Source organism: Malania oleifera, chromosome 7, assembly GCF_029873635.1.
Source record: "Malania oleifera isolate guangnan ecotype guangnan chromosome 7, ASM2987363v1, whole genome shotgun sequence".
Classification (NCBI taxonomy): Eukaryota; Viridiplantae; Streptophyta; class Magnoliopsida; order Santalales; family Ximeniaceae; genus Malania; species Malania oleifera.
Window position 1 is genome coordinate 15,827,546 of NC_080423.1, and position 72,089 is coordinate 15,899,634.

A 72,089-nucleotide genomic window follows, 5' to 3' on the forward strand; every position below is an offset into this window, starting at 1 on the left:
GAAATTTTATATATACGTTGTCTTAGATGTATATGTAAGATGGTTGAAAGGGTTGATGTATTTGTTCATGTACTTTGGACAAGAAAGATAGTGAATCTTTGTCGTTTACTCTCGTGAATGTAGGCATTGCCTAACCATTTAATTACTTGTGTTATTGTTTCTATTGGTTGCATTTACAGTCAGTGTGATTTTCATTTCAGTATATTTTTCCATTGAGTGATGCACTTGTGTGATTGCAAATTTCGTTGTGTATTCAATTTATGCAATGAATTGGTACCAGAGCATTATTGTAATGGCCTCTAGATCTTCATTTGTGAAATTTGACATTGTCAAGTTTGATGGAATCAGAAATTTTGATTTTTGGCGGAGAAGGGTGAAGGATCTCTTTGTGTAGCAAGGAATGGTGAAGGCCTTATATGGAATTCAACCGGAAGGCGTGGATGAATGAAATTGAAATAAATTGGAGGCAAAGGTAGTATCAACCATCTGACTTTATTTGACTGATGATGTGTTATATCACATAATAGATGAAGATTCTCCAGCAGTAGTTTGGTGGAAATTGGAAAGTCAGTATATGTCTAAGTCTTTATTAAACAAATTGTTTCTTAAATAAAAGTTATATTGGCTTAAGATGGTGGAGGGTTCGGATTTGAACCAACATATCAGCATATTCAATCAAATTGTGAGTGGTTTGATGCATGTTAGTGTAAAGTTTGAGGAGGAATGTAGAGATCTAGATAATAATAAGGGGAATTTGGTTTGGTGGAGTACCAAACCATCGACAATTTGGTGGAGCTCAGGAAAACCGTCGACGGTTTCGTATTACCAAGGACTGGTAAATGTAAAATGGTAAAAATTGGTTTGGTTAAAAACCAAACCATCAACAGTTTCAGGGAAACCATCGATAGCTTCCCCTTGGCCAACATGCTTATAAATAGAAATCAGCTCATTTTTGTTAAAAGAAAGCTCTCTCTCTCTCTCTCTCTCTCTCCTCTCTCTCTTTTCATTTTCTCTCTAAGAACTTAACCAAATCGAAGGATAAATGCCATTTCTGGGTCCTAACGTCGATCCTTAGCAGTTTAATTGGAGTGGATTTGTTGTTTGAGCATCATAGGTGTCGCGACGTCCCAGGCGTGCGTGTGCCCCGAGCGGCGAAATGAAAATGAATTTTAAATTTTCAAGGAAAAATATGGAATGTTGGAGTCGCCACTAACCTTTTAGTGTGGTTAGAACACATGATTACTACCCCGTTAGGGGTAGAGTGGGTCTATGTTACCAGAGTTAGGCTCAGGAGTTCGGTTACGCGAGGGGAAGGTACAAGCACCCCTTGCGCACCTGGGACGTCGCGACACCTATGATGGGTCATGGTCTCATTATTGGGTTTTTTTTTCAGAATATTGGCTAAGTTGTATGTATATCTAAAGTGGATGCAAAATGAATGATATAATACAAAGTATCTCACAACATATATACAACATACTATACGTGGAGTAGGATGTGGCTCCTGTCCCAACCCAGGGTAGGTATATATATACAGGGTTCTTCATGGCTCTATCCTAGTTAAGGAAGACTATAGACAAGTATGTGTGGGTAGACTCTAATTCCTATATACAAAAGGTTCCCAATTTAACCTCCATCCTCACCCAAAAGGGGTTTAGACAAAGTTTAAATTGAGCGGAGTGGTTCGCGGGTCCCCACAAGCCCTGCCACGTGGGGACAAACGCTATTACACCCCTATCTAACCCTAACAGGTAAAGCTCGGGTATAGAGCGTGAAAGTGTGTGAATTTAAATTTAACCTAATCCCGCTATCCCCACATTTATTCACATACTATAAACAATATAGAAATAAGATATCTACAATTAATATATATTCAAAAGATAAGGAAACACAATATATGCAATTAATATGTTTATTCAAAACAAATTTGGAAACAAAAAATAAGGAAACAAAATATTTACGATTAGTATACAAAATATCTATAATTAATATGCTTATTCAAAATATCTACAATTAATATGCTTTATTCATAATATTTGGAAACAAAATATCTACAATTACTATTCAAAAAATTAGGAAACAAAATATTTTTAATTAATTAAGGTTGTTTGTAAATTATGGAAATAAAATATTAATCAAGATTATTTACAAATTATAATATTCACAAAATAAGGAGTAATTAAAAGATTTATTAAATTTAAACTTGGGATAATTTCAAATTAATTACTGGCTCGACTCTCTAATGTCCCCAGCGGAGTCGCCAAAGCTGTCGCGACGTCCCAGGCGCGCGTGTGCCCTGGGCGGCGAAATGAAAATGAATTTTAAATTTTCAAGGAAAAATATGGAATGTCGGAGTCGCCACTAACCTTTTAGTGTGGTTAGAACACATGATTACTACCCCGTTAGGGGCAGAGTGGGTCTATGTTAGTAGAGTTAGGCTCGGGAGTTCGGTTATGCGAGGGGAAGGTACAAGCATCCCCTGCATGCCCGTTCTTACGAACGGTACCTAATTAATTTGAAATTATCCCTAAGTTAATCTAATAAGTCTTTACATTACTCCTTTTTATGTATTTATAAATACACATAAAAAATAAATAAATAAATAAATACATATAATATATATACATATATTCCCTCAGAGCTTAAGGTATGTGATGCCCGAAGGCTCATACCCCCGCAATAAAATCATAGGGATAAAAAAAAATCAACAAAATATTTAAGAAAAATACTCTCCCAAATTTTGAAATTGTATAAAATTTTTTATAGAAAGATACTAATATGGGAGGTTTTAATATATAATAATAGAGTAATAAGCAACACACACTTACTAAAATATCATGAATGTCAAAATAAGTAATTAGATACCATATTACTATATATATTAATATACTAAGGATACTATAATAAATCTCATCACATGTAAACATAATAGAAATACTATAATACTATCACTATATATATCAAAATACTAAAAATACCATATATGCTTAGATCCTAAAAATTCTAAAAATACCATAAACAATATGAATTAATCAAAACCCTAAGATATATACGCAATTAACATAGCAATAGGGAAAAACCCAAGGTATACGGTAGTAATGCAACAATACTAATAATCCAAAATATACCATATTAACAAAATCATAATAATAGTCCCAAACATACAATATTAACATGAAGTAACCGAGGCCCTAATATATTATAATAATAATACACTTCTTGTAACAATAATACTACTATAATAATAACACAACCAATATGTATATATGTATATATATCATAGCACATAATTACCAATGATAAATGCTACTAGAATAATAAGGTGTATACATCATAATATTAATAACAATATAAGCCCTATACAACTTTAATCCGATCATAAACAATAATATACAATAATAAGGAAGTAATCAAACCCTAAAAAGAAATCAATGTGTAACAATATGGAAACAATAAATACATATATGTGATAATATAGAAATAGTCAAACTATGGAAATCAATATGTGATAAAATGGAAACCCTAAGAATCCAAATAAGGAAACACTAAAAATGAATATGAAATTTAATACATACCCTAAATACAACAAAAATATAAACTTGAAGATTAAAACAAATTTTAACTGTAACACTTCTACAACAATAATAATGTTCATTAAATAATATGCACAACCAAAATACAAATAAGAATATCAACTAACAAACGTTAAGAACCCTACAACAATATTATAGATACTTTAATGTGTAAAAGAAGAGTTTAAATATGAAACTAAATATATATTACACTAAATAAAACATTATAAGAAAAAAAAAAACTCAAAATATTAAATATACCTGCATAAAAATAAAAATAAAAATAAAAACCCAAATATTATATATCAATATAAACCAAAATCAGCAACACAAGAAAGAAATAAAGTAAAATAAAATAAAATAGAATCGCATGTCTATGTGTGTGTGTTTGTGTTATGTATCTGAAGCAGAGGATTTACAGAGAGGGCCGGATGCACTGCTGTAGGAGTTCTGGGTTGGTGTCTGCCGGAGTTGCTGCTGCTGGATATGGCCGGAGGATGGCTGTGTCGTATGAAGTTTCTTGCAGCAGTCTGTGAAGCTGTGTCTTCTCGGCTGAGTAGGAAGCTGGATTGCAGTTGGTGCGCGGGGCAGAGGATGGCTGTTGCTGGCAGCTGCAGAGGAGGATGGTCGGACAACTCGGGTGGCTGTGCTGGTGTTTGCAAGCGAAGACAGAGCAGACGGCCGGATGGTGTTGCTGCTGGACGTAATGGGGGCGGAGTTGCAGGAAATCGTGGCCGTGGTCTGGTGCTCGGCTAGCTGGTATTTGCAGAGGGCTGCACGGAGGCTGCCGGACTGAGGAGTGGCCGTGAGTTGCAGGAGGGTGTGGTCTGTAGCAGAACAGAGGGAGAGAATGAGAGGGGGTTTGCTCGGGTCTGAAACTGAGGGAGAGTTAGGGAGAGAGCTAAGAGGGGGAGGCCAAGGGAGTAGGAGATAAGGGAGAGAGATGGGAGAGCAGAGGGTGCGCCGGCTTAGAGAGAAAGGGAGAGCAAGAGAAATTGCGAATTAGGTTTTTTTTGTTTTTTTTGTTTTTCTCTTGGCTTGCCTGTGCACTGCCCGTGTCTTCTCTTTGTGCTCGCCCCCCCCTACCTTTATAAAAATTTTTGAAAACCCTAATAGAAAAACTTCCTTTTTTTATTTTTTTTTCTTTTCCTCTTTTTTTTTTATGCTTTTATTCTTATGGTAATAATAAAAAAGGAAATAATAATAATAATAATTATCATAATAATATTAGTATCAATAAGGTAATAATAATAATAATACTACTACTAATAGTAAATAATAATAAATAATTATAGTAAAAATAAAAATTAAGATACTATTGGTAAAATAATAATAATAATAATAATAATAAAAATAAAGTAATAATACTAATATTAAAAGTAATAAATAATAATAATAATAATGATGATAACATTACTAAAAATAATAAAAACAATAATAGCCAAAATAAGATACTAATGCTAATAATAATAATAATAATAGTATAATATATCAAAAATAATAACAATAAAATAAATGAAAAATAAAAATAATTATAGTAAAGTAAAAATAAAATAAAGATAATAAAAGTACTAGTAAAAAATGAAAAATAATAGTAATAATGATAATAAAAATACTAGCAAAATAATAGTAAAGTACTAATAATATAAAAAAATAATAATAATAATAATAAAAATAAGGTAATAATAACAATAATGAAAATAATAAGAGGGGACCCTGTGTTCTATTTGGCTAGGGCAAAAATAGGGTGTCTACAATAGGCACCACTCCAAGGATAAGGTAAGGGGAATAAATAATGTTAGCTTATTTTTATAATTTAACAGATTAAAACTAAGATTCTGAGTACCGAAATGTCGTATATGATTTTTTGAATAATTTAAGCATATGGAAATGGATTATTATTTATGTATTTGGGAAAAACTAAGTGAGTAGGGTAATCATCTCATTTTTTTGAAAAAATGTATATTATGTATTTAAGTAAAATTGTGGAGATGATCATACCCTTGTTTTCAACAAATATATATATTTTTTCTGGACAGTTTATGAGATTATGATTTAAGCATTTAAAATGTGTGGCATGAGAATAAATGGTCATAGTTGCAGAAACAAATTAGTTGGAATATCTTGTGTGATATAATATAGATAAGATGTGATTATTTACTGTAACGTGATTTTATGTTGAGATATGATTCTATGCACACATGTGAAATGACACTAAGTTATGATTATGTGCAAAGTTGAGAATTTATACTGAGATGTAATTATGTACAGAAATGTGATTGTTATACCAAGTTATAATAATGACAATTTGATACCGAGTTATGGATTTGATAGTTTAATACAAATACGTCAACGATTAGAAATTGTGGAAATACTGATGTTGTTAAAGTAATAAGGAAAAAGGGGGGGGGGGTGGACGAAACGAAATGCCCCGATAATTATAGAGAAGGGAAAAGGGAGACGGTGAAACGAAACACCCCGATAATTATAGAGAAAGGCAAGAGGGGGACGAAAACACGAAATGCCTGATCCTCAGAACTTTTGTCCAAGGGCTTGTTGATTTGGGGGACGGTGATATGAAATGCCTCTCAGCGAGTACTTGTTATGAATGACTGAATTGGGGGATGGCGGCACGATACGCCTTAATTTTAGCGAATACTAATTATGTATGGATTATGTGAAGTGTAGATTTATGTGAATGGGGCTTTTGAGCCAAATAATGAACTGAAATGACACACACACACACACACACACACACACACACACATATATATATATATATATATATGTTTGTGTGTGTGTGTGTGTGTGTTATGCAATTATATAGGTGTGAATACAGTTTATAAATGCTATCTTATTTAAAGTTAATTAAGGAATGTATAATGTTATATGATAACTCATTTGCCACACACTGATAATAATTTATTTCATCTTACTGAGAGGTGTCTCACCCTAATCAGGTCATCTATAGATAACTAAAGAATTTCGGGATCTTGCACTTGACTGATCATCCCTAGTGGAATAACTTTATCGAGAACTCTGAGCTTTACACTTAAGGACATTTTTCAAAAGAATCTTGGGATCTCATACCCGATTGACCATCATCAGCAAAGTAACCATTTTTCAAAATATTGACTTTCCAAAAGATCTTGGGATCCCATTCCCAATTGATCATTCCCAGCGGATCAACTATGTCACTCATTGTCCAAAAGATCTCGGAATCTTGCACCCGATTGATCATCCTCATACAAAGTAGCTAGTCCTTAAATACTTGGGATCTTGCACCAGAGTAATCTTCTATCATTCATCGATGCGCTAGCTCATATGTTCATCCGATGCATGACATCCTCTTTGATGCGCTAGCTTGGATTCTCATATCTGATGCACGACATCTTCCCCAATGCGCTAGCTCGAATTCTCATATGTGATGCACAATATCCCCTTCGATGAGCTAGCTTGGATTTTCATCCAATGCGCGACATCCTCTTTGATGCGCTAGCTCGGATTCTCATATCCAATGCATGACATCTTCTCTGATGCTCTAACTCGGATCTTCATTCGATGCATGACATCCTCTTCGATGCACTAGCTCGGAACTTCATCCGATGCACGACATCCTCTTTGATGCCCTAGCTTAGATCTTCATCCGATGCATGACATCCTATTCGATGTGCTAGCTCGGATCTTCATCCAATACACGACATCCTCTTTGATGCGCTACCTCGGATCTTCATCTAATGCATGATATCCTATTTGATGTGCTAGCTCAGATATTCATCTGATGCACGACATTCTCTTCGATGCGCTAGCTCGGATTTTCATCCAAATCCCGACATCCTTTCCGATGTGCTACGGCTTGGATCGTCACATCTGATGTAAACCACAGTCCACATTGTGCTAACCATTTAGGTTGGGTCTTTTTTTTTTTATATTTTAACCAGTTTTTGTTTAGGTTCTTTTAGTTGCAAAATTAATCTCTTTCATGGGTCTAGGTCCCTAAAAAAAAATGTTAACTTCCCAAAGGATTGTGCAACATTCCCATTTCACCCTCTTTACCTTTTTTCATGTCCCTAATTGGCAAAAGCAAACCCTGATAGATATGAAAGCCTTATGCAGTCATATGGCCTAATTAAAATAGGTGTTTTCTATTTCCCCAAATTGTTTGATACATGTGAATTGTGTATGTGAATGCAGGTTCCCCTTACCTTTGTGAGCCTCAGGTTTGCATGTGAACTTGAGCATGGAATTAACATTAGGTTTGGATCTGTGACCCGAACTTGAATTCAAGTTTTAATTCCTTGAACCATTTAATGGTTCAGACTCAAAGCCTGATCCTGACTCTGACCCTGACCATGAACCTGAACCTAAGTTCAGGTTCAAACCTTCTAAACCAGCTGAACCCTTAGTTTTAAATAGACCTAACCCAGTTCTTGTCTTCAAACTCACAAAGCTCATTGTAACAAAGCCTATTTTCTAAAAGACCCTAAAAGCCCATCCTAACTTCTTAACCCAACCCATCCTAACTTTTTAAAATCAGCACAGTTCCCATTTAAATAACGAGCTCGGTTCCCATTTTAAAAAAAACTCCAGGCCCACTTGTTTTTGAAAATCAAATTGAGGCCCAACTTCATTTTAAAATTTCCAAACCTATTTTTCAAAACAAAGCACCCAAAGCCTTTTTAAAACTTCACCTAAGGGCCATTGTTTTTTAAAATACCCGAACCCATAACCTGTTTTAAACCCCAATTCAGAGCCCATTTTTTCATTTTAAAACCAGCCCATTTGGGTTTTTTTTTTTTTACCAGGCCAAAACCCATCAACTTTTAAAATCAGCCCAACTTTGTTTTTTAAACCTAACCTTAGCCCATTTTCAAATTCAAACTAGGCACAATCTCATTTAACAAAAAAAACTTAACCTAGGTCAAGCCCGTTCACCCAAGCAAAGAACCCTACACGTGTTTGAGGCCCGCACGTGTCCTGAGCCTGACTCGTGCTTAATCGAGTTCATCTAACCCTACGAGTTGACTCATACGAGTCAACACCATTCTCACTTGTCGAGTTTGGACAAGTCAAGCTCGTCCTTGAACCCAGACCTGATCTAACCCTAACCCCAAAAACTACAACCAGATCCTAACCCTAGGCATACGCAAACACAAGTAGGTGCATGGATCTCTGTTTTTGAGTCAAACAGAGTGGAACACACAATCTAATAACCAGAACCACTATACTACCATTCACAATCACACATCACTCACCATTTTTAGAATAAAAAATGAGACAACAAAAAGGAAAAAAAAATTGAGGGAAGGGGGGAAGTACTTAGCTTTTGCGTGAAACTCTTTAGGTACCTTCGGGTATCCCCTGGCTCATGGTTGCCAAGCCAAGTCTCGTTGAAGATAAGAACACACTGCTGTGCTTGAGTGACTCTTTAATGGCTGAAGGGAAGTAAGGTTAGGGTTTTCAAGGGGAACTAAGGTCATCAGATAGTTTAGGAAAGCTTTGAGCTACGAGAATCAATGAGATGGAAGGCCAAGTAAGGAAAAAAGAGCTTCGTAAAAGACCAAAATTTTGTTGATTAGGTTTTCTTCCATAGAAACTCAGAGGGGACGAGGTGAGAAGTATTTATAGAACCTTTGAGAGATTGAAAAGAAAAAGGGGGCTTGAGAGAAAAGGGAAAAGGAAAAAGAGGAAGAAGATACAAGAAAGATTGGGTAAAAGTTTCGAGTGAGGGGAGTTGCAGAGAGGAACATCTCAGAAACCCTAGGGTTTTTGAGTCTGGTTTGTGAGAAAGGATAGAGAGGAGAGAGAGAGAGAGAGAGAGAGAGAGAGAGAGAGAGAGAGAGAGAGAGAGAGAGAGAGAGAGAGAGAGAGAGTAGAAAGCACTCAAATGAAAATGTGAAAAAACGACAAAACACAAAAAAAATTAGTTTAAATATGTTTAGCTTAGGAACTGTAAGATGTCAAAACATGCAGCACCTGTGAGCCTACGATCAAACTTATGCATGGCCAGATCTAGGCCGTTCATCTGGTGTTGACGTTGAACGCCTCGGATGAACACACGTGGCTGAGCTGCGTGCTCTCCATCGCAACCGTTGGATCACTGTACCGTATCAACGTTTGAGGCTGGCTCGTGTGAGGAGCATTAACTGTTGCCGGCCCCCTTCATAAATGTCTGCCTGCTCCTTTGCATGCAAAGCAACACGTGGCAACTCTGTTCCCCTCGCCATCAATGCCTGACATGGCTTGTTGGTAGCCGTTGGATCCCCGCCTTCAAGGGATGCTTAGGATTGTGCCACGTAGCTAATCCTCACCCCCATGCACCATCCACTTGACGTGTGACACGTGCAATGGTCCTTACTCGGACCTTAAAATCGATCTTCTCTCAAGCGGTCAAACTAACTAGTCTACCCCCTGAACTGGTATTTTCCAATTTTCTTTATTTTATTTTATTTAAGTACTTAAATAATTTAGTTAAAAATCCATAAAAATCATAAAAATGTCAAAAAATCATTAAAAAATTCAGGAGAAAAATCTAAAAATATTTTTTATTCGATTTTTATTGTTTTTTCTTAATTGTCTTTTTGTTATTTCAATTAAAAAACAAAAAATCATAAATAATATTTTGGAGATCAAAATTGCTTCCAGGAAAAATCACACAAAAATTTAGAAAAAATCATGGGAAAATATGAAAAAATATTTTTGAGTTGGAAAACTCATCTTTACAAATTTTTCATCCCCAAGTAAATTCAAAACCTCCCGGAATATCATTTTCATACTTATAAAAACCCTACATGTTTCAAAAAACCCCGAGAGTGTATTTCATACCGAATTTTCTTAATTTTCATATCCCAATGATTTAAAAGGGAGGCATGAGCTCTTCGGAGTATGATATGCCCCGGTTTGAGGGAATATTTAAGTAGTATTTTTATTGTGCATTTTTCGTGGCAATTTTTGAAAGGGAGTAATTTCAAAGGCTTATTAGATTTGACTTATGGGATAATTTTCAATTAATTTGGTACTGTTCGTAGGAATGGGAATGTAGGGGGTGCTCATACCTTCCTCTCGCATAATCGAACTCCCAGATCTGACTCTGGTAATGCAGACCAATTTTACCCTTAATTGGGTAGTAATCAAGTGTTCTGACCACACTCCAAAAGGTTAGTGACGACTCCATTACACCATGGTTTCCACGAAAATATTTTGTTTTTAAAATCACACCTTTTTCCAATTTGTGTACCCTAGAGCAACACATACCTTGGTGCATTCTGCCCCACGCAGGAGAATGTCATGACAGAACTGTCAAAATCAAAATGTATGATGGTGTTGTGAGAAACTTTTGTGATGTAAAACATGTATCAGATCTAAGGAAGAATGTAATTTCATTGGGCACTTTAGATTGTAACGGATATAGTTACAAATCTAAAAGTGGGGAAATGAAAGTGTGTGAAGGCAACTTGATGGTGATAAAAGGACAAAAGGTAGTGGGAAATATCTATGCACTGTAGGGTATCACAGTTGTAGGTGGAGCTGCAATTGTATAATCTAAGTCAGATGTTCTGTGGCATATGAGGTTAAGGTATATGGATGACTACATGTCTTTATATGTTTGGGGACTAGTGATGGTAGCATTAGGGGTTAGACATATGTATTTCATGGATTTATCATGAAAGGTCTTTGTGTATCTTATGCGACACAAGTTTGAGGTATTTCCCATGTTTAAGTTGTGGTTGAAGTGGACAACCAGACCGGGAGAGAGATCCTCGGTTCAAACATTGGGACTGAATATGCTAGTTTTGTTCAAGGAGTTTTGTGAGCATGGCAAGTTATATACAGTTCATGCAAGAAATATCTTGATGAAGTCAATGAGTATGGCACATTTTTCATTTGGTTGATCACCAAAAATATCATTACATGGGGGAGTTACATGAGAATTGTGGGCAGGTTTTGTGGTAGACTACTCGGATTTGAGTGGATGTACATAGGTGCACATTTATAGTGAGGTGGGATCTAGGCTTAGTGTTATGTTCGGACAGTATATCTTTCTAGGGTATAAGAAAGGTAGGTTCAAGCTAGGTGACATTGTGGCAAATAAGGTTGTAATTAGTGGAGACATGACTTTTGGTGAGAAAGCCATGGGGCAGTGTACTCGGGTAAATGAAGAGAAACAAATGTCAGAAAACTACAATAGTAGCAGCAGCAGCAACAACAACAACAACAACAAATATGTGGTTCAAGTGGAGCTACATACTCAGGGCATAAATGTAAGGAATTCTATCTCGTGTCAATAGTATTACAGTATAAATTTTAATAGAAATAGGCATGTGATGCTGGTCAAGCTACAAATTCAGGGTAGAGATGACATTGTTCATATTGCAGGGAGTTTGAGCTCAGGAGACTAGAAGAATCACAGTGGGCCCAGGTGTACTATTAGACCACCACTCAGGTATAAATTTGACATTCTGGTGTTTTATGCATTCATCACTACCAGTAGCAAGGTTCCTACTATTTTTCAGGATGCGATGCACAAAAAAGGGAAAAATAGATGGATAATTGCTATGGTGGAGGAGATGAAGTCATTGTATATGTACCAAATGTGGGAGTTGGTGGAACTTCAAGTGGGGAAGAGGGTGATAGGACGCAAAGGGGTGATGTATCTATTGTTTGTGAACGACATGCCATTGGTTTTAAAGGCTTTGACTAAGGTTAACTAGTTGGGAACTCTATTAATAGGTTTTGACATGAATGTTTTGGGTACGGCCAAGAAGGGTATTGGTTTAAAGATTTGCATAGACAGAGCTATAGGGAGATTAGTGTTATCTTAGGGTGGCTTTGTGGACAATGCTACAGGGAGATTGATGTTATCTCATGGTGGCTTTGTGGACAAAACTACAGGGAAACTTTGTTGTTGTCTTAGGGGGGCTTTGAAGAGAATCAATGTAAAATGTCTATCATTCGGTACCCAAAGATGGATGGTGATGTCTGACATAAGTCAAAGATCCCCTATACTGATGCAATGGGTGTTTTAGTAGGAAATAGAGCGGTCCGTCAGCTATAGGGGGCATTGATGATAGAAGGTTAACAGCAAGTTTTGTAGCACCCCGAACCTCGTGGGGCCCAGAGTGCTATTCTCCATACATAATCTCTGATACCACAACTGTACCCACCCGAACCAATATGGGGTACCGGGTACACCTATCTGTATCCTCAATAAAAAACATGCAGTGGAAATACATCAAACCTCAAAAACTATACCAAAGTTCTAATCTCATCATAGTTTCACAAGTATTCCTAAACGATCATATTACATCCCAAATAAACAAAACATATCTATACCCATATATATACATGTCGGTGTCTCATATTCACTTACTTTAAACAATTCTATCTAGTCCTACCTTGGAGCTCTCTAGGCTTGTTTCCTTGGATTTCTTGAAATGTTATAATTATAGGAGTGAGACTCTTCTTAGTAAGACGAAATAGATTATTATCAATGTGTGACAACATGAGTTCTAGTGTGGCATAAACACTTCTTTTAAATAATTAACTTTAACTGATAAATCATGTAAATCTGTTATCACACCTATATATTTGAAAATACATACTTTTCCCTCAAAACATGCTTTGTCATAATACACACACACACACACACACACATAAAAGAATTTCCCTGAATGGACAATCATATAATATCATGTAATAACCCCATATGATCGGGTTGTGCAGCCTAAAGGTAGGACTTAGCATTAGTTGGCCTACCAAGTTAAGTCAAACATAACACGTCTGTAAGTATGATTGGCCACCCAATCTGGTCCGGACTCCAAGAGGGTACTCTACTCTTCGCTGGCCCAATCGACTATCCATCCACCAACACTTTCTGAATAGTGTAGTGGCACTAACTATATCATATTAGCTACGGTACCGTGCTCTGAACATAATTGGTTTATTGGGGTTCTTATACCATATAATACGTTTATATATATATAATAAAATAGTTACATGATCTCATTTTCATAAAACCTGTCATAATCATAATTCAGTATAAAATCGTCATATCATAAATCTGTATTATTCTTGTCCTATCATAATTCTATATGAATCTTGTCATATCATGAATTTGTCTTAATCCTGTCTTATCATAAATATGTATAAAACTATCATATCATAATTCCACAATATTTATAAAATTTCCCAAAATCAGTATAAAATCATACTTTGTTGTGTATTATCATAAAATATTCTAACAAGCTTATTTACACAGTAAAAATAATCATACTCATGTCACACAGTTTGAGTGATAAATCATAATATAATGACTTCCTGGAAAAATATATTTTTCTGAGAAATAAACTTATAATCATCTCTAGGATTTACTTAAACTCAAAATACCCAATTTTACCCAAATACATACATACATATATATATATATATATATATATATATATATATAATATAAAATTATCATTTTCATATGCTGATTATTTAGAAAAAATCATATATAATAATCCTATAATCACATACTTCATTTTAATCGATTAACTTTTCAAAAATAACAGACATAATTTATTCCTCTTAACTTGGCCAGTTTTTCACCGTTTGACCTTTACTGGCCTTCGGTAACTCAAAACCATTGACGGTTTTCCTGAGCTCCCCCCAAACCGTCGACGGTTTGGCCTGCACCAAACCAATTTCCCCCTTTTTATTGTTATTATTATTTTTTTTCAGATCTCCATATCCTTCCTTCCTTATAAAAATTTCGTCCTCGAAATTTATTAACTAGCACTTATACTAACATTTAGAAATCACTGAAATGCTTACCCGACTCTAGAAAGAGCCGGCGGCCACCCACATAGTGACGCCGTCCCAAATTTATTAGTAACCCTCACTTATGGCGGAGGAATACTGTGGTTACAATAACGGTTTTTGGGAGATTACAAGAAGTCAAATAAAATTCTCCCAAAACCACTCAAAACACAAAACCCAAAACATATAGATTTACAATCCCTCAAACTTAATTGGACAACTTGCACAAAACAAATTACATTCACAATCAAAATTTTACCTGAACAGCTCCACTTACTGATTAGCATTGGGTCTCGTCGAATAACTATGGGTACCTCTGACATATTTCCTCTTCTAATTCCCATGAGACTTCCTCAATGACATGATTTATCCAAAGTACTTTCATCAACGGTATCTTCTTGGTACGCAATTCTTGTTCCTTCCTGTATAGGATATGAACTAGCACTTCATCATATGATAAGGTGTCACTCACTTCCAATGACTCATAGCTTATTATATGCAAAGGATTTGGGATGTATTTTCTCAACATAGACATGTGAGATACGTCATGGATCCTAGATAGGTGGTGGTAATGCTATTCTATAGGCAACTGGACCAACCCTCTCCAATATCTTGAATGACCCAATATACCTAGGGCTCAGCTTATCTTTTCTTTCAAATCTTATAACCCCCTTCATTGGAGCAATTCTCAAAAATGCATTATCCCATACACCAAACTCTAGCTCTCATCAGCAAGTATCAGTATAACTTTCCTGTCGACTCTGAGTTATTTTAATTCCTTCCCAAATGAGTCTGATTTTCTCTGAATCTACCTTTCATCAACTTTGTCCCAATACAAAGGAGATCAGCACCTCCGACCATATAATGCTTCATACGGTGCCATCTTGATACTAGCTTGGTAGCTATTGTTATAAGAAAACTCCACCAGTGCCAAATACTGAATCCAACTCCCTCCAAAATCAAGAACACAAGTTCGCAGCATATCTTCCAAGATCTGAATTGTTCTTTCTGACTGTCCATCAGTTTGGGGGTGAAATGTTGTGCTAAATGTTAGTTGAGATCCCAAGGCTCCCTGTAAACTCTTCCAGAACTAAGAAGTAAACTGTGGGTCCCAATTTGATACGATGGACACTGGCACGCCGTGAAGCCTATATATCTCCTGAATATACAACTCTACCAATCTATTCATGGAGTAGTTAACCTTGATTGGAAGAAAATGGGTAGTCTTTGTTAGACGATCAATAATTACCCAGATGACATTTTACTCATGAAGTGCCGATGGTAAACCCATGACGAAGTGTATAGAAATGTGCTCCCACTTCCACTCAGGAATGTGGAGTGGTTGCAATGGTCCTGCTGGTCTCTGATGCTCAGCCTTCACTTGTTGACATGTCAGTTATTGCTCCACGAATCGGGAAATTTCCCTCTTCATATTGTTCCACTAGAAAGACTCTCGTAGATCCCTATATATCTTAGTGCTTCCTGGATGCATTGTATAAAGGGAACGATGTGCCTCTTCCAAAATTGTCCTTTTAATCTTTGCATCATTAGGTACACATAATCTGGCGTGAAACCTTACAACTCCTTCATTTGAGATATTAAAATCTGTTCCCAATGTGATGCCTTGATTTTCATACAATTTTTTTTTCTTTTCCCTATATAAACAATAATAAATAAATTATCACTCGTCATCAACAACATCCATAAATCAGCCACGTCAACCACCCTATTACCATTCATACGACCCGACCCACATTGGGTACCAAGTTAAAAGTTATTTCATTATATAACCTAACAGTGGAAGATAGTATATGCATATCAGTCAAAATACAATACCTAGAGTATCAACATACATATATATAAACATCACCACCCCATACTCAAAAACAACTCAACGCTAGGGGAATTACACCTCCCCTAGTCCAAAAACTCACCGTGTGTGTCAGGGTCTCAGCTCCCTAAGGTCTCGGAGCTCTGTCACCTGGCCTATCCCTGTTCCCTAAAAAATTTAGATAATTTGGGTGAGACACATCTCAGTAAGGAGGAATAAATTATTTATAGTGTGTGGCCATATGAGTTCAGTTATAACATACTTTACTTTTCAAATTAACATTTCATCTGAGAAAAATACACTGATAAACATATTCTCATAATCATATAGATATACAACACAAGCTTTTATAAGCTTTAAAATCATTTCTCAAATTCAATTATTTCCAACACATATTTACCCGCGAAGTTCCTGAGAATAGGGAAGATTACTCGCCCATACAGGTAACTTTCCTCTACCTTAATACGTTATGCTGTCAGGAATGGCCACATCTGATACCTATCAGGGCACTCGCCTTACTTAGTAAGCCCTCAGGTGGAGAGTTTCACTTCGCCTCAATTATTTATATTATTAACTCACACGGTTCCATTTATCAATTTTACCATTCTCTATTTCTCAATTTCCATTATTTCTTTCATTTCTCATTTTAGCCAATTTTATCATTCTTTCACTTTCCATTTCCATTTCACTATCCAGCTCATGAGTATCCTTGGTACCTAGTACCAACATCGGGTCTGTAACTCATGGCTACCTTAAGGATCTTTCTTTTCACACCATGCTTCCCCCCATGGTCAAGGTTGTGCGGCTTGAAGGCTGGATTTAACTGCGGTTGGCTAACCCGGTTAGATCAAATATCGTATCACATATAACGTTTGTAGTACAACTGGCCGGCCTATAACCCTGATCTAGACTCAGGGGGCCCAACAACTCTACAAAATGGCTCAGTTGACTGTCACGCCTCATGTTCCAAGAGTGTGAGTGGTTACACTACACCACTAGCAACGGTACCGTGCTCAATATCATAACCATCCATCAGGGTTCACTACCATATACCCGCGATCATTATGCGGTATTGACATTTCATCAATCATATTTCAATTCCATATTGCAGCATTCGTATTTCCCATTTTCACATTTCAGTATTTCCATATCAATATGCATCATTATTCTCATATCAGTATTTCTCAATTCATCTCAAAATAAATGTTCTCATTGTTTTTTGTGCACATTTCATCATCTCATAATAGTATATATTGTGTTTCACGTATTTCAACATTTCTCAAAATACTCCTTTTAGTAATTCATAAAATCTCATTATTTTTCACTAATCCCATCAATAATTCTCATTTCAATATTTTCTCAGAAATTACTCATCGTTATATTTCACATTTTTTAACATACATCGTATGCCACCCAGTTTTCATCTATTATTCATAAAATATTAATTTCATACTCCAAAATATCACAATTTAAAATTACTCAAATGCCACACAATTTATCTGATAATTGTTTCATAATAATTTTCATACAAAATACCATATGCTCATTTTCACATATTAATTCAAATAGTAACTTTAAAAATATTGTTATAATATATTCCCCTTACCTGACTTACGGAGAGTCTTGTTAGAACCCTAAATCCTATGCCCTTGGCGCTCGAAACTCAAATCCTACAATTCGAATTTTCCCCCCAGATTAATTAACTTATTTCCCCAAAATAATACTCATCTAACCTTCCCTAGACTCCATATACCTCAAATTAATATTTAAACTAATATTTAATAGTCCCATTTAATTTCCTGAATTATGCCTGTGGGTCCCGAAATTACACCCGCAGAGCTCACCCAAACCCTAAATTTCAAAAATCGTACTTCAACCCCAGATGCTCAATATTCTACCATTTCTAAATCAATCCTAATTAATTAAAAATAAGTCCCTTAATAAACCATTTATTCTAGATTTGGGGTTATGCCTACAACAACCCTACGAGAATTTCGCTCAGCTAGACTTGTAGAGAATTATCCCTAAATTCTCGTGGTGGTGTCCAATCATCGATTGGACTTATAATTTGCAAGAAATTAAGAAAAAAAAGAGAAATTAGCTTACCCAAGGAGATATGCCTATAACGCTCCTACCACCAATCTGCTCTGGTAGAAATGATGGCAACGGAGAATGGAATCCAGCGGTATCTTCTGATTTTCGATTGGACGAGAATCCATCACGGAACTGAGGAGAGAGGGAGAGAGAACGAGAGGAGAGAGAGAGAGAGAAGTGGGGGGAGGGGTGTCTGCGCAGAGATGCTTATCTGCATCTTCAAAATCAATCCAGGAATGAGTATAATAATAATAATAATAATAATAATAATAATAATAATAATAATAATAATAATAATAAATATTATTATTAAAAATAAAAATAAATTTAATAATTATTTTTTCAATTTTTTTTTATAAACTTAATTAATTAATTAATTAAAATTTTAAAAATTTTTAAAATTTTTAAATTTTTAAATTTTTATTTTTTTTGGAGAATCACCCCACTAATCTTGTATAATCATTTTTGGATTTATAACATTTTCCCCACCTTATAAAAATTTCGTCCTCAAAATTTGCTATTCATTTGCTTCCTATCCTTAGAGCAAATACTTCCAATTTTATTAATTACCCTCACTTATGAGGGAGGAATACCGTGGTTACAATGAGGGTTCTGGGAGATTACAACTATTCAAAATTCTCCCAAAGTCATTCATATTCCAAAACTCTATCTATCTTACGTTACACTATACAAATAAAAATATATGTATTTTTCCCTTTATTCAGACTGGTTCAACTCAAAACTCCACTGAATAAGTGTGGATATCTCTGACGCATCTGATCCTCTAGTTCCCAAGAAGCCTCCTCAACGGCATGATTGCATCACAAAACTTTTACCAGTGAAATCTTCTTCGTGTGTAGCTCCTGTTCCTTCTAGTCAAGAATCTGCATTGGCACTTCCTCATAAACTAAAGTATCATCCAACTCTAGTGCATCATAACTGATCACATGGGAGGGGTCTGGGAACGTATTTTTTCAGCATAGAAACGTGGAATACATCATGGATCCTAGACACGACCGGTGGTGATGTCAATTGATAGGCAATTGGACCCACTCTTTCAAGAATCTCGAATGGTCCAATATACCTAGGGCTCAACTTACCCTTTCTCCCGAACCTTATAACACCTTTCATCAGTGCCACCTTCAGGAATACATGATCTCCCGCGTCAAACTCCAATTCTCGCCGGCGAGTATCTGCATAACTCTTCTACCGGCTTTGTGCTGTTTTGATCCTGTCTCTGATGAGTTTACTGTATCAGCTCTGGTCCCAATATCTGTCTTTTCCCAATCTCATCCTAGTATAACGGGGATCGGCACTTCCTGCCATACAGCGCCTCATACAGTGTCATCCCAATGCTGGCCTGATAGCTATTGTTATACACAAACTCGACCAGTGGCAAATATTGTATCTAACAACCTCCAAAGTCTAGCACACATGCTCATAGCATATCCTCTAGAATCTTTCTAAAAAATCTCCCCCATTTGACATCATCAAAAGGTGTGAGGAACAAGAATAATCATTTTCTTCAAAAACTCCCCCTTTTGACATTAAAACTAGCTCAGACAAAATGAATCACTTATACTTATTATATATCAATTCAATTGAGTATTCAATACTAGTATAAGCAACCATTTGAATCCTTAGTAAATTCTAAAGCATAATACCATGCCAAATGGTGTCCATGAACCATATGTTTATGAAGCCAAATAATTTATATATAATTTGCATCATTTTTAGGAAAGGCTCAACAACCAAGACACAATGAGTTTCATGCATATGCGTAATAACACTTTTAAGACAATTTCTCCTAGGATGAAGCTTAAGTTTCCATGAATGTTCTCATGCATGCATTTATGCAATTTATATTAACGATGAAGTTCATTTACTTATTCATCATTTATCATCCACATAATACCACTCAACCAACATACAACAACCTTATAACAACTACTCAGCATGCAGTTTTCATTGTGACTATATCCATTCATCAATTAGCATGCAACATCCTAATGTCAACTACTCAACATGCAGTTCCCAATACATCATTAACTTGTCAGCACACAATCAACTGCTTATTGTCATTCAGTTGCTTGCATATGATGATCCAACTAGCATGCATTATCCAATAGTCAATCAACATGCAATAATTTATCCAGCATGCAAAAGATCCATCAAGCATGTATACTCCAAAATATAAACGTTATGCTACAATACTCCACGAGCAACATAATGAAATATATGTTTTTGTATAGTAATCTTTTGCTTTTATTACCTTGTACTATGCAGGTTGTTTGATAATGTGAGGTTGTTATATGGATAGTACTATTTGGGGAGTATTAGTCACTTGTAGTTAAACCTTAAGGGCCAAAAATATATAAGGATTTATGAAGGGGTAGATATAGTTCCAAAGAAGAGTGATGAGAATTGTCCTAATTGTCACAATGCAAATATTCAAGGAAATCAGTAGTGAGTTACTCCAGTAATATTGGGCAATCCTTTTCTACAATGGATAATAAATGATATTCTAATTGCACCATGGTATCATGGAAGAGCTTCAAGAAGATTTAGTGGGATTACAAGTACTAAATACTAGTTATGAGACCATAAATATTCTATGTTGCAACTACTAAATTCTAGTTGAGTTAATGAGCCGCGCAATAATTTTCCCACAAAGGTGGGACATAATGAAGGAGATTGTGCATGTTTTTAGCTTATAAGACAAATGTAGATGGTCTAGTAAAGTGTTCACATGGGTTTACAAGAAGGTTCATTAAAAGAATTTTGATTTCTTCATTCAAAGGGTTTGTTAATGGATTAAAGTGTAATAATTATTCTAATAAATTATTTTTAATGATAATAAAAGGATATTTTTATAGTTAACTATAAGATTTTATTAATTTTTTTTTAAAAGAGGTTATGGAAAGATTTTTGAAAAAAATGAATAAAAGAGAAGAAAATTTGTAGACTTCTAGTCTTCTACTGGCACTTAATTGCTTCATCTTGCAACTTAATTTTAAGTCCGAGAGATCTTTAGTTAGAGAAGAAAAATTGCAGAGGCAGTCAATTGTTTGATCTGTCCACTGACCAATTAAAATTGCTTGCAATTTAAATTACAAAATTTATTATTTAATTAAATTATTACTTACATAATTTAGTATTTAATTATATTATGCTCAACTTACAATAATTAACAATTTTCTTATAATGATATTAGAAAAACCCATGGTTGGATTGTTAATGTCACTTGTTCTCGACATTTTTTTGCTTTCAAAATATAAAAAGTACTCAAAAAATAAGTGAGATAATCATTTATAGAATGAACAATAAAAATATTAATAAGATGAGCAATGTTGGTTTCTAAGAGGAAGGAGACTACCGAGACAAGCTGCTGAACTAGCTCCACCTCATGTTCAGCAACCAGCTCCTTTGCTTGATGCACCTTCATGGTTTATGTCTTATCATTAGCAGTTCACAGACTTTAGTACAGAAATGCGTGCTAACTAAAACACTCTTTAAGCAAACTATGCTTCTCTAGACTAGAGACTTGATCGGATTGAGTAGCATATGACCAGCACTTCCTCTTCACATGGAAAGGCTCCAATGGAAGCTGATTCTGATGAATGTGAAGAAGAAGATGAAGAAGAAAGAGAAGATGATGAGTCTAATGATGATGCTAGGAACACTTAGATTTATCAACTAATCTGAATTTGTATTAAAAACAACTTTGTGACTTCTTTTGTTGCTTATTGCTCGTATTGCTTATCTTTTGAAATCTTGTTATTGATATGCCATGTTTTTTTGTTTAAGACTTATTGATTCTTACATGGAACATGTTATTCTCTATTTTTGTGCTTAAATCTAATCTTTGTCTTAGTATGCATACGCTTATTGTTTTATCTCTCTTTGACATGAATAGTGTTGATCATTTTTGTTTCACTTTTTCAACATTATTTTAATTTTGTGTCTTTATAGGAAGATACTTTGTCCTCCTTATTGTATTTCTGTTCTCATCAAATATGTTATCCTATTCTATGACAAATTACAAAAAGTGTGTGCAAATGAAATGAGACTTATAAAATGGCCGAGCAATATAAATTTGGAAGAATGTTGTCGGAAATGAACTCATTTGCAATAGCTAGTTTTTGTACTTGCAATCATGGTTCATGGGAGTGGAAGTAGGTAGCATAACGTACAACAATGAGAGCAGTAGTCCTCATTTTAAAATCGAAGTTTAAAAATATTTTAGCTGGTTTAATATGGAATGCTTATTTCATAATTCCTCTGTTTAAATAAGCATATCATATTTCAAGACTACCGTAAGATTGAAATATAAGGTTGTGACAATGGAAAAATGGAGGTGGATTATAGTGGTCAAGGTGGTGTTCCTCACGAGTATCAACAAGCTAGTGGTGGTAGATTATAGTGACTGGTATAGCAAGAAGGTATGATCATGGTCCTATTTTTGGGACAGTAGTTAGATAGTGACGTAGGTTAAACTAGCATGAGTATTCGTTAATCATTGAAAAATTCGCTATATTATAACACAAACAAAATCATAAAATACTTTTGCACAAGTATTATGTTAAGCTATAAGTACCATACATACCTTCTAATCAGAGGAGCCATCTCCTGCTCACGATACTCGGCCTCTCGATGCCTTTGCTCCATGTCTGCACGAGCCGCCGCACCCATGGATGATGATGCTGTTAGGGTGATGTATCCACTTCCAAGACCTTTCACCCAGCCCCCCACTCATTGCCCAAGCACCTAAGAAGTGATCTCAAAATCTGTTATGTGCTGACTCCCCTCTGAAATAGGTGCATCCCTTAGCTCGACCATCCGTGCCTAATTTCAATCATGAAAATAATAAAAAGGAATAAGTAAGTCTAAAACTTTGATTTGTTTTGAATCAAGTAATAAATTAAATCTTTTGTTTCACTTACATGTCTGTCCTGTGCACCCTCGCACCACTCCTTCGATCGTTGTTGGTGTGTTCTTTGATAAAGATCTAGCAGCGGCTCCTCTGCACCAGTCTCGGGATCACGCTACATTATCATATAAGACATCATTAGTATTATGTAATGTAATGGTCAGATAGTTTTATATATAGTAATGACCTATCGAAGATTTATGAATAACCTCGATCCACCGCAATGCATCATAGGGAGTTTACTGTGGTTCGCAGCATTTGTTTCACATATGGCCTACAAGGAAGATGTAATGATGGTTTATTAGTGACATCATTGTGAAAAATTAGTGATTATAATACAAACACATCACTTGATAGCGTGGGTTGCGGAATCCCAATCCTCTTGGGATATCTTATTGTATAGTCGCTCTTCTGCTCCATCTCCCATTACTCGAAAATGGGAGCGCATTTTCGAGCGATAGCTCTTAAATTTATTGCACGATTGGACGTCGACCGCCCTCCTCTAATGGTCATCCTCGAGGATGTCCATATTGAACTCCTTCTGCATATATAGGTAATACAATTACAATATTAGACAATTGTTAATTGGCTAGTATATTAAAAGTGAAAAAATATTTAATTTAAAAGAACTTTATAGGGTTTGGGATTACTTACCAAAATGCGCATGTAAAGAACCATGCGCTGCTCCTGAGTTATCTACGGCTAGCTGAAGGCCGTGATTGGAGCATATCGTCAACATATAATGTCAAGCTCCCTCATCCACGCGGTGTACCAATAGTTTAGTGGGGTGGTGTATCCTGGAGGAATGTCGATCCGAATCCGCTATTTTGTCCTCTTCAGGTGCTTCTTCAGTGACATGTTCTTTGCTGCACCATGACTTGACCGGATCGTGGACATAGATGCTGAAAGTAGAGTTAAATTAAAAACAACATTATAATCATACACATGAATAACTATCATCAATAGTTGAAATGTAAATAAATTAATCGTTCCATACCAACACTGCTCATCATGGTCGGCAACTCACCCTGCGTATGAGTCGCATAAGTGGTATCCATGTTTGGCCGAGGTGCTGATGGCTCAGACAAAGGTGTTGCCACATCAGAACCGATGGGCTCCGCCGGTCTCGAGGATGTCGGATCATCCTCATGCGACGTAGTAGTGTGCCTGAAAGGAAGTCTCCAACATCGACCTCCAGGTGCCATATCTGCAAATTATTAGACAAGTAAATATAAGAAGTACAAATATTAGATGGAAGCATAATACATATATTTTAAGTTTTTTACACATGTCTGATATATAGTGACAAACATAACATGCTTACCCCCCTATACGTCCTCAATATTGGTATCATCCTCACTTTCTAAAGTGTCTTCCTCTTCACTACAGTACTCGACCCTTATTTCATCTTCCCCATCAGTTTCCTCATCATCAATGAAGTGAACGTCTACAGAAGGTTCAATTGTAATGTTAGCAATCCCTACGTGTTCTGCCGTGGCACCATCCCTATGCAATGGTATAGGATCGGCACCTTCTTCGACAACATTTAAAGCATATTGCACTGTTGCACTGACATATGACTCATCTTCTTAGAATGCAGTCTCATTGGCACTCTTCTACCCATCTGCTACTACTGTAATAGTGTACAAACTTCAAAGAGGAATCTTTTGGGCCACATGCCATTCACCCTTCAATTTGGTGTCTTTAAGGTAAAACACTTGTTCTGCCTGTGTCGCAAGCACGAAAGAGTCATTTTGATACCAAGTCTTACTAAAATTGATACTAGTAAAGTAGGCATCGATGTTTATCCCAGTATTTTTATTGCCGATGTCCTACCAGGTATACTTGAACAGGTGGACGAGTCTGTTGGCTCCATAGCTAAGCTCTATAATGTCTTCCAACACACCAAAGTAGTCAATTTCTTCATCTCCTTCTGTGCCTAGCACCGCAACCCTACAATTTTGGGTTCTTTTATGCAGCTCGAGCGACTTTGTATGAAATCGTAACTCGTTGACAATGCAACCACTGTAGCGGTTAACTCGTTGATCGGGGCCACATGCCAACGCGTACAAATATTTACTTGCCGTTGGTTCCTTATTGTAATACATGACTTTCATCTATTAAATAAACAGGAGTTTAGAAGAATAAACCGTCAATAGTGAAAACAAACATTGCTTCTCATTCAAGCAGTATTTGTTACTTACATGACTCCCAAACCAATTGATAAATTCCTTCTTATGTCTTTCATCAACATTCTGTTCATTTTGGCCTAGGGGTTCAGCTTTATGTTCGCTATATGCAACAGTAGTACATGTTAATGTCAACTAAGTATATAATTATGCATATGTAAATACAATGCAAAGTAAGGAGGTTGGAACCACGTACTCGATATATGGAACAGTTTCATCACAATTATTGAGGACATAAAAATGAGCCTTTTGTAGGTCGTCCATATCAATGAAATCGTAAACTTGTGCACTGAGAGGCCGAACATTTTCTTGAAATATAGAGCTCCTGGGTTCTTCATCTTCGGCATTAATAGCATGGATGTCTACATTTCGCTCTTCACGAGTGAATATTGTGTCAATATCATGTAGATACATTGAGCAAAATGTAAGACATTCATTGTCAATGTATGCCTCAATGATTGAACCTTCCGGCCATGCCTTATTACACATGTACCCCTTCAAAGTGGATAAGAACCTGTGAATTTTACATAGCATTATAGACTTGTAGACACAATATAGAAAAAGAAAAAAAAGGAAATCACGTGACCATTATACAAGGACTTTATAATTTACCTCTCAATAGGATACATCCAATGATATTGAATTAGTCCTCCAATTATGGCCTCCCTTGGTAAATGGATGGCTAGGTGGACCATCACATCGAAGAATGCTGACGGAAATATTTTCTCTAGCTTGCATAGCATGATCACGATGTCATCCTTTAATCGTTCAAGTACGTTTATCCTCAATTTTTTAGAGTACAACTGTTGAAAAAAGATTCCTAGCTTAATTAGCACCAAGTGAACATCTTCAGTCAAGTGTCCACAAAGGAAAACGAGTAGAAACTGTTGTAGAAGGACGTGACAGTCATGAATTTTCATTCCTAGCATCTTCCCTTCCTTCGTGTTTATGCATCGAGCTATGTTCGATGCATATCCATCGGGGAACTTTATTGAGTTCAACCATTCAAAGAATTTATTTTTCTCATCCTTTGAAAATGTGTAACAAGCTAATGGCATGAGAATTTTTTCCCCATCACTAAACAGGTGCAACTCAAGCCGTATTCCCATATCTTCCAAATCCCGACGAGCATTTGCGGTGTCCTTTGTCTTCCCATTTATATCAAGTAATGTACCAATGACATCCTCACAAATGTTCTTTTCGATATGCATGACATCCAAGTTGTGAAGTAGTAAAAGATCTTTCCAGTATGGCAACTCGAAGAAGATGCTTCTCTTTGTCCAATTCAACTCCCACTCAGTGCATTTTCTTTTTCTACTGGTCAGTGGTTTCCCAAATTTAACATCTCTGATCAACCTTAGTTGGTTTAATATCTCTTCCCTATTTAGTCGCTTTGGCTATGACCATCGGTCAGGTTTTCCATTGAAGCTTCTGATGCCACGAGTCCTCTAAGGATGTCCAATTCGTAGAAAACGACGATGACACATAAAACATAACTTGCGACCATGCTTCAAGGATAAGGATCCAACATCCTTATTACATACTGGGCATGCTAAGTTACCTTTTGTGCTCCAACCTGATAGGTTGCCGTAAGGGAGGAAATCATTAATTATCCACAAGACTGCAGTATGCATCCGAAATGTTGTTTCAGTTTCCACATCAAATGTCTCCACTCCTTTTTCCCATAATTCTTTTAACTCGTCAATTAACGGATGTAGGTAAACATCAATATCATTACTAGGTGCCCTCGATCTGGGAATGAGCAGAGACATATAAATGAAAGGTTCTTTCATACATCGCCATGGCGGCATATTGTATGACATCATCATAACTGGCCACATGTTATATAAGTTGTTCATGTTACCGAAAGGATTGAACCCCTCTGAAGCAAGGCCAAGTCTGATGTTGCGAGGATCACTAGCAAAACCACAGATGCATTTGATCAAAATCGGCCCAAGCTTCGGAGTCCACTCGATGGCTAAAGGTGTTTCCATCTTGAAGATGTTTCTCTTGATGCCATCTTATATCTATAGCAGTATTTTTGCACATATACAATTGTTGCAGCTGCGGGATTAATGGACAATATCGCAAAACTTTTTTGGGAATCTTTTTACCATTCTTCTGATTAGTTGTATACCTCGGTTCACCATATTCTAAGCACTCATTCGCATTTTCATGTTCACCATAAAAGAGTGTACAATCAATCCTGCACGCATGTATTAGAGTGTAACCAAAACCCAATTCACGTATATATGTCTTCGCTTCATAAAAAGACTTGGGAAGTGTTTCACCATCAGGCAGTGCTGCCTTAATGAGGCTTAAATGCATGTTAAATACGCTATAAGATAACTCATGCATTGTCCTTGCATGAAGCAACTTTATCAGAAACTCTAATTTTGAGAACTTTTTACAACTTGGATATAGGGGCACCCGTGCATCCCTCATGGGATTAGCAAATGGTTTACCGAGTCGATTCAACATACTAGCATTGTAAGGTATGGTACCTGCTGAAGTAGATTCATCACTAGTATGCGACACAGGCACATCGCCCATGTCCATTGCAATCCCCCTTTGCAAGTCACCTAACATTTCAATTACCCCTTCTAAACAGGTTTCACCACCTACTATATTTGCCCCCTCATCTTCATCATTATTATCATCGCTTTGAACTGCGTAATTTTCACTGTGGAACACCCATGTTGTGCACCTTTTCTCCATTCCAAAGTATAATAAATGTGAATGGACCAAATCAATGTGTTTGAATGTTATGTTTTGGTATTTCTTGTAAGGACACCTTATTCTATTGGCTTTGTCTACACTAGGACGCGCGAACTTTATGAAATCATGTACCTTTTTCACGTATTTTGGCAAAAACCTACCCTGAGCATTCATCCAACTCTTATCCATGTTCATTAATTACCCTGTAACATGGTAAAGTAAATGGTGTTCATTACATTCTCATAATGTTTATAATGCATGCACCGTGAATCCTATAATCAACCATCATACTCTAGAGGGTACAGATCTTATCCCATTCAGAAATGTTGCATTTACATTGCGATCAATCGCTCAAATTCTTTCTTTGTAGTCATTATAAATTTTGGTAGCATCTCCCCATATCTCTCCAAGTACACGAGATGGGGGAAGTGAATATGTTACTAGTTTTCCATCACTAACAAATTGTCACGACACCCCACTATGCACCCAAAGAACACAAGTAGAGACGCGCTCGAAATATATAATGACAATTGACAAAGCGTGAACGATGACAACAATGTAAATACAACTTCTTGAACTATCCACATTGGACAATCCTAGAATGGTTGAAATACAAACATTACTAATCGTAAGTGAAACAAATAATTAAGATATTCAAGTGATTATTGGTCAACATAGTATGACTAATAATCAATTGAAATATAACAATTGATTTATCTCACATGTACGATTAGGTATGAATGTATAGTAACCGTTCTTGGACGGGTCTAAGCTTAAATGAATACATGAAATGACAGTAATTAATTTGACATTTTACTTCATAAGACATTTAGTTATTGACCTTTCAGTGTACACTTAAGATTGTTGTTCTTAACCAAGTATTTTTGATTTTCAATTATAAGCCTAAGATCATCTCTTTTCTTACGAATTTCAACACGTGAGAGGCGCGAGTTAGAACGACTTTAAGTTTTAACTGATCATACATACATTTCTCTGTACATAGTTTTATTATGGACAAACTTTAATGAAAATTCGGCAGCATGCCGTCTGTAAATTGAACATATCCCCAAAAATTCCTACACTAAAACTTGATAGATTCAAGCAAACAAATCACGATAATATGCATCATGCAGATACCAGTCAGTTTGAGCATACGAGAGCCTAAATCCACTACCAGCATGCAATTCACAATGTATTACATCAGCCATGCAGTTGGCGTTCAACACAAGCATGTATTTCAGTATTTCAATTTACAATGGAGATTAAATTAAATGAAAGAGGTAATCAATAGGAAGTCAATGGTTCCCCTTGTGCACAAAGTGACAGCATCATGATTAATGTCATTGTGTCATAATTCCTTTTCTAAACACTCTTTAAGGTAAAAATTTTATATTACATTTCATCCAAATACCTACACAAATTCAAATTTTGGATTTGAACTTAGGTCAGCTCCAAATATTGAGTTAAAGTATGTTTGATGTTACGAAATAAGAGATATGACATGTTAAAGCTTGGAGACACCTTTAAGCCTCCTCGTGTAGGTTAGATGTAGTCTGTCCCTCAACACTTCCTCCCCCACCCTTGCCCTATCCACTGATCAGCTATAGTTAATGAAGTTCAAAGGATAAAAACAAAAAGAAAGAGAAGAAGAAAGGAAAAAAAGTACTTTAATGAAAATTTGATTGATTTACGGTAGGTGTCGAAGGTATATGGGTAGGTTTGATGGATGTGAACGACCCTCGTGCCATTGTTGTCAAAAGAATGTGTGTGTGTGTCTGGTGTGGGAATGGTTTGATTTGTGGCGATTCTTTAATTAAAAATTACAAATTATGATTACCATGTAATGGCTTTTCGGATGGTTGATTTTTATGTGTAAATATTTTGAACAAAAAGTTTAGATCAATTAAATTTGATAGTATTACTAAGTTAATTAGGTATTGTTCGATAAATGGGTGTGTAAAGGATGATAATCTATTTCTCTCGCATACATGTATTCTTGAACTCGATTATGGTAACGTTGACATTCACTTTGATTATTGTTTTTCTTGACAAATGTTTGACTTAGAGATCAATTAATAAATAATAATTAGGTTCTCTAACCATACCAAGGTAAATTAATAGTTAGTGGCAACTCACTGTATTTTATTAATCTCATTTCTCATAGTCACTATTGTTTCTCTCACATTTTGACACATACTTTGGCTTATTTTCATTTCCGGGATTGTCATCCCTCAGTGCCGAGATCCTTCCGAGACGTGTCAACACATGTATATAATATGTATTAAACATATGTATTAAAACCAAGTCAAGTTAAAAAAGAAAATAATAATAAGTCAAACAATGTTGAGTTGTACATTGAGTCGAACCTGAATAACTCACGAGCTGATCAAGGAGTTACAAAGTGTAGGAAATTGAACCATTCATTATCTAACCCACTTTTTAATTTGAAAATGAACTTGCCACTTTATTTTAACTTTTGAAAATGAAAAATAAAGGAAAACCTTTTTCAAAGAGTTTTAGGTTCGGAAATACCATAGAATTAGGAAGTTAATCCCTTTATTTTTTTCATATAGAATTAAAAAACTAGTACCCAAAGGCATTGGTTTTAAGAATGGTTTATTGCTCTTAACTTGTGTTTGTGTGGGTCTCTCATGAGAAAAATCATTTTTTGAAATCAAAATTTAGAAAAAAAAAACTTTGTGAAAAATAAAAGTTGGCAAGAACTGGTCAACCACCCTTAAAGGCCAATAAACTCGCCTTGCTCTCGAGCAAGGCTAGTCAATCATCCCCTATAGTCCATTAGACAAGCCTTATGAGGAGAAATCATAAAAAACGCTATCAAATGAGTAAAGTGATGACAAGTTAAAATACTTCTCAAATATAGAAGATTGACGGACAAATCGTCATTAGCCCACCAGCTCACATCTCCAACCTTGGTACATAAAAAGGAGTGAAACTTCAATTGGTTTGTTTCTACATGAATGCTAGACACACTTGGAAATGGTCTCAAAGGCCGTCAGCAAATGTCTCAAGCATGCTAAACAACATCAATTTCTCTCCTTGTAGTGGGGTTGAAGACAAAATTTGTTGGAACTTCACTTCAAATGGTGAGTTCTACTCTAGATCGGCTTGGGAATTGAATAGGAAGAAAGGAAACTCTGTGGCTTGGGAATTGAATAGGAAGAAAGGAAACTCTGTTGGTTGGTATAAATCTATTTGGAAAACACAATATTCCTAGATTCTCTTTTATCCCCTGTCTGGAAATACCCAAAAGGCTTAATACCTAGACAGAATTGCTAAATGGGGGGAACTAAGGATTCATTGCAAGGCTTGCTCAGCTGCCACTGAAACCAGAGATCACATTTTCTTTAAATGTCAATGTTGAAAAAAAATTTATGCCAAGTGGCTGCAGACTTAATGGGGCTCCTCAAAGTTGGGAGAACAATCTTAATCAGATTAACTTGTTGGGTTCTTCCTACTTTAATGCTTTGTGTAGGTTTTCCATTTGTCATTGCTGAAGTGTAAGAAACCTCCTCCTATTAATTGGAGAAAACATCAAAATACTAGCAGAGTTAGAAAAATATTTTTGGAATACAAAATAGGTGTATAGGTCTCAAGAGATACCTGGGAGCAGCAAGAGACTGGGAGAGGGGTTCGAAAGGGGTCGTGAGTCGGCTAGGGCTCCGACGAAGCCTAAGCTGTCCGACGAGAAGGGCGAAGAAGGCTGGGAACAACGGGAGATTGGGAAAGAGGTTCGACGGGGGTTGCGAGTCTGCTAGGGCTCCGACGAAGCTTGAGATGTCCAGTGACCAGGGCGTACAAGGCCAGGAGTAGCGGGAGATTGGGAGAAAGGTTCAACGGGAGCAGGAGGGGAGGAGCCAGCTGGAGCAGGAGGGAGAAGTGAGGAGTAGGGGAAAGTGTGGGAAAATATGCCGCGGAAAGGGATTAGAGTTTTTGGGCATTAGACTACTACTCTCCTTTATTTAAAAAAAAAAAAAGAAGAAGTTAACATAGCATTAGTGACGGTCCACAATTCGTCACTAATAATGGACTAATAGTGATGAATGTCAAAATTCCTCACTAATACTCAGAACTTAAAATTTTTTTCTTTTTTAAAAAAAGGATGTATTAGTTACTGTTCTTAAATTTGTCACTAATAAAGGACCAATAGTGACGAATTTACAAATTTGTCACTAATACTTTGAACTTAAATTTTTTTTTTTAATTTTTTTTAAAGAAGAAGTATTAGTGACGGTTCTCAAATCCTTCACTAATAAGAAACCAATAGTGACGAATTTAAAAATTCGTCACTAATACTCTGAACTTATTTATTTATTTTTTTTAAAAAGGAAGTATTAGTGATGGTTCTCAAATCCGTCACTAATAAGGGATCAATAGTGATGAATTTGTAAATTCGTCACTAATACTCTGAACTTAAAATTTTTTCTTTTTTTTTTAAAAAGAAGTATTAGTGACGGTTCTTAAATCCGTCACTAATAAGGGACCAATAGTGATGAATTTACAAACTCGTCACTAATACTCTGAACTTAAAATTTTTTTTTTTATTTTAAAAAATAGTAGTGACGATTATTTAATCGTCACTAATGTTTATCTTTTAGTGACGGATTTAATTCATCACTAATACCACATAAATCGTCACTAATATTTTCCCACGATAATTTATGCGCGAAAAATGTTTTCGCGTGATATTTTCCAATTTTCAGTGATGAAACTATTAGTGACGAAATTGAATTTGTCACTAATAATACCTTATTAGTAACGGTTACTAAAACCGTTACTAATACCCTACTATTTGTGACGAATTTGAATCCTTCACTAATAATTTCGCCACTAAAAACCAGTTTTTTTTTATAGTGGATGATGTTTCGACTTTGTTTTGGGCTCATCACCTAGGCTTAGACCAGCCTTCGGGCCGCACAACCCGTACCATGGGGGAAGTAAATGACATTAGTCACATGCAGGGAGTTGTCTTATATGCATATCTATGGACTTATGTAGATGGTGTTAAATATTTACTGAATTGGTTTATAGTGTGGAAAGGAAAAAGGATATTTTCAACTGCATGGAATGACTATATGTTTTTAAATGATATTTTTGATTAAATGAGGATCTGGTTATTTTTAGTATACACTAAAATTCATGCTGGCCACACACTGGTTTTAACTTAGTTTTCCCTTACTAAGAAGTTTCTCACCCCAATATACAATCATCTTTTGAGGACCATCTCGGGATTGAACTTAGTGAGTTCCGGGGCTGGGCGGTAGCTAGTTTTATTTGTGAAGGTCTGTAAGATGTTTTATGGGTTTTAGTTATATTTAAAGTACCTGGTTATGTTTTATGGTTGTTGGGACTGGGTTGACTTTGTACTGTACTATTGTTTGTAATAAGGATATTGGGAGACTTCTATGTATTTTAGAAGTTTATAACTTTGGTATTATATTTTGGAGAATGTATTAATTTTTTCACTGTAATTATATTATGAATATGGTATCAGTTACACAGACGTTACTTAAGTAGCACCCTGGGTCCCACGTGGTGGGTCGGGGCGTTACATGTGGCTATCTCAAGAAAGGTATATTGAGAAGGTGCTAAAAAGATTTAATATGAGTAAAGCAAAACCAGTAAGTTGTCCACTTGCAGGACATCAAGCTTACTTCCAAGCAATATCTTACAAGTGAAAATGATAAAGAAGAAATGAAGAAAGTGTCTTACTCTTTAGCAGTGGGTAGCTTAATGTACACCATGATATGCACAAGACCTGATATTGCTCATGTAGTTGGAGTAGTCAGTCAATTCCTTTATAGTACTGGAAAAGAACATTGGGAAGCCGTAAAGTGGATTTTTAGGTATCTAAGAGGTACTTATCATTTATGTTTATGTTTTGGTCATGAAAAACCTGTGTTGGAAGGTTATACAAATGCATACATGGTCGGTGACATTGATTCCAAAAAGTCTACTTCAGGATACCTGATGACATTTTTAGGGGGAGTAGTGTCATGACAATCGAAGTTACAAAAATGTTTTGCATTGTCCACTACTGAGGCAAAGTACATTGCCATCATTGAAGCAAGTAAAGAGCTTCTATGGATGGAAAAAGTTTTTGGAGGAATTTGGCCTTAAGCAAGAGAAGTATGTTCTCTACTGTGATAGTCAAAGTGTTATTCATCTTAACAAGAATCCAAGTTTTCATTCAAAGTTGAAGCATATTGATTTTCGATATCATTGGCTTCATAAGGTGTTGGAGTCAAAGTAGCTAAGCATAGAGAAGATCCATACTGATGACAATGCATCAGACACGAGGACTAAGACAACATCCAAGTCAAAGCTCGAAACTTATAGAACCGCAATAGGTTTGGTGGAACTCTCCACATGAGTCAGGTGGGGGGAGATTTATTGGGCCCTGCATCATTTAATAAAAGGAGGAAGCCAATGTCAAAATTGGCTGAAGGTGGTTAGCAGCAGTTGGGCATGCCTTACATGGAAGAGGAGCCAATGTCAAAATTAGCTGCAATTTTTCGGTGGTCAAAATTCCACCCACCTCTTTGAAAAAGAAGGGAAATTGATTTTTGGAGGGAATTGGGCTACGGTGATCTCCTCCTATAAAAGGAGCACTTTCTCTCCGTTGTGCATATACAAAGAGAGTAAGAGTGAAGACACAATAATTGTGAGTGTACTGTGAGTGTGAATTAAGGTGAGTGAGTTAAGTGTGTTATAATTCTCATCATCTTTCACTGTATACTCATATATATAGTGAAGTTACTCCTTTCTTGTGGACGTAGGCTAATTTGGCTGAACCACGTAAATCTTGTGTGTTATTTGATCTTGGGCGTAATTCATATCCCAACAATTTGAAATTCGATCCACAATCCTCCTTTTTGATACCAACCTCACTGCCAATCTTGGTTGCTCTTTGAATAGCCCATCCCTGTGGTTTTTTCTGAATTTGAAGTAATATTAAAACAAGAGAAATCCACTATTAGAGTCCCACTAAAATTAATTCCATAATTTTTACACATGATAATTGTATTTGACTATGTGGTGGCTAGTTGACACTGGAAAAGTTAGGTAGCAGTGATAATTGGGACAAAATAAAGTAACCAAAGGATTAGGGGAATTGATATTTGTGCGGTTGTATTGGACTTTGTATATGCGTTCATCAATTTAATTTGGTAGCTAATTTTTTTTTTTTTTTTCCTCTGCAAACTTTTTACAGACTTTAAAAGGAAAATTTGATGCTTCTCTCTCTCTCTCTCTCTCTCAATAACTATTTGTTTTTATTTTTTAAACCAAACATATATTATCAATCTAAGTTACTTTAATATAAAAAAAAATTGTTTATTAATTAATTGGATACAAATATACAATTTAGTATAAAATTTCTTACACAAAAAAGTATTGATATAAAATTATTTAAAAGAAAAATGAATATCTAATAATTAAGTGCTTCCAAAGGCAACCTTACTTACTTATAACTTGGTAAATATAAATACTTCAAAAATATTATTGTATGTTTAATCCATTTCAAATAGCCTCAACCTTTTTTTTTTTTTTTTTTTTGTTTTTCAAATTTATACTATTTTTTTTTCGCGCCTTTAATACTTTGTTATTCTACCATCACTTTTTAAAGTCTTTAATAACTTTCTTACACACTGCAAAAACTACAAAAAAATTTCTTACAAATTTATCTACGTTTCATCATTTATTCTAAAAATAATTTACATTTTTTGCTTAACCCTATTGTCTATCTTGTTGATTCTAAAAGACACACTCATATTCAAAGATGATCAATGAGTAATTGAATCAATGTAAGTAAACCACTTTTCATTCACCTGTCGCCATAAAAAAAATAAATGATCACAATTGAGTACCTACAAAGATAAACAAGACAGTGCTTAGAGGACCCAAGATGTACTCGATCTAGGTGAGCACTTGGATACCTGAGTTAGAGGAGAGAAAAGATCTTATAATTGCAATTCTAAATTTGAAAAAAAAAATGTTACCTAACCAAACTATCTCCCTACCTCTATAACAAGAAATAATTAGATTGTATGAAATCATTGAATTTTGATTAGTACTTCTAAATTGATGTTTGAGTCGATGTTTCCACAATAACCTAAAGTTGCATTCCTGTACAACATATTTTACGTTTGGAGGTATGTAGCCCGAATCATAGGATGGAGTTAAAAGCATTGAATATTAGATGAAAGACTAGTCATAGGATGGAGTTGAAATATTTTTATAATTATTTATTTTAATTTATTTTTAATTGTTATTAGAATTAAATTAATAATGCAATATTAATTAGATTAATAATTTTTGTAACCCCGGCTAATAAATGAGATAATAAATAAACTAATTAATATTTTGAAAACTTACATAAATAGAATGATTAATTGTTTGTAACATCCTCATAAATTTATAATTTAATTATTGTTGTCACCAAGGATAATTGACTTAATCTCTTTGTTATCACTAATTGAATTGATAAATTCTATAATTATTAGTAATAATGTTATCACTAATTAAATTAATAAATTCCATAATTATTAGTATTTGACTATGTGGTGACTGGTCAACACTAGACAAGTTAGGTAACAGTGATAATTGGGACAAAATAAAGTAACCAAAGAATTAGGGGAATTGATGTTTGCACCGTTGTATTGAATTTTGTATATGCATTCATCAATTTAATTTGGTAGCTAATTTTTCTTTTTTTTTTTTCCCTCTTCAAACTTTTTATAGACTTTAAAAGGAAAATTTGATGCTTCTCTCTCTCTCTCTCTCTCTCTCTCTCTCTCTCAATAACTATTTGTTTTTATTTTTTAAACCAAACATATATTATCAATCTAAGTTACTTTAATATAAAAAAAATTTATTTATTAATTAATTGGATACAAACATGCAATTCAATGTAAAATTTCTTACACAAAAAAGTATTTATATAAAATTATTTATAAGAAAAGTGAATATCTAATAAATAAGTGCTTCCAAACGCAACCTTACTTACTCATAACTTGGTAAATATAAACACTTCAAAAATATTATTGTATCTTTAATGCATTTCAATGAATTTATATGCTTAAAAATACTCTCCATTAATAATTGAAATATAATTTTGGGAACCACTATTTTTCTTTTAATTATTATTAGAAAGTGAATTAAAGACGTAATAATAATTGAATTAATAATTTTTGTAACCCTTGTTAATAAATGAAATAATTCATTGAAATAATAAATAAAATAATTAATATTTTGAAAATCCACATAAATAGAATGATTAATAGTTTGAAATGTCCTCATAAATTTAAAAATTTTAATCATTATAACCACTAATGATAATTAAATTAATCTCTTTTCTATCACTAATTGAATTAATAAATTTTATTATTATTAATAATAATGATTTATTAATTTTTTTAAAACTATAATTAAATTAATTTTTGAGATAATAAATAAAATAATTAATATGTTAAACCCATCCTGTGAATAAATTTGGAGTTCCCTCAAAATTTCGAAAAGTAATATATTTTTTTAATTGTCAAGATTACTTAAAGTAATGTTTTTTTTATAATCAAAACTAAAAATTAAATTAATAAATCGTGTAATTACCAATAAAAATAAATTATAATCAAACATGATTAATAGTTATAGGACACGTTAATTGAATTACTACTAATTATCATAAAATTTAAATTAAAAATTTAAAATATGTTTCAAAAGATGGATAGTTTTTGAAAACCGATTCTCTATTTTTTTACAAACGAAAAACATCTGTACAAATATGAAAAGTCCGTCAAAAGATTGATGGTATACTATTTTTCACAAATAAAAAAATAAAAAAATAAATATAAAAGTAAAGAAGTGTAGAGCATAAATATTTCTTATCATGGGCTGATTATGGCTATTTCGTCATATGAAAAAACCTCTAAATAGTGAAATAGTGAGTTTCATTAGATTATATATGGTTCTTGATACATAAGATTGATTGATTGATAGGGTTTGATCGGAGGACCATGCCCTCCCAACGAAGCTAAATTTTTTTCCATGAAGAAAGATTTTCCTCGACTGGAGTATAACCCTGTTAATTTTCAATTTCTTGAAATAAAATATGAGCCCTATATCATTAAAATTAACATTAAAAAATATTTTTTTTAATGAAATTTAAATTTAATTTTTTATAAAGAAATATAAAAAATAGGACCGTTCACAGTTCACTGGGGCTTAAAACAGCTGCTGGCGGGAGTACAGCGTATACATACAAAAACGGGTTCTGTGCTGGATACAGTTCTGCCTGAGCTCTCACAGCTGGCTGCTTCTCCCCACACACTCTCTCTCATTAAAAAGCGTCACAGCTCTCAATGCGTTAATTGTACAAGAGTTGCGGGGAGCCTTCCACATCGCTCCTCCCCTCACACCTCATGGCTCTCTCTCTCTCTCTCTCTCTCTCTCTGCTGGTATTTTGCCATCATTAAATTTAAATGCGAGGAAGCACTAACATGCATGAGCCCTTAAGGGTCTGTTTGCCAGCACCACCCCACCCTTCGCTCGTTTCTTCCATCAGTTCCATGCACCCCCATAATCATAATCATGGACAAATACTTCCACGTGATTCTTGTTATGCCCGATCAGACATTTACTTTGCAACCCACTAATCCCTCTATTTTTGTTTTTGTTTTTTTAAGGTCCACCACAGAAACAATGTGTCTTGTGGCCCACACCTAACCCCCACCTTCACTCTCCCACGTCCCCTATATATCTGCACCTTCTGCCCTTAAACCCCCACCACATCTCTCACTCTCAGTCGCTCTCTCTCTCTCTGATTTTACAAAGGAAATTAATGGAGTTGGAAATGATTTCAAAGGATTCGAGCTGGTGGGTCTTTACCCTCCCGGCCTTCCTTGGATCAGAAAACCTACTCGACGGCTACGTTTTGCTGTCTCTCTTACTCGCCGCCTTCTCTCTTCCTATTCTCGCATGGGCTCTCTCTCCCGGCGGGACTGCCTGGAAAAACGGCAGGAACCGCCGTGGCCCAGTCCCCATTCCAGGACCTCGAGGTCTCCCCATCTTCGGGAGCCTCTTCTCCCTGGCTCGAGGCTTGGCTCACCGCAGCCTCGCCGTCACCGCCTCCGCCCTCTCCGCCACCCACCTCATGGCCTTCAGCCTCGGCTCCACGCCTGTAGTGGTGGCGTCCGACCCCACCACCGCCCATGAAATCCTAACCTCCCCCCACTTCGCTGACCGCCCCCTCAAACAATCCGCAAAGACCCTCAAATTTGCCCGCGCCATCGGCTTCGCCCCCAACGGCTCCTACTGGCGCCTCCTCAGACGAATAGCTTCCTCCCACCTCTTCGCACCCCGGCGCATTGCAGCTCACGAGGCCGGGCGTCAGCTAGACTGCGCCGCCATGCTGCACAGCATAGCAAACGAACAGGCCTCGCTGGGGGTCGTGCACCTGAGGAAGCATCTCCAAGGCGCCGCCCTGAACAACATCATGGGAAGCGTCTTCGGGAAAAGGTACGACGTCGTTTCGAAAGACAGCTGTGGAGAGCTCGAGGAGCTCAGAGAAATGGTGAAAGAAGGGTTTGAGCTGCTGGGTGCTTTCAACTGGTCCGATTACATTCCCTGGCTGAGCAATTTCTACGACCCTCGTCGCATTAATGAACGCTGCAAGGCTCTCGTTCCCCGAGTCACCAAACTCGTCCGATCCATCATCGAAGAACACCGAGTCGCCAGTGAGCTGAAAAAGCTCTCCGACGTTGCCGATTTCGTGGACGTTTTGCTCTCCCTCGACGGCGAGGAGAAGCTCCAAGAAGACGACATGGTTGCTGTGCTATGGGTACGTATGTTGTGTGATTATTTTATATGTTATGTTTATAAAATGAAGTGCCAAGTTAACTCGCTGAGTTCGCACTCGCAGGAGATGATTTTCCGAGGGACGGACACAACAGCGCTTCTAACCGAGTGGGTGATGGCGGAATTGGTATTACACCCGAGGGTTCAAGAGAAGCTGCGGAACGAAGTTGATGGGGCGGCGAGGGAAGGCGGTCTGACGGACGCTGTGGTGGCGAGGCTGCCCTACCTGCAGGCGGTGGTGAAGGAGACGCTGAGGGTGCACCCGCCGGGGCCGCTGCTGTCGTGGGCCAGGCTGTCCACGTCGGACGTCAAGCTAAGCAACGGCATGGTGATCCCCGCCGGCACGACCGCGATGGTAAACATGTGGGCCATCACGCACGACGAGCGCGTGTGGGAGGACGCGCTGAAGTTCAGGCCGGAGAGGTTCGTGGCGGCGGAGGGCGGCGCCGACGTGGACGTCCGGGGCGGGGATATGAGGCTGGCGCCGTTCGGGGCAGGTCGGCGAGTCTGCCCGGGAAAGAACCTGGGGATGGCGACGGTGAGCCTGTGGGTGGCCAAGCTGGTGCACCATTGCAAGTGGGTCCAGGATGAGGCTAACCCGATTGATCTCGGGGAGCTCCTGAAGCTGTCATGCGAAATGAAAACTCCTCTGTCGGCGGTGGCCGTGCTGAGGAATTAAAACGGTGCCGTTTTTCTTAGTGTGGGGGGGGGGGGGGGGGTTGTCATTAGTGCTAGGTAAACTAAGTATGGTTAATTATGGGGGGTGGATTTGGGTACGTAAGTATGGTTATAGTAAACTGTTTTGTGGGGCTTATGGTGAATGTTATGGTTCTTAGTTTTTGTGAAAATGGATACGTGGGTTGACCCATGTATATCCTAGTATTTTGGTTTTGTGTTTGGGGATGCGTGTGAGTTGAAGCATTGGGGATATAAAAAAAAGTGGGGGTGGAGTGGGAGACGACTTAGGGTGATCGATGGAGTCAGGGCTCCAGTTTTGAGAAGGTATTGTAAGCTTGGACTTCCGGCCGATCATTTTGTGTGCGCCTTCATTAAAATCATTAATGTCTCTTTTCAATGTCTAATTAATGTCTCTCTCTCGTGGTGTTAAAACGCCCACAGCTTGTGTTCTTTCCAGTTTCCGCATTATATCATGATCAGGAAAAAGTTATACTTATATATACTTTGACAAAAATAATTATTAAGACAGGGTTTATTTTGTTTCTTTTTGAACACTACTAAATGCATTTGTGAGACAAATCTACTAACAAAGTTTTTGCAGCAGTATTTGAAGACTACTCCGAGTAACTTTTGTATCTTAAACTAGATATTATTTGGCTTAAGGATCCTAATCAAAATAAAGACTACTCAAACTTTCTATGGAGCTAGAAGTACTGAAATGTGATTTAATATAAAGGAAAAATGAAGAAACTTGCAAGTTAAATTAATTCCAATATTCTGCATAAATCTTGCTTTTATTTTGAATTTTCATAATCACTTTGGAAACAAGAGCTTAAACTCTATTATAACTTAACAAAAGGAAATAATCATTTTCCATCATTAGCATTTTCGTTTGGAAGTATGAATTTCGGGCCTTAAATTTAAATTTAGCTCGATTTAAATAAATTTTAATATAATTTTATGTTATATTTTTTAAATTTTATACAAATTCAAATTCAAAGTATATACAAATATGGGGATTTTTCAAAAAATATTTCCTTATTTGAAAGCATGAATTTGAGACCTTAAGTAAATTTACATAAATTTTAATATAATCTTATATTATGTTTGATTCAAATTCAAAGTCCTCCAAATATAAAGTACGGGTGTTTTCAAACCATTTTCATTACCAAAATTTATAACTTCTGATTTTCAAGATCACCCTGGATCTTAAAGGTCCCATCAACTTAGCTTTCAGACACCATTTCATATCAATTGATTTTGTACGAATTGGATTCCCAAAGTAATTTTCATCTGAAAACAGTCAAGTTTGATTTCTAAAACCATTAATCTTTTCATCAACTTGGGTACCATTTTCTGCGAAATCAACCATGTGCTTGTGGTAACCACTTGATGTTTTTCTCACCGATCAAACAACATCCTCTCTCTCTCTCTCTCTCTCTCTCTCTCTCTCAACAAGGGACAGTAACCAGTTGATTTTGGGTCTATCACACACACACACACACACACTCTCTCTCTCTCTCTGTCTCTCTCCCCCAACAAGGGACAGTAACCCAGTTGATTTTGGGTCTACCACACTAGGATACTAAAATAAGCTTCGCTTAATTCTAATATGGTTTGACTACGTACCACAATTCTCAAAAAAATTAGTGAAACATATTTCAAATTCCAACCATGTTATTCGGACCATCTAATTGCCACCAAAACCACGTATCAAACATGAAACATACCACCTAAGATATGAATCATTCCTTCTTAAACCTCTTCCAATATTTAAATTTAATGAAGATGTGTTTTTTCCAAAAAAAAAAAAGCCTTTTCGTCTAAGCTTAATATATATTAGTGAGCAGCAACTTAATCTAAAATTTGAACTCGTTAGATCTTAGGATCAGTCAAGTATATAAACATCCATCTTCTACTCTATTTTATTTCAAAATTGGACAAGTTGTCAATAATCTCCCCCTCATGCTTGCCTAGAGTTATGAACCAATATTAATTCTGATACAACTTGTTAGGACTTAGAGTCTTCTCGTGTAGGCTTGATATATATTAATGAGCACTAAGTTGACCTAAAATTTTAAGTCATTAGGTATTGAACTAATCATGTATAAAAATGCACACCCTCTACTCCAATTTTTTCAATGTACAAACTCACTAGTAGTATTAAACTTGATATTCATTGTGTTTCTTGATCAAGTACATGAAATTTTTTTTATGTACATGAATTCATGTAACTAGATAAATAAGTTACATTAAAAATATTAACTTTGCATTTGGGAGTATGAGTTTTGAGTCTTGAATTTGGATTCGAATGGATTCAAATAAGTTTTAATAGAAATTTATATTATATCAAATTTAAATCCACACAAATTCAAAGTCAAAACCTCTCTCAAACATAAAATAAATATAATTAATGTCTATACATGTAATCTATGTAAAACCTATAAATAATCATTTACTTATGCTTTCACCACTTCTTTTCACCTATATTGTATATTCTATTTTCAACCAAATAAATAAATAAATCACAGCCAGATATAACCAAAATATCTTAAAAGTATGAACAAGACTGGCCCGTCAAAGGAAAAATCTATGCCAACACGAAAGGTCAGGCCCTTGGTTTGTACCCACAGAAAAATATATAAGTTAGCCCCGACAGTACGTAGGTCAATTGAGAATGACTTAACCTGCTGTGTTTGGACACAGTTTCTTCTTCAAAAATCAGAAACAACAACCATCTATATATATATATATATATATACGACTCACATCTGGATCTGGGCTGCAGGTTGCCCATGCTGCAAGTAAGATATCACAGTTTTTGATACCTCACTGCACTTCGTATGGTTCATTATATGTATATATATATATATATATATATATGTACTCCATACTCATAATATATGTTTAGAGAGAGAGAGAGAGAGAGAGAGAGAGAGAGAGAATGGGAAGCTGGCCATGGAGGAGAAGAAGTGGAATGGAAAAAGGCAGAGCTCGAGAATCGAAAAGGAACCAGACCACGTGAAAATGGGTTAATTATTTACTGCGCCACTGATCGATGCCTTCCCAAATTCAATTCCCTCATCAGTTAGCTTCGAGAAAGGACGTTCTCTCTCTCCCCTCTCCCCCCCCCCAAAAAAAAAAAAAAAAAACAGACCTTTACCTCTCAACTACAAAGCAAATAAGAAAAAAAACAGGAAAGAAAGAAAAAAACACCAATTGCACGCATTATCAAATTAAGTTCACGCTGAGAGAGAAAGACAAAGAATTTACTGCATATTAATTGCGTCACGACAAATATATCTAGAGAGAGAGAGAGAAAGAGATTGAGTTCGTAATTATATACTGCATGCAGATGATCATTACAGGTAAAGAAAGGTGAGCTCGGTACGTACAGGTGAAAAACCCAGCCATGTATATATATATATATGGAGGCAGCTAGGATAGCTGCAGGTCCTTGGATGTTGATATCAGAATGCTTAGTGTGGCGTTTTACTCATTTCGTCAGTACATATACTCTGCTCATCGATCAGCCATCAGAAAGGAGCATAGAGGTAGCGGACTCTGATCCCAGCTGATGGTCTCTGCATGCAGTGATCTATGATGCATGTGGAGCTTTACGTACGTTTATTTTTTATTTTTTAAAAAGTGTTTGTAGTGACCTATTAGTTACGTATTTTAGGAAGACATTAGTAACGAAAATAATAATCGTTATTAACAATGCATTATTAGTAACGATTTTATTTTCATCACTAATATGTTGGTCACTAAAAGTAAGATTCCCACTCAAATTATTGTGTAAAAATATTAGCAACAATATATTGACTATTCTGATGGTTAGAAAAAATGTCACTAAAAACCTTATGCAAAAAACTCGTTCCTTCGCGCAAAAATCTCAAATCTCCCACACTTCATAGCCCCCCTTGAACAGAACCCCTCTTCCCCCCTACACAGACTCGCTCCTCCTTGATTGTCGTCAAGTCTACTGCAAGCTACTTGTTGTGGGTGAATCGTTGGAGGTAGAGGAGTCGTCGAAGTCCGCCGCCACAACCCATTGCCACCGTGTTGAAAACTAAATTTGACTGAATTTGGAGATGGCCGGCAGCCCACCGTTGTTGACATTGGAGATTGGCAGACAACCTACTCCACCTATCAGCCCACCTCCGATGAAGTTTAACTCTCACCATTATTGATTATATTGTTGTATGATTTATTATAAATAGGTGTGTGTATGTGTTGTGAAAGTGTGGTGTGTTGAGAGTATAAAGCCAGTGAGCGAGAGAGAGAGTTCTGTTTTTGAAGTTCTTTGTATTTTTTAGATTGAAATATATTCGTGTGTATTTGATTCTCGCTGAGTTTCAGTCATAACTAGTGACTGAGCGTTCTCCTCCACCCATAAGTGGTATTAGAGCGTCCAGGAACGCTGAAATCCGCTAAAAAGAGGCAAACAAAGAAAAAATCCGATTTTCTCCCAGTTTTGAAGTTGCCCAAAATTCAAAATTGAGCCTACCATTGTATAATTAGACTCAAGACGATTCCAACAGTGAAAACCACGTCTCAAACGGACACCGAGAGACTCTACACACACTCACATGCGCCTCCAACGAAGACAACACCCTTCCCACGCACCGCACACTCTGACGAAGATTCTGGAGGATGGCGACACGTGCCCACACGCGTCTTCTTCACCTGATTAGCAAGATCCGACCCGGACAGCGACCCGCGTCCCGACTCGCTTCCGAACGGCGCCCAGCAGTCGACACGCGGCATGCGCAGAGCACGCCACGGGGCCTAACGGGAACATTAGTGTCGTTAAACGGCCGTTAAGTTAAACCGGTTAGTTTAAAAATTCACCAAAATTTCCTATAGCCGGTTCAGTGATTTTTGGACCGATTCTTTGCAACCCAAAACCGGTTCCTAAGATTTTTCAATCTTTTGAATACATTGGTGGCATCAGATTTACCAAAATCAACCCCTATCTCTCTATTTTTATATATTAAATGGCGAACGGTGCTGCCCAAGCGGTCATTCCAAAATTGACCCGGGAGAATTATGACAACTGGTCGATTCAAATGAGAGCCTTTTTAGGTGCTCAGGATGTCATAGACATTGTTAAAGATGGGTACAGAGAAAGCCTATCAAAAGAAGTCGAAGCAACTATGTCCGATGCTCAAAGAACACCCTTACGAGCCGATCGAAAGAAAGATTGTAAGGTGAAATCCATAATCTACCAAAGCCTTGATGAGGCCACATTTGAAATCATCGCCTTCGCCAAGACATCCAAAGAAGTTTGGGACTCTCTCCTTCGAACACACAAACACTACAAAAAATGAGATTATTAAAACCGTCAGTAATACTCACAAAACCATCAATACTAGTTTTAATGACGGTTCTACGAGTATTAGTGATGGTTTTCAATTTATCGCTATACCTGCCATTACTAATACTTATTAGTGACGAATATCGAAAACCGTCACTAATAATAGAGTATTAGTGACGGTTTAACCGCCACTACACGGTTTATATGCGTCGCTATTGCTACATTATTAGTGACGGTTTTATGTTCATCACTATTACTGCCTTAATAGTGACGGGTCCTAAACCGTCACTATTTTCTTAGTAATAGTGACAATATCCAAACTGTCACTATTACTAATTAGTGACGGTTTTATGTTCGTCACTATTACTGCATTAGTAGTGACGTGTTCTAAACCGTCACTATTTGTCTAGTAATAGTGACGGTTTTCAAACCGTCACTATTGCTCTTTAGTACCGTTACTTATGACTTTATTGACGGTTTTAAACCGTCACTAAAGACATAGTATTAGTGACGATTTTAAAACCGTCATTAATACTTAAATTGCACAATTAATACTAATGTGTATTTTTTTCCAATTATTAATTCCTGTAAAAATATGATTCAAATTAATTCCTGTAAAAACCATAATTGCAATTCAAATTTAAGTACAAATATATTATACAAATTCAAATTCAAATACAAATATATTATACAAATTCAAATTTAAATACACAACATTATAAAAATTCAAATTTAAATACATTTCATTTGTTCAGATAAAAAAAAAAAATGGAAAGCTGCATCATGACATCTTCCTGACGTTGTTACAGTTGTAAACCCTACAAATTAAGAAAGTTAAAAAAAATAGTGTACGATTTTTAAAAATAAATCACTACGTAGCACATATACAGGCATGAAAAATAAATCACATCAACATCATACTATAGAGGAGGAAATAATCCATCCCTCAATCAGTACACACCAATACAAAGAATGAAAAACACAACAACAATGCAAATTAGGCAGCGCACACTTGCACAAAGCAACACTATAGAACTTCAAAGGTTAAGTTCAAAAAGAAGTCACGACTACAGAATTCAGTATTCTAGGAGAAATCATAGATATACATATCCTCGAATAACTGCAGGCACTTAAGCAGCCGTGCCGACACTCAATAAACAATCTAATAGCAGGTCGAAGCATTTGCAAGTAGGGCTAGGTGATCATGTACACACACACAACATCATTACAGTGTCTTCACTTGACAACCAATTAGAAGAAGAATCAGAAACATTTATAAGTTGTCTTATGCTGAGATAATGCATTGAAGATGTATTTTGGACTACCACAACAACCTTGAGGCTTTGAAGGACATAATGTGAAATTTAGCGTCACTCCTAAAAATCTTTTTCCAAACAGAACTAGAGAGGAGTTTCTCAAGATGTATGCTGATATTCTAGAAAGTATATTTTTCTTTTCATTGTTCTCATTAGTTAATTACATTGATTCCAGGGCCCATATCTAAACAAACAAAGGACTCACCTGCAAAGAGTTTTAGGGGATGACAATGTATTGATTGTCAAATTTGCTAATAGAGAGATAGACCTCAGCACTTCGGTGACCTATTTTGGTAATTATTACACTGCCTACAGAAGTATTGCAAAGGAAGGAATTCTTGTAGGTTTACATCGTTATCGATTTTTTGGTGAGTTTTTCTTCTCCCATTCATTCATGTTTTTGGTTTGGTTTATTTTGAAAATTTATGTTGATCAAGTCTTTTAAAAAAAATGATTGATAATATGGGTTTTGAATTTTAAGCTTAATCTCGACTCAGTGGCAAGCGCCCTTAAAGTTTTGAACTAATCAATATAAAATATGGAATGAACCCCTTGGCTTTTCTATTATGTTATTTGGAATGAGGATTCTTCCATTTACTGAATTCTAAATTTTGGTTAGGAAAAGAAATAAACACAGTTACTTTCCTTTTTAATATATTTTATCCTTGCCGAGATGGGGATTCTTATTTTCCCCATCAACCTATTTGTCACTTTAAACTCAAGCTTGTCTCAATTAAGCTCGAGTTGATAATAAAGTAGTATTCAACACTTTACACTTTTATACGATATATATTTTTATATATATATATCACTTAAATAATATTAAAATAGTAAAAATATGAATGCTTAATTAGGCTCGCATATGCCATTACAAATCTTAAATTCAATTTGTCAAACTACTCAAGTAGAATCAAGATGAGTTGATTTCTAGCACAAATTGAGCATGGTTACACCCCTAGTTGCAGGTCAACAATGTAATCAAACCTTTAAAAAATGTAGGCGTGGAATTTTTTTGCATTGCAACTGATGGGCTGGTTTTTTACTAGGGTTCTCACGTTTGGTTGTAATGAATTTGAAGCACTTCAAGTGCTTTAGAATTAATTTACAAGAATTATGTAGATGCCACAGGAAATGAAAAATTGACAACTCGAATTACAGGATGAACTATAGAATCCTTTAGCCTCAGAAAGTAATGAATTCTTTGTTTGGAAATTCTAATTGTAGGGCATTGATGGCTCTAGAGTGGAGAAAGTTTTGGAATCAGTTCATATTGCTGCCAATAAGAACATTGTTCCTGGGGATGTGTCTGCAATGGTTCCTGGTGGCATCCGGATGGGTATCATATCTTCTTAGATCATATTGCTCCTATTGACTAGTAAAACACTTAAATTTTGTTGAAGTTTCTTGTTTGCTGGTGCTCTAGGAACCCCAGCTCTCACATCCAGGGGATTCATTGAGGAGGATTTTGCAGAAGTAGCCAAATTTTTTGATGCTACAGTGAAATTGGCTGTGAAGATCAAGACCGATACAAAAGGTTCTTAGTTCTTTTTTCAAGTTTTCAACATTGGACACGTTGAAATGTCATTATATCTGATGATATACAACAGAATGTCTTTTAGCCACCGTGCTTGAATTCTCACAAAACATTTTGAACTTCTACAAAACCAGGAACAAAGTTGAAGGATTTTGTGGCAAACATGCAGTCAGTTGTCCATATTCAATCCGATATTGCAAAGCTTCGGCACGATGTTGAGGAGTATGCTAAGCAATTTCCAACAATTGGTTTTGAGAAGGAGACAATTTCCAACATATATTGAGGAATCCTCAATTATTTTTTTTGGATTTGTAGTTTAACTTGAAAGTGAAATAGAAAATTTAAAAAAATATATAAAAATAGTGAGATTTTTAGCAAATATAATGACATATATTGCATTGAAACATTACTTATACTAATGTTATTCAAGTTAAATGTATTGCATGTATTAGTAAACATCTCATAAAAAAAAAGAATCATCAATATAACAATAGGATATAGCAATATAAGTATTTTATAATTTTTAGCTTTGCGTTGATAATGCAATATAAATAAGGTTCTAAAGTTCTAAAAAAAACTATTATGTTTGCCGCCTACCATATATGTATTATATTTTTAACTGCAAAATATGTTCATTATATTCTAAAATGACCAAATATCATATTAATAAACACTATTACAATATACATAAAATGAAAATTAAAACATTCTAAAATATGTCGATCTTACATTCCATCCTATGCTTTCTTTTGTAAGTCCTTATTATTATTATTATTATTATATGTGCGTGTGTCCATGTATTAGAGATGGGTCGAGTTGAACTAGTGATTTAGTACTCAATTCATAAACTAGTGCTAAAACCACCAATCGATCTCTAAACCATTCAAAATTGATTTTTTGGCTTGATTTGATTTGGATTAGAATTGTTACTGTGAATTGAACATTACAATGCAGCTATAAACTAACTTAAGGATAAAATTCAGTCTTCTGCACCTACATCGAGGAATCCTCAATTCTTTTTTATATTACATAATTATGTCCCATCTTACGAATCCCAATGTTAATTGTTCCAATCATCAATGATGAATATATACTATGGAATTGAGCTTCCAGCTGAAGAATTCAGTTACCTTTTCTTTCTTGTTTTGAAAAAAGAGAAATATCTTGAGAGAAGAATGTGCTAGAAGAAAACAGATGTAAGCAAATAAAGTAAACCAATCACATCAGATATCTGAACAAGCCATGTTGTCAAAACACCCTATGCACACCAAAATAAGAGGTAGGTCTGGGGCTCCGTAATGTGGTTTCTAAGAACACCACCTTAATAGGTAAATGGTTATGCAGAATCTCATTAAAAGTATAATTCCTTATGGCACAAGGTAATGAGTAAGTATGGTATTCATAGTAATGGGCGGGATAATAGGGGGAGTAGCATTGTTTCTCATGCAAGCTCCTGGAAATTTGTTTTGCAGGTTTCTCATTAAGAAAGAGAATTTACAATCATAACGCATCGATTTCAGAATTCTATTCTGCCGGAGGTATCGTGTCAAGGGGCTTCCATTTTTTCTGGAGTCTCAATGAGAAAGAGACAAATAAGCTCACTTGCTTGCTCATTGTTCTAATTCTTTCAATCCAAATAGGAGGGGGGATGCTAGGCTGGACTCTTTGGGGTACTTTTATTCAAAGTATTTTTTTTGTCCATCTTACTACATCTCTTAGCCCTGGTCCTTTCTACCTGAACAAAGTAGTGTAAAAGACTCTTTCAGGATTCAAGCTTTCATTTAGACATTGTTTCAATGGAGTTAATATGATGACTTGGTTCAGAATATAGGAGGTCCTTCAAACCTCTAAGGCCAGATGTTTGCGTCGTGAAGTGTTTAGAGGAAAATGAGACTAATCATCATTTATTTTTGCCTTGTTGGGCGGCAATATTTTTGTGGAACAATCTATTTTCCTGTTTGGTGAGGGTTTGGGTGGCACCAATTACACTTCATGAGTGGTGCACTAATTGTCATTTATTTTTGGTCTTGCATTGTTGGATAGTTTAGTATTTGCTATTTTATGGACAATATGGCTTGAATGTAATGCTAGAACTTTTAGAGACCCTAAGAACCACCCTATCCCCCAGGCAAAAACCAGGGGGAGTTTGATTTCAGAGAAAGCTAAATTTTTGGCTAACTTTTGGGCTCACTGTTTTGGGAATTTTGAGGGTCTTTCACTGTTCGATGTCCACGGGGACTGGAAGGCAGCGGTCATGTAAATCCTTTGTATTTTCTATTTTATGGCTTTTGGTTTTGTTTTGGAGGATGCCTAATCCTCTTTCTATGTAATTGTCTTTTTCTTGCTTCAATGAAAACAACTACTAGCATAACACAACACATACACGAGGAGAAAGAGAAAGAGTTGTATGTGGAATTATAGTCTGCAGCAGATTGTTGATGTCAACTCTATTAAGAATGGCCATCCACAAAATGCTTTAGATATTTAAGGAGCATTGCCTTTCCAAACTCAATTAGCAAGAGGAAAAGAATGGGAAGTCTTGGTTACATGGGAATAAAAGGATTCACAAGAAAAACCCCACAAGCATCCTAACACTGCATCCTAAGACCCCCAAAATGAGAATTGACGGAAATATGACAAACTTAAGGAGTCAGGAGAGCTCTTTTGTCCCAATCCGAAAAACTTAGGAATCAGGAGAGCTCCTTTGTCTCCTTATATCTTTTAGATTCCTATGAAAATAAAAATCACAAGAAACAATAGTACTATCAATGATGAGAAGAGATTAAAGAATGTGCCTCAATATGCAAGGTAAGATGAAAAAGTAGAAGCAAAAGCAACCGAAAAACAGACTTCCTCAAGCCAATGGTCCTTACAAAAACGAACCTTTCAACTATCTCTCATTTTATAAGTCATACAAGGTAAGAAGAAATGATTTACTTGGAAAATGAACTTCTGCATGCTTTCATGAGAAACCCTAGCTGTAATATAACACCCAATCCATTCTCTTGCGAACCAAAATCACTTTTAATAACTACCCTTTAAATGAAATGGAAAAACAATTATCCAATATTACATTCAATTCATAATAATTATCCCATATAAAGAAAAAATTACTATTAAATTTGTACAGAAATGTAATAATTTAAAAAGAAACTATTCATGTAAAAGTTTGTATTATTCCATTTAATATAGAATACGAAAGACAGCAATTCTCATGAAGTTTAGAAATAATTATTTTTTTATTCCTAATATAAAAATGTTTGTGTTGTGGGCTAACGTTATTTAGCTGAATGCCAGTATTTTTAAACACCCCTTCATTACTTGGTTGCCAATTTTGAGCTGCAGGTTGATATTTTGATCGCAGACACATTTTTATATTGCAAACAAGCATGATAATGTGGCACAAAACCCTAGAAATTGTCATTGCCAGCATCAAAAATCAGATTCTATTGCTGCAATTTGAGAGTTTTGTAAGTGAATTTGTTTCATTTCAGCAAGGCACTCTAGATTAAGGTGAATTGAAGATATTTCTTAAAAATTGGGAGTCAAGTCTATTGTTTTTGAAGGATTAGTTTGAGAAATTGTGGGCAAGTTTGTGAAGAACTTTTGGTGATATATGGTTGCAGTGTATACGAGTATAAATCCAGCAAACATGGGGACAAATAACTGGACAAAGAAATGATAAATCATTTATCATACCTTGGGCACAATTTCAAGCTTTTCCACATCTTTATCAAGATTAGAGGAATTGTTTTCAAAATCATTATTGATGGACAATGCCCTATGATTATGGTTTCTCTAAATGGAGTTGTTCGTATGCAACTTCATCCATAACCTCATCTAGAGCCTTATGAGATGTCTTGGATTGATGACACAACCTTAAATATTTATGAAAGATGTTTAGTTCCTATTCAAATGGGTGCCTACTTTGATAATGTTTGGTGTGATATCATACCTATAAAGATAGACCATGTACTCCTTGGTTCTCCTTGGTTGGATGATTTGGGTTTGATTCAAGGACATGAGAACACATGTCTTCTGCTATAAAGAAGATCACCTTAAAGCCTGCACTACCAACTAAACATGACAAAATCCTCATAGAGATACTTAACTTGAACACACTATAAGCAAGGAAATGAATGTGTTTGAAAACATCCACGGTTTCAAACATTCCCATTGTAGAGTTGTCATCGCCAATGAGTTCATTGTTGCCAACTCTCAATTTAAGTCTATGATGCTGCCAAAGGATCGTGATTTCCTGTATCATTCAACAGCTGGCTTTTGAAGAATTCAAATGTGCTTCTTAAGTCTGATCCTCCAACACTTAAAAATTCGAGGCCACATTTTTTCTAACTAGGGGAGAGTTGATGTAGGACAAGAAGCCAAACCTTGGGAAATAAAGAGCAATTATGTAATGGAACTTTTCTTATCCAAATTCCATAATCGACAAAACACACTTAGGCTGTTCAAAATAAAGAGCATATTATTTCAAGCACTAATAAAGAATTTGGAACAGCCATAACATTATACCAATAATTATTAAATATCTATTGATGTATTTTGCAAGTAAAAAAAAAGGATAAAGTATTTATTCTTATTGAAATCCTCATGCATTTTCTATTTCAATTAATTGTCACTAGCTTTTACATACCTTCTAATGAGAGGAGTCACCCGCATCATTTGGACGGGATTGGCGTAGGAATTGTTCCATCTGCACTTTCCAATCCTTCATGGTTTGCATCTCCACTTCCCAGTTCGAGATCTTTTTTTTCAATTGCTGGTTCTCCGTTTCCACTATTTGCACCCGGATAACCATCGCCTCCTCTCGAGCCTCGACGGCTCGACACTCTCGGTCAATATCAGCACGAGACGCTGCACTGAAAGAAGATGATGATGTTGGGGCGACGTATCCACTCCCAAGACCATTCAACCAGCCACCTGATTGTTGCCCAAGCACTTGAGTGCAGATCTCGTCATCCGTCATCGGCTGATTGCCCTCTGCAATGGGTGCTTCGCACAGCTCAAGCATCCTTGCCTATTTTCAGTCATTAAAATGATGAAAATGAAGAAATAAGAATACAACTGATGTTTTGAATAACATAATGAACTAAATAATTTGCTTGACTTACATGTTTCATTTGTGCATCATGGCACCACTCCCCCGATGTCCTCTAATGTATTCTCCGATATAGATTCGGCCTCGACGCCAGGTCGTCAATGAAGGGATCACGCTACATTATCATATAAAATTTCATTAATATGAATTTAGTGGTGTCAATATAAATAACACTTGTCAATTGATGGTAAGATAGTTTCGTAGAAATTACCTTTCGATGATTGACAAACAATTTCGAGCCACCACAATACGTCATATCTAGTTTGCTACGATTCGCAACATTTTTCTCATAGATAGCCTACAAAATAGATGTAATCACTTCTTATTATTCACATAAATCTGAAAAAGTAGTTAGTGTAAATAATAGAAACACATCACCTGATAGTTAGGGTCGCAAAAATGGCAACACACCACCCGCCAATCCTCTAGGGAAATCTTATCGTATGGGTGCGCTTCTGCCTAATCTCTCATCTCCTTAAAATGATTGTGCATTTTGCTGGGATAGGTCTTAAATCGAGAGCACAGCTGCGTGTTCACCGCCTTTTTCACATGGTCTGCGGTGAAAATGTCCATATCAAACTCTTCCTACATATGAAATATATTTTTTAATGTTAGATAAACTTTAGTGTACTATATTAAAAGTGAAAGAAATGTTTTAGGGTTACTTACCAAGATGCGCTCATATAGAACCAAGCGCTGTGCCTCCGTCACCTTTGGCCAGGTGAAGCAAGTGACTGGAGCATATTGGCGACACATAATCCCAAGCTCCCGGGACCAGGCTGTGCACCAATCGTCAAGCGGGGCCATAAAGCCTAGAGGAATGTCGATATGGATCCGCCACCTAGTCCTCCCCAGGTGCTTCTTTAGTGCAACGTTCTTCCTTACACTGCGGCTTGCACTCGTATGCGTCATAGAGGTCGATGCTGAAAGAAGAGTTGAAGAACAATAACATAATCATACACGTGAAATGATAGTAAATATATTATTCTAAATCAAATAAGCATAACCTTACCAACGCTACTGATTATGGACGGCAACTCACCCTGGGCTTGATCCACAACTGATGTATCGATGTCAGGCTAGGGTGCCGCGGGCTCAGATGGTGCCGTATCAGCCCCGACGTGCTCAGTCAGTCTCGATGATGACCCATCATCCTCGCAGGATGATGTCGTCGATTGCATAGACTGACGTAAGGGGCGGCGGCCTCCTGGGGCCATGTCTGCAAAATAGTTCACAAGTAAATATAAGAAGATTGGATATTAGATGGATGCATAGTAAATATATTTTCACTTGTTCTCACATGTCAAATACACGGTGACAACATAACACGCTTACCCCCTACTCGTCCTCAATATCAGTATCGTCCTCACTTTCTAGAGTGTCTTCCTCTTCACTGCAGTACTTAACCATAGTTTCATCTTCCCTATCAATTTCATCATTGTCAATGAAGTCAACATGTATAGAGGGTTCAATTCTAATGTCAGCAATTCCTACGGGTTCTGCCGTGGCACCAACCCTATTTAATGGTATAGGATTGACTCCCTCCTCAGCAACATTGATAGCATATATGTTGCTATGGGATCAGATGGCTGATCTTCTTGGAAAGCATCATCGCTAACACTCTTCTCCCCATCTGCGACTTCTGTAATATCATACAAACTTCGAGGAGGAAGTTTTTGGGCCACATGCCATTCACCCTTTAATTTTGTGTCCTTAAGGTATAACACTTGTTCTGCTTGCGTCGCAAGCACAAAAAGGTCATTTTGATACCATGTTTTACTTAAATTGACACTAGTAAAGTAGGCATCCATATTTATCCCACTCTTTTTATTGCTAATGTCCCACCAGGTACACTTGAAGATGTGGACAAGTCTATTAGCTCCATAGTGAAGCTCTATAATGTCATCCAACACACCAAAGTAGTCAATTTCCTCATCTCCTTCTGTGCCTAGCACTGCAACGCCACAATTTTGGGTTATTCTATGCAGTTTGAGGGACTTGGTATGAAAGCGTAAGTCGTTGACAATGCAATCGCTCTAGCGGTTAACTCGTTGATCGGGGCCACATGCCAATGCGTACAAATCTTTACTTGCTGTTGCTTCTTTATTATAATACATGACTTTCATCTATTAATTATGAAGGACTTTAGATGAGTAAACCGTCAATATTGAAAGTGTACATTGTAGCGAACTCAGGAAGTAGTTGTTACTTACATGGCACCCAAACCAATTGACGAATTCATTCTTATGTATTTCATCACCATTCCTTTCATTTTGAGCGAAACTCAGCTTTATGTTCGCTATATGCAACAATAGTACATGTTAATGTCAACTAAGTATATATACATATGTAAACACAATTCGAAGTCAGGAGTTTTGAATCACGTACTCGATATATGGAATAATTTCATCATAATTATTAAAGACGTAAAAATGTGCCTTTCGTAGCATGTCCATATCAATGAAATCGTAAACCCGTGCACCGAACAGCCAAACATTTCCTTGAAATATAGAGCACCTCGGTTCTTCATCTTCGGCATTAATAGTATGAACGTCTGCATTTCGCTCCTCACGAGTGAACCTTGTTTCAATATCATGTAGATACATTGAGCAAAATGCAAGACATTCACTGTCAATGTATGCCTCAATGATTGAACCTTCCGGTCGTGCCTTATTGCGCACATATCCCTTCAAAGTGGATAAAAACCTATGCAGTTTACAAAGCATTAGTGAGTTGTACACAAAAAAAAAAAAAAAAAATTTAAGGAAATAATGAGAACGTTGTAGGACTTTATAATGTACCTCTCAATAGGATACATCCAACGATATTGGACCAGTCCTCCAATTATGGCCTCCATTAGTAAATGGACGGCTAGGTGGACCATCACATCGAAGAATGCTGGTGGAAATATTTTCTCCATCTTGCATAGAACGATCACAGTGTCCTTCGCTAACCGTTCAAGTACATTTACGCTCAATTTCTTGAAGCACAACTGTTGAAAGAAGATCCCCATTTCAATCAGCACCGAGCGAACATCTTCGGTCAAGTGTCCACGAAGGAAAATGGGCAGAACTCATTGCAAAAGGATGTGACACTCATGACTTGTAATTCCTAACATCTTCCCTTCCCTCGTGCTTATGCATCGAGATATTTTCGATGCATATCCATCAGGGAACTTCCTTGATTTCAACCATTCAAAGAAATTATTCTTCTCATCTTTCAAAAATGTGTAACAGGCAGATGGCATAAGAAGTTTGTCCCCATCACGAATCAGATGCAACTCAGGCCGTATTCCCATATCTTCCATATCCCGATGAGCATTTGCGTTGTCCTTTTTCTTCCCATTTATATCCAACAATGTACAAATGACATTCTCACAAATGTTCTTCTCGATGTGCATGACATCCAGGTTGTGGCGTAGTGGAAGATCTTTCTAGTATGACAACTCAAAGAAGATGCTTCTCTTTGTCCAATTTAACTCCCACTCGGCACGTTTCCTTTTTCTACTGCTAGGTGATTTCCCAAATTTCATATCTCCGATAAACCCGAGCTTGTTTAATATCTCTTCCCCACTTAGTCAGTTTGGTTGCAACCTTCGTTCAGGCTTTCCATTAAAGCTTCTGACACCACGAGTCCTCCAAGGATGTCCAGGCTGTAAAAGACGATGATGACACATAAAACATAACTTGCGTCCATGCTTTAAGGATAAAGACCCAGCATCCTTATTACACACTGGGCATGCTAAGTAACCTTTTGTGCTCCAGCCCGATTGATTGCCGTAGGCGGGGAAATCATTAATTGTCCATAAAAGTACAGCATGCATTCGAAATGTTGTCCCGGTTTGCACATCAAATGTCTCCACTCCTTTTTCCCATAGTTCTTTCAACTCATCAATTAATGGCCTCAAGTAAACGTCAATATCATTACCAGGTGCCCTCGGTCCAGGAATAAGCAGAGACATATAAATGAGGGGTTCTTTCATGCATCACCATGGCGGCATATTGTATGGCATCATCATAACTGGCCACATGCTATACGAGTTGTTCATGTTACTGAAAGGATTGAACCCATCTGAAGCAAGGCCAAGTCTAATGTTATGAGAATCACTAGCAAACCACAGATGCATTTTATCAAACTTGTCCCAAGCTTTGGAGTCCGCTAGATGGCTAAGGGTGTTTCCATCTTGAAGACGTTTCTCTTTATGCCATCTCATATCTGTAGCAGTCTTTTTGCACATATACAATCATTGTAGCTGCGGGATTAATGGACAATATTGCAAAAATTTTTGGGGGATCTTTTTACCCTTCTTCTGATTAGTTGTATACCTCGGTTCACCACATTCTGGACACTCATTCACGTTTTCATGTTCACCATAAAAGAGTGCACAATCATACCCACACGCATGTATTGTAGTGTAACCGAGACCCAATTCACGCATGTATGTCTTCGCCTCATAAAAGGACTTTGGAAGTGTTTCACCATCAGGCAGTGCTACCTTAATGAGGCTTAAATGCATGTTGAATGTGCTCTGAGATAACCCATGCATTGTCTTTGTATGAAGTAACTTTATCAAGAACTCTAATTTTGAGAACTTTCTACAGTTTGGATATAGAGGCACCCGTGCTTCTCTCACGAGATTAGCAAATGGTTTACCAAATTGATTTAACGTACTATGATCGCAAGGTATGGTACCTACTGAAGTAGATTCATCACCAGTATGCGACACACTGACGTCTTCTATGTCCACTGCAATCCCCCTTTGTAAGTCACCTAACATTTCGATTAACCCTTCCAAACGTGTATCACCACCTACTATATTTGCCCCCTCATCTTCATCGCATCATCATTGCTCTGAACTGCGTAAGCTTCACCATGGAACACCCATCTTGTGTACCTTTTCTCCATTCCGAAGTCTAATAAATGTGAATGGACCAGATCAATGTGTTTGAATGTTATGTTTTGGAATTTCTTGCAAGGACACCTTATTATACTAGCACCGTCAGCACGAGGACGCGGGAACTCTATGAAATCATTTACCCCTTTCACGTATTCTGGCAAAAACCTACCCCGAGCGTTCATCCAACTCTTATCCATGTTCATTAATTCCCTATAACATGTTCAAGTAAATGGTCTTGATTACATTGTAAGAATGTTTATGACATATGCATTGTGAATCCAATAATCAACGACCTTCCTTCTAAAGGGTATGGATCCTATCCCATTCAGGAATGTTGCAATTACATTGCGATCAATCGCTCAAATTCCTTCGTCGTAGTCATTATAAATTTTAGAAGCATCTCCCCATGGCTCTCCAAGTACATGAGATGGGGGAAGTGCACATCATCTGTTAGTTTTCCATCACTAGCAAATTGTCACCACACCCCACTATGCACCTAGAGAACACAAGTAGAGACGTGATTGAAATATATAATGACAATGATGAAAGCGTGAACGATGACAAGAATGTCAATACAACTTCCTAAACTGTCCACATTGGACAATTCAATAACGGTTGAAATACAAACATGACTAATCGTAAATGAAACAAATAATCGACATGTTCAATTGATTATTAGTGTACATAATATGACTAATACTCAATTGAATTTTAACAATTGATTTGTCCCACATGTACGATGAGGCATGAATGTATAGTAACCATTATTGGATGGGTCTAAGCTTTGATGCACACATGAAATGACAATAATTAATTTTGCATAAGGAGCCCGTGATAAGTAGACAAGGCATAAGCCTTATGGCATTAAGGTGTAAAGATGTGGCTGTTGAAGATAAATGCTTTAATAGGTAACAATCACGATTGATGGGACTGTGAGAGTGATACTGAAAAGAAATTAATCATGCGCTAACAAGACTACCTCCAACCATGAATCACTCAGTTGCATAAAAATGCGTTACACCAAACAAGATAAAATATTTATCATATTATAATAATCATTACACAAATGGTATTAAAGTATTAACAAAAACATAAACAAAATAGTATTAATTAAATAATTATATTTTCATAGACATATATTCCCACCCACAAGTACTTTTAATAAAATACTCAAATAAATACCCATATCTTACATGTCACCACCCAAATTGCATCTCTCTCTCTCTCTCTCTCTCTCTCAAATAAAGCAAACTGGTACATAGAACTTTCACGCACAGGCCTTCTCTCTCACTTTTCTCTTATATTTTTCAGCTTTTTTTATAACTAGTTGCAGGGAATAAAACCTTTGAAAAAGCAATGAATAAAACTGGCTTTAATACCAGATACGGCCAGATCACTTTTAGAACAAGGAAAGATTTTAAACAATTGTCAAGTAAAAGGACAGAAGCATCATAAATAGTATAGGCAAATTGAAAGCATTCTCAGATTTAAGGGATGACTAATAGTCCGCTGAAGGGACGTGCTATTACGTCAGAATAACTGGCCGAGCCAGGCTTGAATGACAACCCTTTAGCAACCTTGAGAACACATAATCAATCGAAACGCATGTCTAATGAGCTTAAACTTTTAAGTGAATTAGTTCTTTAACCGAAGGCAAGTGCATATCTGAACAAACTGTAATTCAAAATTAAGTTCATTTGTAATTACAAATTATGCGTAATGGTCAGTATAATGTAATCTCAATTACAAATCTTTGAAAGAGTAATGAATAAAACTGGCTCTGATACCAGATACACCTAGATCACTCTTAGAACAAGGAAAGATTTTAAACAATTGTCAAGTAAAAGGACAGAAGCATCATAAATAGTATAGGCAAATTGAAGGTATTCTCAGATTTAAGGGATGACTAATAGTCTGCTGGAGGGACGTGCTATTACGTCAGAATAACTGGCCGAGCCAGGCTTGACTGACAACCCTTTAGCAACCTTGAGAACACATAATCAATCGAAACACATGTCTAATGAGTTTAAACTTTTAAGTGAATTAGTTCTTTAACCGAAGGCAAGTGCATATCTGAACAAACTATAATTCCAAATTAAGTTAATTTGTAATTTCAAATTATGCGTAATGGATAGTATAATGTAATCTCAATTACAAACCTTTCAAAGAGCAATGAATAAAATTGGCTCTGATACCAGATACGCCCAGATCACTCTTAGAACAAGGAAAGATTTTAAACAATTGTCAAGTAAAAGGACAGAAGTATCATAAATAGTATAGGAAAATTGAAAGTATTCTCAGATTTAAGGGATGACTAATAGTCCGCTGGAGGGACGTGCTATTAAGTTAGAATAACTGGCCGAGCCAGGCTTGACTGACAACCTTTTAGCAACCTTGAGAACACATAATCGTTTGAAACGCATGCCTAATGAGTTTAAACTTTTAAGTGAATTAGTTCTTTAACTGAAGGCAAGTGCATATCTGGACAAACTGTAATTTCAAATTAAGTTCATTTGTAATAACAAATTATGCCTAATGGTCAGTATCATTTAATCTCAATTACAAACCTTTGAAATAGCAATGAATAAAACTGGCTCTGATACTAGATACAGATCACTGTTAGAACAAGGAAAGATTTTAAATAATTGTCAAGTAGAAGGACAGAAGCATCATAAATAGTATAGGCAAATTGAAAGTATTCTCAGATTTAAGGAATGACTAATAGTCTGCTCAGCCAAATTTATAGTATAGGCAAATTGAAAGTTACGCAAAAATCTTTCCAAAAAAATGTGTGCCAAATTTATAAGTTCAGTATGCAAAAATGAAAGGAAAAAAAATCAACATATTTATATAATGCTTTGTGGCTCTGTGTAACCTTTGCACGTGATCTTCATTAAGAAAATGGGCTCCGGGCTTCACTAGTAAAATACAATTTATTCATCCATAAGCTCAAGTATTGTGTATGGACATATGTCAAAATATGAGAGCTTCTAGGGTTTGACATAACAATACTCTAGCATGCCCTATAAAATCTCTCAGCTCCTAAAGACACATCAACTAAAGGAGGGAACTTTACTTTGCCTACAAATTTTTGGACAAGTCTCCCAAAATTAAAGCTACCTGCAATCTACAAAGATTAATAGATGAAGCAAAAACAAGTATCCTACAGTTCTTTTGCAATCTGCTTATTGTTCAAACATCTTGCATTGGTGATAATTAACCATCAATCATTTTGAGAACAAACTCTTGAACTCTTGAACCAACAAAACTTGTTAGGAGATCAAATAGGAGGAATAATCATTTGAGAACACACTTTTTAAGCCCTCTAATAAGAAAAATAATCATTCTTTATTATAAAAAATAAATATAATAGAGATTGTACATATTCTTTCATTTTAATACAAAATTTGAATATTTGTTCAAAGTTTTCTTAATCTTTTACACACAAACGAGAGAAGGTACTTTAGTTTCTAATGAAATTTGAAAAATGAGTTAAGATCTGTAGAAGAAGAAGAAGAAGAACACTTACAAATTTGAACTTCCACACAGGTGGACTCACGAAGGCTCAAAGACGAGCTTGCGACGAGCTCCTTTTGGTTCGAAATCTCCACGACGAACTCACAAAGCTTCTGACAAACTCGCGAAGGGCTTCTGTTGGTTCGCAATGTGGAAGACTAACTTATGAAGCTCCTGCTGGCTCGAAGGGTTGACGATGAACTCACGAAGGTCAGAAGAAGGCCAGAGGGCTTTGAAGGGTCAAAGAAGAAGGCCAGAACTGGAGGGTCTCTCACTTTCTCCTCTTTTGCTGGTTCTCTGAACAGACACTACAAATGAAGAATCAAATAGGGATTAGGGCATTAGAGATTAGGGATTTAGGGTTTGCCTGGGAGTGGGAGGGCTGAGCAGGGCGTATGGGTCGTGTGCGCACTTGGGCAGTAGGCTCACTGGGCTGACAAGGTCTGGGGTATTAGTGACGGTTGTTCAAACCATCAGTAATACACTTAACGATTTCTTTTTTAATATTTTTAAAATAAAAACACTATTAGTGACGATTCGTAACTGTCACTAATATGACATTATTAGTGACGGTCATTCCAGATCGTGACTAATTCCCATACGATTTCTTTTTTAACATTTTTTAAATAAAAAACTAGTAGTGACGGTGCTAAAACCGTCACTAATAAATAATATTAGTGATGGTTATCCCAAACCATCACTAATACCCTAAAACACATTTATTTTTTAAATATTTTTTAGTACAAACACTAGTAGTAACAATTTAAAACTGTCACTAATACCAATTATTAGTGACGATTAGGAATAATCGTCACTAATACTCTAAACCTTTTCTTTTTTAATATTTTTTAAATATAAACAATAGTAGTGACGGTTTTAAATCCGTCACTAATACGATAGAATCGTCGCTAATATTTTTCCGGATAAATTTTCGCGTGAAAATTGTTTACCGCGCTCTTTTTAGTGACGAAAGTATTAGTGACTAATTTGATTAGTCACTAATAGTATACCATTAGTCACGGTTTCATAAACCCTCACTAATGGTTATAGTGACGAATTTGAATTCGTCACTAAAAACCCATTTTTTTGTTGTGAAAGGTGCAGATAAAGTGAAAAAGATTCGTCTTCAGACATTGCGAGGTGAGTTCGAATCTCTAAAAATGAAGTCTACTGAATCCATTGCTAACTTCTATACACGAGTAATGGTAGTATCAAATCAATTGAGAAGAAATGGAGAGACTCTCAATGAAGAGAGAATTTGTGAAAATTTTGCGATATTTAGATCCAAAATATGATTATATAGCTGTGACCCTAGAAGAAACAAAAGATTTGGAAACAATGTCCGTAGAAGAACTTGTGGGCTCACTCCAAGCCCATGAGCAGAAAGTCAATAGAAGGAGTGATGATAAAGCACTGGAACAAGCCCTCCAAACATAGTTGTCCCTCACTACAGATAGATACGACAAAGGGGGGATGTCATAGCAAGGAAGAGGATGAGGCCGAGGCTCTCGTGGAAGAAACACTGGAAATTTTAACTCCAAAGAAGGTGGCAGAGGCAGAAGAGGTCCCACTAGAGAAGGACACAATCAACAAAACTATGTCCCATGAGGCAAAGGACAAGGAAGAAGAGGAGGATATAATAACCATCCGAACGTAGATAAAAGAAGTGTTCAGTGCTACAATTGTCACAAGTACAGATACTATAGCAATGAAAGTTGGGGGCAACAACAAGAAAAGGTTAGTGAAGAGGTTAACCTTGTCAAAACTGATCATGCAGATGGAGAGTCATTGATGCTGATGGCACACAATACAACTCCTTAGGACCAGAGTGTTTGGTACCTTGATTCTTGAGCCAGCAACCATATGACTAGCAAAAAGAACCTCTTCTTTGAACTTGATGAGAAAGTTCAGGGGGACATCTCTTTTGGTGATAACTCTAAAATCCTAGTACGAGGGAGAGGAGATGTTTTGATCAAACAGAAGTCCGGAGATCATGCTTATATCTCCAACGTTTATTACGTGCCAGATATGAAGACTAACATACTTAGTCTCGGACAGCTCGTGGAGAGAGGCTACCAAATTAGCCTTAGTGATAAGAAGATGGTGATAATATATGCTCGTGGAAAACTTGTTACTCGAGCTCAAATGGCAAAGAATTGAATGTTTTCGCTCACCATCCAACATGATACGCCAAGATGTTTGAGCGCTATCATTAGCGACAAAGACTGGCTAAGGCATCTAAGGTATGGGCATCTAAAATTTGAAAGTTTGAAACAATTGGGAAGCAAGAAGATGGTGAAAGGCTTACCCAATATCCACCATCCAAATATGATATATAAAAGCTGTATTCTGAGTAAGCAACACAGAAATAGCTTTGGAAAGCAAGCCGACTAGAGATCAACCATGCCGCTCCAGCTAATACACACGGACGTGTGTGGTCCACTAAGACCATTTTTGAATGGATAGAATCGATACTTCCTAACCTTCATCGATGACTACAGCAGGAAGACCTGAGTCTACTTCTTGAAAAGGAAGTCAGAGGTGTTGGACAAGTTCAAAGAGTTCAAAGCTTTTGTGGAGAAACAGAGTAGCTACCACATCAAGTCACTCTGGTCAGACCAAAGAGGAGAATACAGAGACGAAGGTTTCCTGGAATTCCTTAGGCATCAAGGGATTCAAACACAGTTCACACCGACCTACACTCCCCAATTGAATGGTGCAGCCGAAAGGAAGAACCGCACAATCCTTAACATGGCCAGAAGCATTTTAAAGGATAAGAATGTGCCTAAGAGTTTTTGGGTAGAAGTAGTGTTATGTGCAGTCTATTTGCTCAATCGGTGTCCTACGAAGAGTCTTGATACAAAGACACCATATGAGGCCTAGAGTACTCACAAGCCCAGTGTGAGTTATCTTAGGGTGTTTGGTTCCATAGCCTATACCAAGATCCCAGAAGCAAGAAGGACAAAATTGGATAATAAAGGAGAGAAGTGTATCCTTGTAGGATACGACAATAGCACCATGGGATATCGACTATACAATCCCATCAACAAGAAAGTCTTTCACAGCCGGCATGTCATCTTTGAAGAAAATGAATCTTGGAAATGGGACCAAGCTGAATGTTCCAAAGATGTGGAATTGACATTTGAAGTAGAAGAACCTACACAGACAAGAGAAGTGGCTATTGAGCCACAAGTTCTCGAGCTACAGACACCTCCACATGGTTCATCACATAGGAATGAAGCTCCATCACTAATAGAGCGTGAAATCTCAGACATGAGACCTAGAGGAGTTCGAAATCTAGCCGACCTGTATGAAACCTACAGAACCAATAGAAGAGTATGTTACTGTTGGCCTTACAAGGCTTAATATCCTATTTTGATGCTAACAAACAAGTAGAACTTAACATGTTCTGTTTAAGTGATATATTTTCAGGACTCAAGGATAGAGCGTTAAAGAATTGATGAAAGCTTGTACTTCAAAGAATGAATTCAATATGAAGCTTGAAGCATGGATTCAAAACTAGATTTAAAGATAAAACTTGAAGATCATGAGAGCGTGAGGATTAAAGAGAACTTGATGAAAGCTCAAAGAATGATGAAGCAAGCATAAAGACCTCAAGGAATTCAAGAATTGGAAATTTGAAGGAGTTTATAGGAAATTTCATGTAAGTACTTCAAATAATTTCAATATGGATACATGAAGCTCTTAGGTTAATTTATTGGACCTAGATACCTTAAACATACTTGGAAATTATTTTTATAAGATCAAAAATTATTTCAAAAAGGTTAGAATCATTTTTGGAATGAAGAGCATCAAAAAGAGGATTTTCAAAATGCTGATAATTTTTCTACATCTACATTGAGGTGCATTTGTCTCTATCAAAAACTCTTTATTTTAAAAAGTGTTCAACATGATAGTTGTAGGATTTTATCTTAGATTTCATTTGATACCAATATCATCAAATTTTGAATTATAAAGAAAAGTTATGACCAAAAAATAGAAGGGTGCGCGAAGTTGACAGCAGCATGTGTGCAACCAGTAGACTGCCTGAATTAGGACAGGCGCCTAGGTGATCGTGGCAGGTGACTGGCTTTGTTCTAGCAGGCGATTTCTAGGCTACTTCCCCTGCTATTCCTTTAAAATAAACATGGCAAGAGACTGGAGGTTTCGGGCAGGCAACTGCCACGCGGCTATTCTGATTTTTCTCATAACTGTCAAATTTTTAAATGGGGTTATTTATGGCTCAAAATTTATGGAATCTTGGGGGATATTTCAACACATTTGGGGACCAATTTAATTTCCTTTTAAAGTCTATAAATAATCCTCAAAGATCATTGAATCAATACAACCAAGAATTCAAATTCAGCAAAAATTCAAAATTTCTCTCAAATTGCTCTCAAATTCTCAAGGCTCTCTCTTGCTCTCAACATGCACGACGCTTACTGAGTTCTTGTTGATTTTACTCACCAAGTTTGTGCTACAATTATGAAATCTTTCATTCATTGAAAGAATTAAATTGGTGATATACTTTCTTGAGCTTCAATTTGAATATTTATATTGTTATTTATTTTGAAGTATATAGTTCTGAATTGTTGTACTAATCAGTTCTTTTAGGAGCAAATTATTTGTACACAAAGATTTGATTTGTTTATTGTAGATTGACGATTCCAAGGGTTGTTTGGATCTTTGACTAAGCAAGGGGACATTACTTAGAGAGGCGGGCTCTAGCCGATGTAAGGAGTGACCGGATGAGGGAATATTGTTTGGAGAAGGCGGGCTCTAGCCTTAACCAAGGAGTACTGTAAAGGTATTGTTTCGTCCGTTAAAGGAACAAGTTTAGTGAATCCTTTGGTGATTCGCCAAAGGCGAGGACGTAGGCTTGGTATAAGCCGAACCTCGTAAAAATCTCGGTCTCACTCTCTCGTTTTCTATTCTTTATTTTTAGAGCATATTTAAATTGCGTGATTGGTTTAATTTGACAATCATATATACTACGTAATATAGAAATCAAGTAAACTAAAGTTTAATTTTGATTTGGGTTGCGGAAACCGAAAGGGAGTACGTTGGTTATACCATATTTTGCGGAAACCATACGGGAGTACGTTACTTGGTTAACAGCTCAAGGATAAATTAACTGAAAGTTTAATTGAGTTCTGAATATTGAGAAGAGTGTGAATGTGTTGTTGAAAAACATATTGAAGAAGTAAATACTATATCAGCTAAGTATAAATTATAAACTACAAGGCTTACAAATTCATAATCACAGGGCTTATATAAACAAACAAACTATCTCAAGATCTTATATTATCATAGTGCTGTATACTTTATATCTTGGTTTGGTTGTTTGTTGTTTGATTTGTACTTGGCAAATAAATTGACTGTTTGGTTTGAAGATTGTGTTTAATAGATTGGTTGTTTAATTAAGTTGTTGTGTGATTGATGAAATTAAACAAACAAGTTAAAGAATTGGTTAAGTGTTTAAAGAAGTTAAGGATTCTTAAAAGAAGTTAAAAGAAAGTTTTAAAAGCCAATTCACCCCCCTCTTGGGAAGCTATTCCTAATTTCAGTTACTTTATACTGTCTATTGTTGACCAGCGACCCAGTTAGCTTTGAGGAAGCCAACAAAGAAGACAAATGGAGAAAAACAATGGATGAGGAGATTCAATCCATCGAGAAGAACAACACTTGGGAGTTAACAAATCTCCCGAAGGGCCGCAAAACTATTGGTGTGAAATGGGTCTACAAGACCAAGAAGAATGCTCAAGGAGAAGCTCGGAGATACAAAGCAAGACTTGTCGCCAAAGGCTACAAGCAAAAAGAAGGGATTGATTGTGGAGAAATCTTTGCCCCAGTTGCCAGACTTAAAACTATCAGATTACTAATTTCACTTTCAGCACAAAATGGATGGAAGATTTACCAGCTGGACGTGAAATCAACATTTCTGAATGGTTTTCTGGAAGAAGAGATTTATATCGATCAACCACCTAGATATGTAAAGAAGGGCAAAGAAGATAGAGTGTACAAGTTGAAGAAATCACTCTATGGCTTGAAGCAAGCATCTCGTGCGTGGAACATGAGGATCGATGACTACTTCCAGAAGAATGGATTTGAGAAGTGTCCTTACGAGCATGCGCTATACATAAAGATGGAGATAGATGGAAGCATGCTGATAGCTTGCCTATATGTTGATGATCTAATCTTCACCGGCAACAATCCAGAGATGTTTGCTGCTTTCAAGAGGAGCATGGTCAAAGAATTTGAAATGACGGATATTGGCCAGATAGCTCACTTCCTTGGCATAGAAGTCGTGCAAAGCGAGAAGTGAATCTTCATCTCCCAAAGCCACTATGCAAAAGAAGTACTTAAAAGGTTAGGGATGGAAAAATGCAACCCTGTGACAACTCCGGTTGAAACGGGATTGGAGTAGAGAAAGAATGAACAAGGAGATGTTGACCCCACATATTTCAAGAGTCTGGTTGGAAGCTTGAGGTATTTAACGTGCACCAGACCAGACATACTTGATTACGCGTCAAAACTGCGTAATTGGACGCTTAACCCGGGCTTTACGGTTTATATTTTTAATTAAATATCTAAAATTATCCAATATTTTAATAAAGTGCCAAAATCATCATTCTTGAACTTTATTGCACTATTTATGAAGTTTTGATAATTTTTTGTCGCAGGAAAAATTTCTGGGAATCAAAACCGACACCTGTTTGTATTTTGTGCATAACTTTTCCGTCCGAGCTCCGATTTAGACGATTCAAATTTTTGGAGAAAGAGGAAAGGATCATCTACAACTTTAGTGTTTTGAGTTTTGTGAGATATAAGCTCCAGAAGAGCAGAATTTGTGACGAACAGAGAACAAAAAAATACAATAATTCGGGTCAAGTTGGTTGGATCCGGGTCCTAGGGCAGCTTCTTTCCCCCATCCCTATTTAATCTCCTTTTATCCCCTGCGCATGGTGTGCCTCCAGCACCCTTCTCTCTCCCTCAAACTCTCCCACTTCCCTACTCTTTCTCCCTTATTTTGTTATGTTCTTTTTCTTTTGTTCTCTCCTTCCCTGTTCTTATCTCTTTTCTCTTTATTTTCTTTCCCTCTGTTTTTCTCATTCCCGGATTCTCTTTCTCCCCTGTTTTCCTTAACCTTTTCCAATCTCTCCTTTTCCTTTTGTTTCTCAACCCACACAGTCGAGCAAACACAGCACACGGCTAGCAACACAGCAGCAGCACAGCCTCCTGTTCCAGCTGCTCTCCACTCTCCAGACCAGCAGCAATAGTCCCAGCCTTCTCCCACGGTGCACAGCCCCTGTTCCAGCTTCCAGCACAGTGACACCGGCAGCAACTCTCTATTGCAACAGCTACACCAGCCCCTGTTTCAGCAGCCCCTTCTCGGCCAACCTCCTACTGTCCACACCAACACAGCACCATTGCTGTCGTGAAGCACAGAGCCCCTATGCTGCTGCCATACCTGCCACATACAGCCATGCTCTCTCTCTCTCTCTCTCTCTCTCTCTCTTTTCTTCTCTTTCTCTTCCAGTTATCTTCTTAACTTTTTATTGTTATTATTATTGTCATTGAGTCTGGATGTTAATTTGTATTGAAATTTATTAAAGTTTTGATTTTTTTTACTTTGATTATTGTTTAGGGATTTTTGCTTGAAATATTTATTTAGTTTTTTTTATTTATTGCAGTATTCAGTTATTTATTTATTTCTTTCTTTTCTTTCCATTAAGTTTGTGTTAGATTTGTTTAATGTTTCCATTTAGTAGTTTAATATGGTGATGTCTAGTTTTGTCCTAGAATAATGTTTAAAAGTATTTTTTTTAAAAAAAGTATTTTTTTTATCAAAGTTCGGTTTAGTTAGGGTCCATTTTATTTAAGTTTATATTTTTATCGTGCTCCGTTATTGTTTGAATGTTAAATTCTCGTTGAGTCCGTGTTTTTGTTTAAATTGTGATTCTTGATTTAATTCTGTAATTTTGTTCGGTTTCTATTGGGTGTTTTTAATTCCATGTTCTAGGTTACCATCTTTAATTAGTGCGTGTGTCGATGTTTCCTTAGGTAGATTAGAGTTTCCATTCTAGCGTGTTTTAATTCCTTATTTGTAGTTCCCATTTTTATTTAGTGCGTGTCCCAATGTTTCTTTAAGTAAACTAGGGTTTCTATTCTTGTTTTCTTTTATTTAGTGCATGTTAGTTTAGAGTTTTAAATTATGTGTCATTTAATTCATCAAAAGTGAAATTGAACAATCTTGAAAAACCCTGAATCTGAACTGAGTTCAGTACAATTTTATTTTCAATTGGAAGAACGTAAGATTTGAGATTAAACGCATTCCCTGAGGAGACGATCTAGCCCTTGGGCTTAATATTACACGACAAAACTCCTATACTTGGGAAAGCTTTCGAGCTGCTCATTTTTCGAGTGAGTTAATACTCTATGGAGTTGGACTTGTCAGCAGGTACATGGAGACTCCTGACCAGTCCCACTTGAATGCAGCGAAAAGGATACTTTGATATGTTAAGGGTACCATCACCGATTGTATGTTTTATTCATCAAGAGGTGATTGCATACTTATCGGCTATTCAGATAGCGATTGAGGAAGAGATCTTGATGAAAGAAAAAGCACGACGAGATTCACATTTTTCATGGGAGATACAACGTTGACATGGTCTTCAAAGAAGCAACCCATCGTAACGTTGTCATCATGTGAAGTTGAGTATGTTGCTACTAGCTTAGCTACTTGTCATGGTATATGGATTAGGAATGTACTGAAGTATTTGGGATTTTTTCAAGATAACCCCACAGAAGTCTGCATCGACAACCAATCAGCGATTGCACTTGCGAAAAATCCAGTTTACCATGAAAGAAGCAAACATATTGATACTCGGTATCATTTATCAGGGAGCATGTCAAGAATAAAGAAGTGGAGTTGATATCTTGCAAAACGTATGATCAGATTGCTCACATTTTCACGAAGCCACTCAAACATGATATTTTTACATGATTGAAGACAATGCTCGGAATGACAAAACTAAGAGAGTCAAGTTTAAGGGGGGATGTTGAAAACTAAACTTGACTGAATTTGGAGATGGCCGGCAGCCCACCACTGTTGACATTGGAGGTTGGCAGGCAACCTACTCCACCTACCAGCCCACCTCTGTTGAAGTTTAACTCCCACCATTGTTGATTATATTGTTGTATGATTTACTATAATTAGGTTGTGTATGTGTTGTGAAAGTGTGGTGTGTTGAGAGTATAAAGCCAGTGAGCGAGAGAGAGAGTTCTGTTTTTGAAGTTCCTTGTATTTTTCAGATTGAAATATATTCATGTGTATTTGATTCTCACTGAGTTTCAGTCACAACTAGTGACTGAGCGTTCCCCTCCACCCATCACACCGCAACCCACCGTTGCTGCTACTCACCACTGCCTGCAAGGTACTCTTCCTCCACCTCCTCCTTGTCCCCCCGCCCCTCATCCTCTTCTTCTTATTCTTCTTCTTCTTCTTCTTCTTCTTCTTCTTCTTCTTCTTCTTCTTCTTCTTCTTCTTCTTCCTCTTCTTCTTCTTCTTCTTCTTCTTCTTCTTCTATTTTTTCTTAGATTTTTTGGAATTAAAATATGAAACATCATATTTTGTACCCAATCCACCCTAGATTCCCAATTTCTCAATAGGCTAATATATGTTTTAATGTTCAAATATTTTA

General features: G+C 36.4%; 2 protein-coding genes across 2 annotated transcripts; both read left to right on the top strand.

Annotated features, from left to right (window-relative positions):
* The first annotated feature begins 38,557 nt into the window (after positions 1–38,557).
* LOC131160352 (cytochrome P450 78A7) lies at positions 38,558–41,090 on the top strand. The gene is made up of 2 exons (XM_058115965.1): positions 38,558–39,991; positions 40,073–41,090. Exons 1-2 carry the CDS (start codon positions 38,993–38,995, stop codon positions 40,685–40,687), a joined length of 1,614 nt encoding a protein of 537 aa, XP_057971948.1. The 5' UTR covers positions 38,558–38,992; the 3' UTR covers positions 40,688–41,090.
* Positions 41,091–45,804: 4,714 nt separating this feature from the next.
* LOC131160764 (serine hydroxymethyltransferase, mitochondrial-like) lies at positions 45,805–49,139 on the top strand. Its single transcript, XM_058116647.1, has 4 exons — positions 45,805–45,894; positions 48,547–48,658; positions 48,746–48,856; positions 48,991–49,139. The coding sequence occupies exons 1-4, from the start codon at positions 45,805–45,807 to the stop codon at positions 49,137–49,139; spliced, it is 462 nt and encodes a 153-aa protein (XP_057972630.1).
* Positions 49,140–72,089: the final 22,950 nt, after the last annotated feature.

What these genes read in the sequence shown, in the direction of transcription:
- LOC131160352 (XM_058115965.1), top strand. Translation starts at nt 38,993, where the DNA reads ATGGAGTTGGAAATGATTTCAAAGGATTCGAGCTGGTGGGTCTTTACC. An exon ending in ACATGGTTGCTGTGCTATGG is followed by an intron (nt 39,992 to 40,072) that starts GTACGTATGTTG and finishes TCGCACTCGCAG; the next exon opens with GAGATGATTTTCCGAGGGAC.
- LOC131160764 (XM_058116647.1), top strand. Translation starts at nt 45,805, where the DNA reads ATGGGTACAGAGAAAGCCTATCAAAAGAAGTCGAAGCAACTATGTCCG. An exon ending in AGCCGATCGAAAGAAAGATT is followed by an intron (nt 45,895 to 48,546) that starts GTAAGGTGAAAT and finishes TTCTAATTGTAG; the next exon opens with GGCATTGATGGCTCTAGAGT. An exon ending in TCCTGGTGGCATCCGGATGG is followed by an intron (nt 48,659 to 48,745) that starts GTATCATATCTT and finishes CTGGTGCTCTAG; the next exon opens with GAACCCCAGCTCTCACATCC.